Source organism: Sabethes cyaneus, chromosome 1 (genome assembly GCF_943734655.1).
Source record: "Sabethes cyaneus chromosome 1, idSabCyanKW18_F2, whole genome shotgun sequence".
Taxonomy (NCBI): domain Eukaryota; kingdom Metazoa; phylum Arthropoda; class Insecta; order Diptera; family Culicidae; genus Sabethes; species Sabethes cyaneus.
The window spans coordinates 55,353,251-55,425,339 of NC_071353.1; the positions used below are offsets into that span (position 1 = coordinate 55,353,251).

Consider the following 72,089-nt stretch of genomic DNA (forward strand, 5'->3'; position numbering starts at 1 on the left):
TTGCAAATAAAAAAAAATTTTAGACCAACCTCGAGTTTTTAGTCTGGACCTTGAAATGCGGTTAAACATATTTTATTAATATGAGTGTGAAAGAGTGGTTGGTAAACGGCTGGATAATGCGGAATATAGACCCCATAGTGGTCGTTAGCCTCTTATCCAGCAACTCCGATCCCGACCTCCTCGTGGTACCAGCCGGAATACGAGCAACCTTAGCGGAGACCGGGTAACCAACCCCGGTGGAAACTAAGGTCGTATACTAACCGGGAAGGAGGTATAGTGAGTCTCGGCACTATAAGATGGCAGCCCCATCGCGAGACTCGGTAGTGTTGCCCTACTACGGCTACACACATAAATAAACTGAAACTAACAACATTCAAGCATATTCGGAGCGGAATATTCGGCATCGACCTAGGCGACGGAATAAGGACGACGAATGGAGACTCGGGACTTAGAACTGCAGATCGCTAAATTTCGCAGGTTGTGAGCGGGTGCTGATTGAACAGCTGGAACCCCGCAAACTCGGCATCGTAGCTCTGCAGGAAATCTGTCGCAAAGGAGAGAAGGTATGGAAGATCCGTGGCGGAAAGGCCCAGTTTTACCAGAGCGGTGGCGCTACCAACGAACTGGGAACGGGCTTTGTAATGCTGGGCGGAATGCATCGCGTGATAGATTGGAAGGCGATCAACGAGAGAATGTGTGTATTGAGGATAAATGGCCGTTTCTTCAATTATAGCATCATTAACGTGCACTGTCCGCACGAAGGTAGACCCGACGATGAGAAAGAAGCGTTCTACGCGAGGCAGGAGGCAACGTACGACAGCTGCTCGTCACGGGACATCAAGATCGTCATCGGGGATATGAACGCCCAGGTCGGTAGGGAAGAAATGTATAGACCGGTGGTAGGACCCCATAGCCTGCACACCGACACAAATGATAACGGCCAACGATGTATAAACTTCGCAGCTTCCCGAGGCCTGGTGATCCGAAGCACCTTTTTCCCGCGCAAGGATATGCACAAAGCCACCTGGAGATCACCTGACCAACGTACAATGAACCAAATTGACCACGTTCTCATAGAGGGCCGGTTTTTCTCCAACATCACGAACGTACGCTCCCGTCGGGGTGCGGACATTGATTCTGACCATTACCTAGTAGCAGTACATGTGCGTTCAAAGCTGTCCACCGTATACCGGACACGTCAAAGCCGCCCTCCTCGGCTGAACATCAGGCAGCTAGATAACCCACAAGCTGCCGAGAACCACGCGCGAGTACTGAATGAGGCACTGCCTTCTTCCGAGGAGTTAGGTGCTTCAAACCTCGAAGACGGTCGGGGCAGAATACGCTCGGTCATCGGAGAGGCCGCTACCGCGGCACTAGGTATTGAGCCTCGGAGTACACAAAATGACTGGTTTGATGGGGAATGTCAGCAAGCGGTGGCGGAGGAAAAAATGCTTGGAAAAATTATCTAAGTATTGCCACTAGAGAGAACCTGGCCAAGTACCGACGAGCTAGGAACCAGTTGACCACGATCCTGAGGAGAAAAAAGCGGCAAAAGGAGGACAGAGATCGCGAAGAATTAGAGCAACTATTCCGAGCTAATGACACGCGCAAGTTTTATGAGAAGGTGAACCAAACTCGAAAGGGCTACACACCGACACCTGACATGTGTAGGGACGAGGGAAGGAATCTAATTACAAACGAGCGCGAGGTGGTCGACAGGTGGAAGCAGTTCTTTGATGAACACCTTAATGGCGAAGTCGCAGAAGGAGGCGGAACGGAAATTAACCTAGGAGCGCCCATGGAAGATAGCGATGTCCTAGCACCTGATCTCCAAGAAGTCAAACGAGAAATCAGGCTGCTGAAGACCAATAAAGCCGCTGGGAAGGACCGCCTACCGGCAGAGCTTTATAAACATGGCGGAGAAACGCGGAGAACTTTCAAAGGCTCTACACTGGGTTATTTCTAGGATTTGGGAGGAGGAAAAGCTACCGGAGGAATGGATGGAAGGAGTGGTTTGTCCCATCTACAAAAAGGGTGATCGGCTAGACTGCTGCAACTATCGAGGTATTACGCTGGTAAACGCCTACAAGGTACTTTCCCAGATCCTGTTACGCCGGCTGTCACCGATAGCACAAGGTTTCGTAGGGAATTATCAGGCGGGTTTCATGGGGGCTCGCGCAACTACGGACCAAATTTTTATTATCCGACAGATCTTGCAGAAATGTCGGGAGTACAACGTGCCCACGCATCACATCTTTATTGATTTCAAAGCAGCATACGATACAGTCGATCGAGACAAGCTATGGCAGATAATGCACGAATACGGTTTTCCGGACAAACTGACGCGACTGATCAGAGCTACATTGGATCGAGTGATGTGTTTCGTACGCATCTCTGGGACACTCTCGAGTTCTTTCGAGACGCGACGAGGGTTGAGACAAGGTGACGGTCTATCCTGTATGCTGTTCAACATCGCTCTTGAGGGGGTGATCCGACGAGCGGGCATCGAAACGAGAGGCACGATTTTTTTCAAGAGTAGCCAACTTCTAGGCTTTGCAGATGACTTCAATATCATTGCCAGGAACTTTGCGACGGCGGAGGCAATCTACGCCAGACTGAAAGCAGAGTCTAGGAGAATTGGGCTAAAAATAAATGCGTCGAAGACCAAATACATGAAAGGAAGAGGCTCAAAGGAAACAAATGCGCGCCTCCCACGAACGGTAACCGTTGACGGCGACGAACTAGAAGTGGTAGAGGAGTTCGTGTATTTGGGATCGCTGGTGACCGCGGACAACAACACTAGTAAGGAGATCCAGCGGCGCATCCAAGCGGGAAATCGGGCCTACTTTGCCCTTCGTAAAACGATACGATCAGCAAGCATACGCCGCCGCACGAAGCTAACAATGTACAAAACCCTTATTAGACCGGTAGTTCTTTATGGACTTGAAGCCGTGACGCTGCTTACGGAGGACATACGCGTCCTTGCCGTGTTTGAGCGGAAAGTGCTTATTTATTTATTTATTATTTCTTTCATCTGACCTCTAAGGCCTCAATGAAAATTGGGGGTGGGGAAAAGCCCACCTGAGGTCGACCCTCGAGTGCGCGTAAAAACCCCACCATCTTCTGTCATTGCTACAAAGACGTTACAAAATTCAGTCTTACAAACTATGTACATTACAATAACTAACATTTAACAAATTTAAATAACATATTTTGAACTAAGAAACGCACATTACAACATTTGTTTAAGTCTGTTTTTAAAACTAACACTCGATAAATTAAAGTCAAACAGTTCAAAGGCATTATTGAAGACGTCACACATTCCCCTAACGGGTTCGTTTTGACCGTATTCGGTGCGGTGGAAAGTAAGGCGCAGAAAATCTCGTGACCTTCTGAGGGGCACATTTATATTAACTTGGGAGAGAATATTTGGGGCGTCTATTTCACCGGTTAATAGCTTTCCCACGAAAACGGCTTTGAAGATATTCCGTCTCTTTTCCAGTGTGTCGATCCCCAGTAGTCGACAACGGTCAGCATAAGATGGCAAGTGGTTTGGATTCTGCCACGGCAGAGACCTAAGAGCATAGCGTAAAAACCTAGCTTGAACTGCTTCAAGCCGGTTGATCCAAATTTCGGTATACGGACTCCAAATTACTGCTGAGCTCTCCAAAATGGAGCGGACTAGAGAAAAATATAACGAACGTAAGCAAAACGGGTCAGTGAACTCTCTGGCGATTCTCATTATAAAGCCAAGGTTTCTATTCGCGTGAGCTATGATGTGGGAATAATGATGCTTGAAGGAGAGTTGTGAGTCAAGCAGTATACCAAGATCTCTGATTACTGATACTCTTTCGAGTAGTTCTCCAGATGCCATATAGTTCCACAGAAATGGATTTTTCTTGCGCGTAAAAGTAATCACAAAACATTTTGATATACTGAGGGTCAGTAGATTCCGTAAGCACCAGTTACAAAAACAGTCCAAGAACCGTTGCAGCTCAATGCAGTCCGCTACAGTTCGTACAACAAGGAACAGTTTTAAATCATCAGCATATATAAGTTTACAGCCGGATGGGATACCGAAGCAGACATCGTTGAAATATAAGGAAAACAGTAGCGGTCCTAGATTGCTCCCCTGAGGAACACCGGACAAGCTAGCGAAGCTGTATGACTCAATGCATCCCAATTTGACACTTAGTGAACGGTCAACTAGGTAAGATTTCAACCAATCAGTAAACTGAATTGAAGCTCCTAGACGTTCAATTTTAGCTAACAGTATTGAATGATCAACGCGATCGAACGCAGCCTTCAAATCGGTGTAGATAGTGTCTACTTGCGCACCACTTTCTATGTTTCTAATGCAGTGGGATGTAAACTGAAGTAAGTTTGTCGTTGTCGATCTACCAGGGTAGAAACCATGCTGATCCGTGGAAATATAGGACTTAAATTCACGTAAAAGGACATTGCCAACTAAAATCTCAAACAATTTTGATCCAGCAGACAGCGATGTTATTCCTCGATAGTTAGCTATGTCGTGCTTATTTCCTTTTTTAAACACGGGAAACATCACTGATTTTTTCCAGCAGTCAGGAAATATTCCTTGCGACAAAGATTTGTTGAATATCATTCTCAGTGGGATACAAAGCGCCGTTGCACATCTTTTTAGGATAATGGCGGGAATGCCGTCTGGACCAGCTGATGCAGAGGGTTTTAATTTTTTAATAGCATCCAGTACATCTTCGTCAGTAAAACTGAAGCTACTCAAGTTTATCATATTTCTGGGGACGTCACGAAGCGCATTTTCCACCTGTATCGAGCTAGCCGTAGACTGGTTGAACACACTCGAAAAATGTTTCGCAAACAAAGCGCAGATGCCTTCAACTGTATTTGAATTTTCATTTCCTAAAAACATTCTGGTAGGAAGACCACTTTCTTTGCGTTTACTGTTCACAAATGACCAAAACCGTTTTGGATTTTGTCTAAGTTCTGACTGCGTACGTATTACATGCCTGGAGTAGAGAAAGCGGTTGTATACTTTGTAATTATTGCTTGCTGTGGTAAACACAAGTTTTGTCATTGGATTTCGTCGCCTGGAGTAGTTTCGTAACGCAGCTGCCCTAATACGTTTTAAATCACGAAGTCGCCGGTTGGACCATGGAGGTTTTGGCCGAGGACGTGGTGATGGAACAAAATTAGTGAATAATTGTTTCAACGTCAGCGAAAATAATTCTACAGTAGTATTAATGTCAGCTGCCTGGCTTAACAAAGTTCCCCAGTTGATTGTAAGTAGAGAATTCTGAAGCTCGACAAAGTCTGTTTTAGAAAAATTAAATTCCCTAGATTCAGCTAACTCTTCAAAGCGGGCTTGTATAGTGCATGCTAATTTAACTAAGAGCGGAGGGTGATGCGGATCGATATTAACTAACGGCTCGCACGCTTCGGCAATATCGCAATTCAGTGATGCTTCTTCATTTACGAACACGAGGTCCAGGGTACGATTTCGCCTGTTGGTGACCGTGCATATTTGTGTCATGTTGAGCAATGACATCCCATCCAATAACGCCACACTGGATCTACTGAAACTGGATTCAGAAGGATCGGCAAAAACACGTCCGGAATGACTTGTATTCCAAACCAGGCCTGGTTGGTTATAGTCTCCGAATAACAAATGAGTAGTATGAGATTTTAAGGAGTTCGTTACAGCAAGCATTGTATCTATATACTTTTGAATAGCTATAGCGTTGTCCGCGATGTCTGGGGGAATGTAAACAGCACCTACACAGACATTAGTGTCATGTGTACTGACGTCAACCCATAATTGTTCAAAGTCACATGTGATCTTTCGATTGAGTCTTGATTCTAATCGATTCGATACAGCAATGAGGACGCCTCCTCCTCGAGATTTACCTGAGCTATCTGAGTCACGATCATTGCGATATGTCGTGTACCTTGATTCAAACAATTGAAGTGAGTTGATTTCGTCGTTTAGCCAGGTTTCGGTGAGAACAAAGACATCGTAATCAGCGCCTGAGACAGCAATAAACAGTTCGTCAATTTTTGTACGCAATCCCCTCACATTCTGATAGTAGAATTCCAGATGACCGTGCCGGTACACATCAATGAAGCTATTGTGTTCACTACTCCGTTCCATGTTGGCATTCGAATCCGCAGCTGCTGACGAGTTGGCGACAAACAATGGTCGTTCGGCATTGGACTGAAAGTTTGCTGACAGAGCAGGAAATCCATCAGGCTCATCGTATTGATAGATCCGTGGGTTATCTAACGTGGTACAGGGGACCTTGTATACATTAAAATCATCAACGTCACAGTCAATGACAGGCATGTCGCAATCGATATTAATCAGGTGCTCATTACGCACAGTATTTTCCACTAATTCATCACAGATCTCGACTCGTTCAAGAGGGCTAGAAAACAAACACCTTTTCTGACTTTTTGGAAAGCTATTAAAACACATATACTTAACTGGAAGGGGGGCCAGCTGGCCCCCCGATCCCTCCGGCGGTAGACTAACTTCGGCTAAGGAATAACCGGTGAAGCCACCATAGGCGTTACTGTTGTTACTCCACGGCCGTTTTTTGACCCATAATCCTCGAATTCTCTAAAGAAAATTCCGGCGGGCCATGTACTTGGTGATAGAGTGGCAGTTTTGAGCTTTGGATCGACACCCACTTTGAAGGAGATAAATCGCAGCGAGTTCATGTCGACATCTTTTTTCACCAATTTAACAACTTCAGGTGGGTCGTCGCACTGTAAGCATTCCTTTACCATGTCATGGACGTTCTGAACCGGTACGTCGGGGTGAATTCTGGATAAGTAAATCCAGAATTTTTTTTCCGTTAAAGGAACAGTGGCAACTGTCGTCGACAAATTGGCATTCGTTCCAACAATGATGTCCCGGTTGGAAATAAACTGGTCTTCTCTACGGCGCTTAGGTGCCGGACGGTGGATAGACGGCCAGTTGTTTTGAGCAGCACGCGGCGTTATATCAGATTTCGAGGCTACCGGATAAGCGGATTTCATTCCGTCCTTACGAATCACTTCCTTCAATTCATTGATGGCGGCAGTTTGTTGTGTAACTAATTCGGCAATAGTGTTACCAAGTGCAGCAATTGTAGGGCGAAAAGTAGCCCATTTCAATAGCTTTAGACAACCGTCGCAAAACCAGAGAACATTATCGGTGTGGGATTTTACTTTAGTAAACAACTGGCTGCTTAGGCCAGCGCACTTAAAGTGAGCCACCGTTTCGCAAAAGCCCTGGCATTTAATATAGTCGGATTCTTTTGTCGGCTTGGCGCACTTATCACAAACATGCTCCATTGTTGTTGGTGAGGTTATTTGGCGATATTTGGCGGAGTACAAACTGAAAGCGGAGAGTGGCGGAGGCGTATGAATCACGAGCTACAGGCACTGCTTGGGGAGACTCCCATCGTACATCTAGCGAAAGTTAGCAGGCTACGGTGGGCCGGACACGTCGTAAGGATGCCGGACGACAGTGCGACGAAAATAGTCCTCTTCAATAACCCCACCGGCACCAGGAAAGGGGGGCCCAACGTGCACGATGGCTCGACCAGGTCGAAAGCGATTTGCGACTTCTGAGACGACTTGGAAATTGGCGACGAGTGGCCCAAGACCGAGTTGAATGGAGACGAGTGCTTGAAACAGCACGAGCCACCCCGGCTCTATGCTGCTGAAGAAGAAGAAGAAGTGAAAGAGTGGAAAGGTACGGGGGGGATTGCTGGCACTTGTACCTTTGAACCATAGATGCGCTGGACAAAAGGAGACTGCGCAACCCCCTTTATTAATGTAGCGACGTATCTGGTTTTTGGGTTTTTTCCTTGTTGGGGACCTTAAACCACTGCGACCAGTTCTTTGATCTATTGTGGTGTGTCCTTTTTTGCTGTATGCCTTTACTTATGAACAGCTACTATGTCGTTTACTAATTGTTATTTTAATTGAAGGCATCATCCCAACACGGTAATATGTTCAGAATAAATTGTACTACTTTCTGAGGAGGCTCCAACAGTCCTTTATCAAGAAATTTGCGCCTTTTATTGAATAATGCCATGCATTCGAACAGTATATGATGAGTACTTTACACTCTACATTGCAGAAACGACATCTATCATCATTAAGCTTTCCTATTACCTTCAGATGATATTTGCTTGGACAATGATCAGTAACCACTCCGCTAAAAGTACTCAAATCTTTTTTCGAAATATTCAACAGCTTTTGCGTGATTGAGGTATTTGGCTTAATAAACCGTTTTGCATGACGGGCTGATAGAGTATTATTCCAGTTCAATATAACCTAATTCTCTTCCCATTTTTTCAGTTCCATCTTGCACGTACTATTGGATACCCCACAGAAAGGTTCGGGACCTATAAATTCCATAGCAGATCCAGATCCGGCTAACTCTGTTTTTGGGTTATTTTTAGACACACTTCCAGCATTGGACAAAAGGTAGGAGTCACAACAACAGCTTGTTAAGCGTAGCTACCTATTAACCCTCCCCCCTTACTTTTCCACTCTTTCCCTTTCATTTTCCAAAAGTTTTTCATTACTTTCCCCTGCCGTCCCTTCAACAGTTGTAGAACTACCGTTTCAAAAATATTAAAAAAAACTTTGCCGACATACAATTTTAGTATGTCATAACTATTTTCTCAAGACTGTTATTTTCGATCCAAAAAATACGAAAAGAAAGGAAAAATCGAATGAATTTTTTTGCCGATTTTCGGAAATTCCGTTGTTTGAAATTTCCATTTCTGTTCCGTGTTAGAAGCGTTAATACTCATTTTTCGAGTTGTTTAGACTGTAGAGCCCACAGACAATTGATTTTATAGAAGTATTAGCTGACCCGACATACTTCGTATTGCTACAAATTAAACTGTGTTGTACATAAATCGTGAATCTCGGATGACCTTTGTCACAATCTCCAGTTTTGCAAGTTTCTGAGGAGCTCAACCTTAGATGATTTATTTTGGCAGTTACGTAGCTGTGAAAGCATGGGTAGTTTAAAATACAAATTTGGATTTTTTTCTCAAAGTAAAGTAGAAAACAACCCCCCCGCCCGTTGTTTAGCCAGATAAAATAAAGCGGCTAGCTCTTAAATATTCACCGTGATTGTATGACATTTCGCGAAAAACCTTACGCGGAATGCAGCATTTCACGGAAAACCTTTTCGTGGAAAGTACCATGTCGATCTTCGGGGTGATCCTCACCTTATTCGCTGTCGCTCGTTCGGACCCAACAGAAGGAAAGTAATAGAGATCATTAGGCCTAGGAAAACAAATAAATCTAGACAGAGGTGATTTCTGCGGGAGGCTGCAGATGACAAAAACTTTAAAAATAATTTACAGGCCATTGCAAATCTCGCAATCTCGATTTTTTCAATTTTGTTACTTACACTCCTTTCCTTCTAACTCCCTCTAATTATCAGATTCCATTTCTGGTATTGAATACCGTTCTTTTCATTTGTGTGCAAATATTTTGCTATTAGTTGATGCACGTGGTTGTGTCACAGTATGCATTGCTGCTGCATGTGGGTATCGTTCAATCTGCTGACAAATCTATTACGCCGTATCAGTTTTATGACATAATGGAGCTAGTTTACTGTTAGAGAAGGTGGGCCCCGTCACCACAATCATAGGTAGCTTCTTTAAGTTGCACCAGTTTAGCACCGTGTTCAACCGTTTTCGCTGAAGATCAATACCAATGTCAAGTCGCTTGCAGTAGTCACCATCATCAACAACAACCATCGCTACCAAGCCAAGTGGTGATGGCACCAGAGGTAAATAATTGTGCTACAGTTTTCGCAATGTCCCCGTATAAGCTGCCTGCCTCGAATGGAGTTTAATTGGCCGCGAGTTAGTGGCGAAGCAATACAAGGAAATCAATTAATCATTAGAGCTGCTTTTTGCACTCGTCAATCAGATTGACGTGTCACATGCTGAAAATTGTTTCGTACGCGTACACAAACACTCGCGTGCAAATGATCCGTTGTGGAAAAATCAACTCAATCTGTTTTTCTATCTAACTTGTTTCTAATGCACAGATGCTGGCACAGGAAAGGGCACTGACCTACGATCAGGTTTCTACAATGTGATTTACGATACAGTGGAAATTGAACCTTATTTTTATAGAGTAGATCGAAACCAAAGTGAAAAACTGCTTCAAGGAAACCGGCCGGGAAGTTGTCTGGTGAAATCTTCCAAATTTAAGGTGAGTTAACTAAATAACTTAGCAGGGGGAATTATAGTATTTTCTAACTAGAATGTAATCTGTATAAAAGGGTTTTAAGGGTTCCAAAAAATGTATAAAAACACAGTCCTTTTTCCATGAAATTGCTGAGTATAAGTAAGTTGTTATTGATTGGATTAAGTATAAGTAAAAGTGACCATTTACTTTACTGACAGTTATTACTATTCACCCTGTACATTATGTTTTCCCAATAATGGAGAGACAATTCATAAATGTTGATGCTTAGTTTCAATGCAATTCGTATGAAAGTTGATTCTGATTTGGGTTTTTTCGTCTCAATGACGGGAACGTAGTCGACGACATCCAGCACTCTACTTCGAAAAAATAATATAGTTACTATATATATAGTTCGGCGGATACAAAAATCGGGAGCCAAATAAACGTAAAAAGCAGAGCCAAACGTTTTTCAAAATTCGAATTGTGGGACTAATGTTAATAAACACACTTTATTTTCATAGAACTAGTCATTTTCAACACCCACTGGCGATTATTTTCCGTAAAAACCTGCACATTTCTTCATAGTTTCAAATTTAATTTTAAAAATCAGAGTTGCCAACTCGCCTGGTTTTCTATCCGCCGAACTATATATATAGTAACTATAGAAAATAAGCGTTAAATTGAATGTATCATACTTTTCGAAAATGCTCAAAACGTGTTATATGCGAAATTAATTTACAACAACCAGATTGCTGATTACACATAACTTTGTTTTCGTTTTCGTTTCGCGCATTAAACAACTCAGACATAAAAAAATTTACTGCTTTTCATAAATCGCTCATCTGATCTGTAAACATGTTTCAGCACACCAAAATTCGCTATATCCTTACCATCCACGCCGCCCGCAGCTACTTTCACTTGTACATCCGCCGAACCGGTTTCAACGGAATGTACGCCCTGGGTCTGCCGAAGCAGAAGGAGCGCCGCTTCAAGTTTCCCGCCGATATTGTCCAATATTATTGCACACATCTGTTGGAATGTGCCAACGAGACAGCAACGGTTAAACTTAATTTACTACCGTTCGTCAAGAGTGCAGTGCCGCCATTTGGATTACACAAGTAGGGCGAAGCAACTTTAAAAACCAATCGGAAACTTTAATTTTATTACATAAAATTGACTATATACACAGTTTTATCTCTTCTTTTAAGCCTTTCGGGACAAAAAATAAAACGATAATAATCGATTAAACTAGTCTAGTATTCAGTAGTAGAAAAAATGCCTAAAAAGCGTTGAGCAATGTTTCCGCGGAGAATTCCTGACGGGTTGTAGCTTATGTTGCTACGACGGCTTTGTAGACGCATCGTCCGTTTTGCATTAGCGCCGGCCAGAGGAAGGCACGAATAATATCGGACCGCTTTTCCGAGATTGGATAACGTTCGTGCTTTTCTGGTTGAAGCAGACCTGTGAAACAAATAAACGGTAAGTTACGAAGAGCATTACGGTACATGCCGCGCCGTGCTAACCCAGTGTGAAGTCCGTATCCAGATAGTACGGAATGATTTGATTGGTCATTTTCCAGGCTAACCGCACGCAGTCGCTGATGTAGTGAATCAGCGGCACGCATGTCTCCAGACAGGGGTACTCATGGAGTGTCGATAGTACCTAGTTCGAAGAAAAAAGGGCATTTGAAGTCAATCGGCATAATTTACGAGCTCTAGTAGCAGGCAAACGGAAAGGAAGGCATAGATATAATGGAAAGGAATGTCCAAGCATTACTGGTTCACTCACCTGATTGGCAACCTGCCGCTCGACGTCGCCCATAGGGAACCGGTCCGCGGTTTCTTTGAGGTTTTGCCGTACTGCTCGGTCCAGTGCAGCCGTCGCATCATCGTTCGCATCCAACACGTGCAATGTCCGGCGAACCTCTAGCACCTTGCGTTCCTTAAGGCCATGGCAGGCGCGAAAAGCCAGCTATTTACCGGTGACGATTTGCAACCGCACCGAAAGGGGTGGCAGAGAAAGAAAATAATAACCGTTAATCATTTCTTTCACACCGCAAAGCATGATTGGCAAAAATGATGACAGTATTTGAGTACATTGCAATTGTTCCGTTCAGTAGTGTCAGTTTCACTTGGTTTTATCTAGCGTAATGGTGTGTTTGTTTGACAGATGGGGTGATTGTCATTTAACGAATGGACCATTTACTACCGATCGTTAGATACATTCGCGCTACAATGGCTGCGCAATTTGTTGCTTCTCGTTAGTTAAACTTGGTTTTGTGGACCTTCATGTAGGTAATAACGAGCTGCATGAGCATTCTCGTGGGAATTCGATTAAGGAATAGGCAGAAATATTCACAACAACGCAGAAGACGTGAAGAAATTTATTACACATTTCAATTGTTGAAGTTATAAAAAAGCTGTTGTTGATTCTAAATGAAAATATCAAGACAGCTTTAGAAATAGAGTAACCTGATAAAAAAAGTAGTTGCATTTCACACCACCTCATAAATTGATGCATAAATGTAATTTAGCAAAACCCCGTGTTTTTATCAACGGAGTGGCACGCTAGAATTCCAGCGTAACGAACATCTATTCTCATTCCGCTTTCACTAAAACTGCATAAATTGAGGTCGCATTCTCATTCTGCAGAAAAATATCATATGATGAAAAATATATTACAAAATCGTAAGAATATTGGACAAATTGCATTAAACTGCTGAAATAATCTCAAACTGCCATCATTTGGTACAGCCCGCATCAAGTTGTGTTACCCGAATTAACATAGCTTTATGATGAGCAGGCTATTTTTCGGGTGCCAGTGCCAGTGATGTCGGTTACACACCCAATATATGGGAGATGACAACCTTGCCATCCCGTTGGTTTTTATCGTATCTACAACAATGTGCCGATATTTGTTTCTCTGGATGTTAGACAGTGGGAGATATTTAATATTTTTTGTTATTAAATTTTTCGTGATAATTTGTATCTGCCTTGAAGACGATTTTATTTTTATATTTGTTATGTATAAATTAGTAGCTGACCCGACAAACTTCGTATTGCCACAAATTAACCTGTGTTGTACATAAATCATGAATCTCGGATGATCTTTGTCACAATCTCGAGTTTTGCAAGTTTCTGAGGAGTTCAACCTTAGATGATTCATTTTGGCAGTTACGTAACTATGAAAGCATCCCAGGTAACCAATAAGCATTTCCAATGCTATTCAAATATAGGCCAATAAGCATTTAAGTCGCCTACTAAAATGCTATTTTGGCAAAATATACAGCTATTTTACTGATAACCTTCTTATAGTGCTGACAATGCTAATTTACAGCTAATTACCGACACGAAGAATTTGAATACAATTTTGGATGCCAATTTACAACACCTATGCAGTCAAAAAGCTAATATACAACAACGTGCAGTATAAAATGCTAGATACGCTAATTTGCTGCTTATGTTAATGCTTATTAGTTACCATGAATGAGTAGAAACAACTCCCCTGTACCCTCATTGCATAGCCAGAAAGCGGATAGTAATATTCGCCATGATTGTACAACATTTCACCGAATATCATTTTGCGAAAAACCTTAAGCGGAATATACCATTTCACGGAAAACTTTCTTGTGGAAAGTACCATTTCGCGATCCTCTCCTTACTCGCTGTCGCTCGTTCCAGGAAACCCAGGTAGACGTAGGAAAACAAATAAGACAGTAGTCATTTCTGCGGGGAGTTGCCTCCCCCCAGTGGGCGACGCTTCCGACGGCGGGTCACCGGCAACACTCGCGGCCGTCTCGTCCTGAATGATCTAGTGTTACTATAGATAGTTTTTGTGGTCTTGTTATTGACTAATGTTTTATGGAAGAGTCTTGAATTTCTCGAGTTCGATTAGTTTTTGAGTTTCGCAAAAATTTCTGTTTTATTTGTTGAGAGTCCATATCCCCCCACCACAGGGGAGAGAGGTCTCTAACTATCATAAAATAAATTCAGGACTCAAAAATCTCCCACATGCCAAATTTGGTTCCATTTGCTTGATTAGTTCTCAAGTTATAAGGAAATTTGAATTTCATTTGTATGGGAGCACCCCCTCATAAACAGGGGGGGTTTAATTCATCATAGAAAAAATTTCTTCCATCTAAAACTCCCACATGCCAAATTTGGTTCCATTTGCTTGATTAGTTCTCGAGTAATGAGGAAATTTGTGTTTTATTTGTATGGAAGCCCCCCTCTTAAAGGGGAGAAGAGTCTTAATTCCCCTTCTAAAGAGGGGATGGGACCAATTTACCATAGAATAAATTCTTGTCACCAAAAACACCCACATGCCAAATTTTGTTCTATTTGCTTGATTAGTTCTCGAGTTATGCAGAAATTTGTGTTTCATTTGTATGGGAGCCCCCCCCTCTTAGTTGGGGGAGGGGTCTCTAACCATCACTAAAACCTTTCCTGGCCCCAAAAACCTCTACATGCAAATTTTCACGCCGATTGGTTCAGTAGTTTTTGATTCTATAAGGAGCATCCCGACAGACAGACAGACAAAAATCCATTTTTATGTATAAGATAAATCCTAAGGAAAATGTTATGTTATGTTATAAATCCTAAGGAAAAATAGCTTGACATTTTTGTTTTGTTTTATATTTGATTTTCGTTTGTTTTGCAAACTTTGTAAAATTTGTAATACTAGATATTTGCTTTTTGTTATTAATTTATAAAAATTCATGCGACATACTATACTGAAACAAGGATCATGGCAACTGTTACCATATTAGAGGGTAAAATTAGGTGGACACACCAGTGAATTTTGGCAGAAAAGATTTCTGTTTAGCTTAAGCATTGTTCTAGTTAAAATTATTATATGTTTCTTTTGGCGTTACCCCGATGCATAACAGAAATAATAGAAGTCAAAATTACTAAACATTACTACGGAAGGTGGTAAAATTATCTGAGAACATATCGCTTGAACAAGAATCATGGTAAATTAGAATAGCTATTTCATGATACTTACTATTTCATGATACTGAGGGAATCAAAATACATTCAAGTCTTTTTTTACACGGTTTATTTTTACGATTTTTGAACTATAGCGGTTATTTTTATGACGATTTTTGAATTAACAGGGTTTTTATGACGATTTTTGAATTAACGCGGTTTTTTAATATCATTTTTCGATTTAACGCGTTTTTAAATTCGAGCGGCTTTTTTGGTGATTTTGAATTAACGCGATTTTTTTACATCAACGATTAACACGGTTTATTTAATGACGATTTTTGAAGAGGCAGAACAAACTGTGTAAGATTAGTAGAAACTGATTTTCTAGGAAACAAATTATCATAATTGATGGATAAGTATTACAAACTGCTCATAAAAAGTGCAACGTGGACACAAAGTGATTTGATACCACCATAGATTTCTACTTCCCGGTAAGAATTGTCGGACGGACGTCGTCCGACAGAAGTGTAACTCTTGCTTGCGTCTGTTCGACGTCGCACGACAAATTCTTACTGGGTTATCTCCTTTTTTGTGCATGGAAACATAATGCATTTTTTCCATGATGTAGGAAATTTTGCAGTAGAGAAGTTTCGAACACCATTGCCAGCGGGCGAACAATGGCTGCGATGCATTTCTTCAGAACACATAAAGGAATTCCATCTGATCCAGCAGTGAGCCAATGTTTGAGCTTTGTGATTGCGTTTTCAACGAGTTGATCGTTTATGTGGAATACATTCAAGTTTATCGGATCAGATGAAGTGCACTATCGAAGCAACAAATGTGTGGAATTCTTGAAGTGAGGGGCAAAAAGTTCGCATTTTTCCTCTGCTGTATTCGCACCAGTGTTGCGAGACCCGCCCTCGTGTGGTTTAATTTTCTCACACACGCGTACCTACTCATTCTAACGAACACGCTGGCACTAGCACCCCTTCAAAACTCCCGCTCTTATTTCATCATGCAGCGCAACGAATGTTTGCGCGTATGTGTTTAGCTAACAGCTACAGCTACAGTTGCCGGTCGTCGTTCGTCGTTGCAGCCCGATTTGCTGATGCCGATTAGACGCGAGGGCTCGCGCTCCCGCCCGTGAGGAGAATCAAGGGTGAAGATAAAGAAGAAGAAAAAAGTAATGCCAAATTTGTATCCCAGTGCGCCACCAGCGTCACGGGCATTTGATTCCTCACGAATTTTTTACCTCGGGAAAAATCCATGCAGGAAGACGATGTGAGAATGAGCGTACGCGAGTGTGTGGGTAACAAAATATCTCACACAGCACCGGCGGCTGTTCCTTTTAGGCCTGCGTGTGCGGAGTAAGTGTTGAATGCTATTTTTCTGATACTCTTTCGCGTGTGAGTAGGCATGGTTGACTTCTCGCTCGATTCGTAACATTGATTCGCACTATGGGTACCCACAAATATATTTACAGGCAGTCCTACCTCGTTTTTCTAAGAATTCATGAGCAATCAGAATAATTTTGGATATCTACGCAAGTGAATCTTTTGTGCAGAAGTCAATTGTAATCTGCTAACTATGATACTTTGTCACTTTGAAAATGAACACCGGAGCTTGCCGTATTTTCGCAGAGCAGAAAACCTGAGGCTCTTCAAAAACCGTATAAAGCATCACACCACGCTGGTTTCCAAGGTGGTCTACAGGTGAGCACACAATCAGAGGTAAGATGTTCCATAGCTTGGGTGAAGTGACTAACAGCATCGTCAATATCCGCAAATAGGTCATGGTACATCCAGTCGGCCCGACTGATTGCGAAAGACCAAGTCACTAGCGACAAAAATATTATCGAATTCAATAGAAACTGGCAAATCCACTACTGCTTCAACAGCGGGATGATCAACGTTAAATGAAACTACAGAACCAAGAGCTTCGTGGACCGAGCAAAATGAGGTAGTAGATTCGCTGGCCAAAACAAGATCAAGCAGGCATGAATTTCTGTTCACTACCGTATTTATCTGCGTTAGACCTTGCAGGTAGAAACCGTCCAAGAGAGCAGCGCAAGTCGCTGAAATGTTCGATCGCAAGATGTCTACCACAGGTGGTGCATGCCCAGAAAAACTCCAAACGAGTTCGGATTGATTATAATTGCTGATGAAATACGACTATGTCGTTATGGAAGCTGAACAGGACTGCTAGGCCGTTTTAGAACAAATTACTGGGCAGGAAAAGAGCTCGAAATTCATTAAAAACTTCCCCATTTGGAGGATAACCAGCATCCACAGTTGCAGAAAAGTGTTATGGTCGTAATATTTGGAACCAAAAAATTTAGCAATAGAGGTGCCTTCATAATAGGTTGCTGCCTTTTCCGGAGCAGCATGAAGTTGATTGCCTTTTGTAGCTCGGCTTGACCAGCTCCAATCACCATTAGAATTTGTCTTCATGTTGGGATAACGACAATTGCGTCGCTGTGATTCGTCAGAAGTTTTTTTTGTTAGATTATAGTCACTTTAACAGCTTGAGTCATTCGTGACTTCTACGGGGTTGGGATTTGAACCCTGGTCCACGGCGTGAGAGGCGTGAATGCTAACCACAACACTGGGGGACTGACCGATTCGATTGTGAAGGGCAAATCAAAGAAGAAGAGTGGAACTGCAAGCGAAGAGGAGTTTAAACGAAAATGGAATTTGGCCTCAAAATAAGTGGGAAACAGCTGGCAACAGATAAGGCGATGCACAATGGGCAAAAATGAGCTCGTTGTGGCATCCTGGTATTTATTGCATATTATAGGATTTGCCTTAAATGGGTAATGTGTGTTAATGACCCATTATTTGGGTAGTTGTCAGTAGCGTGTAGCTGGCACAGAGAGAGTGTCAGTTGACAGCTTCCCGCGTTGGGATGAGTGAGTCAGTTGGTGTTAGATGGTGAACCGCAGGACATCACACTCGTAATCCAAATAATTAGAAGCCGCTGGTTTGGAATCTTACAAGATACATTTTGCTAGGTAAAAAAATGCAAGGAATTTGTGATAGTCTAGGCTGATCAGACGTCCCGAATTTGGATGGCTTGTGCCGGATTACTAAGCGCCCCGGAAAATGTTCCGCATCGATTAATTTTTTAATTGAAACAGTTTCGAAGGAAATTATGTTACATTGCATGAAAAAACCTACTGCTGACAACGCTCGTTAGCCGGTGCACACCTTCCCAGTCACGGCCCCGGTCAGCCGAACTCCTCATCTGACTAATGTCGCTGGTGACTGTTCTCTTTATTTTCAGCTTTCGCTTCATTATCCCCCAGTATACCAATACCTGATGAACCTGGGGACAATTTGGTGCACTCAGCTCTTTTACGATGAACTGAAGTTCATTGTCCATTGTAGCATGTATGCTGAAACTGCGTCAGGCTATCATGGGATTTAATGAAGGGTCAAATCCGCCTGGTGATGCACCTACTCCTGTGTAACTCCGAATTCCTATCCGTCACAAAAAACTGGTTGTCACACGGATCTCGAATCCGCTACAAAGCCTACTGCGAGTTAGAGCATGAAGAATTTAACCCATGGATTTTCTGAAGCTTATTCATCTTCGAGTCAGACGCATGCATCCCGTTTCGTCATCACCCGGCCGCACATCCCACGAGACCGTATTCTAGTCTTTGTTTATTGTTTATGCCCGTCCAGGTAGCTCCGGGGTACGATGCTGGCCTAACAAGCCAGTCGTCGTATGTTCGAATCTCGACTGGGTGGTGCCGCTACAGAGTTAATAGGATCTTTGCACTTAGTCCTGTAATTTTCCTGTACTCTAGTAATTGGCTGCGAAGTCTCTCGATAAAGAAGGGTCAAGTTCTGAAGGTCGTTTATACCCATGGATTTGCTTTTTAATTGTTTTAAGCTTCTGTTGGGCTCCCCACTTACTCGGTAACCGAGACGGAGTCGCCGTACAGTACAGCGGTCACTATCAAGAGGTCGGTCACTCTGCACAACCGTTTTTATGTTAGGCGACTTGAAACGAGCCGAACTGTGCCGATGCTGTACCGAAAGTGCCGAACTGCAAAATTTGTTAAATTCGTTATAATCTGATAGATCTGGCAACCGTGCGAGATGATTTTGACAACTGGCAGTGCTCCCATTTCATATGTAAAATTGAACCGGAGGTTGATATCAATGTGCAATGTGCTGAGTGTCCGACCCCTTGGTCACTATAAAGTTTTTTCGCCAAAGCACAATCCGTGATGCTGAAATCAGCCTTGACTTTCCGAAACACCCTCAACCGCAATTTACGATCAACAGCTCAACTCCAATGTCTGGCCTGCGCCTTGCGGACAGCTCTGAGAGTTTCTTTGGACACCTTAATTACTCACACCACAGCTCTTTTAGGATAATCCGTCAGTCCCGCCCGCTCCCGAGCCGACACTGATGGATCTTGCAGGTGACCTCACACAATTACTTTCATTTCTCCTCCATGATGAATATCTCGAAACCACGTTCCCTTTAAACTACGAAAAAAATATACCGAGCAGAACTGTTTACAAATAACACAACGCTATGAAAAACTAGCATCGACGGCCACTGGGAGCGCCGCTATCGCCAAAATGAAGTGCCCAATTTCTAAATGATCACATCTTTACTACCGAACCAATTTAGCAAATAAGCCATTCAATATGTCCCGCATTCATAAAAAAAAATCTAGTCACTTTATGATAATCCCATCTTGTGCAAACTTTGGGAAGATGTCCATTTTACCCTATTGTCCCAAAAAATCATGGTAAAAGTTAGTCAAACAGTATAAAAACTTATCTGCCGCCCGTGAAATGAAATTTTATTGATTGACTTCTCTAAAGACTCTATCGTTGATGAATTACGCATTTTTATGCAATAGCAAATGAATGTGTTTTTGCGGATCTAGGAGAGAACCAGGCAAAATGGACTGTTGGAGTGAATTCTTTTGCTGTACCAAAGCGGTGAGATTCAACTCTTCTGATGTTTTTCAAATGCAATACTGCTATTCGAGCTTATTCCCCGGCCCTTGAGTTAATTATAATCGCTTTAATTAGATTTTAATACGTATTTAGCGGTGAATTGGGTAAAATAGACTGTTGGAATGTGTAATCATTTATACCAGCCATCGAGCATGCAGCCAATAAAAATCGATACGTGCCACGCTGTCGGAGTAGAGATCGATCACATCCCATCAAGATCGATTAGAGGAGAGCGAGGATCATCTACCGATAATTAGCGTTACCAATGACGGAGAGATCAGTCTGCCATCGATCACGGCCTAGAACAGGTGTCCCAAGGGGGAACCTCTTTAATTTATATCGCACGTTATAATAGTATTGTGTACAATAAATGTAGTTTGTGTCTAAGTTATTAAATAATTGTTTAGTACAATAAAAGGTGTTATTAGTGCAACGGTGTGGTTTTCTTGCTGGATTCACGGAGCCTTGATTGCCCGTGTCGTCGTCATCACTAGTCCGAGGAAGGAAGGACAATTGGTCGTTGGCCGTGGACGATAGGCCATCCAAGAACCACATACCTCATTGGGAGAAGGACGGATTCTCTCCCAACAAAGCTGGTCCTTCGAGCCGGATCCAGGAAGGAAGGATCTGGACCATTCAAGGCATCAAGCGCGGGGCGCTTCGTTCAACTATTGTGCTGCAGGTTGCCATTGTGAAGGGGCAACAAAGGAACCGACGCCAGCTAGTCGCCATTGCGGAAGAACTGACGCTATCGGGTCGCTATTGTTAATCGGCAACAAAGGAACCGACGCCAACTAGACGCCATCGAGTCGCCATTGTGAGACGCCAACGGACGGATACCAAGACAACAAGTTATAAATCGGTCAGCACTGGTCATCCGCGGAAGGCTACGAGACGGACCTGCGGCGTTCTTTACCTGTGAGGTAGGTAGAACATATTACGTATATGTCCGCCGAAGCTTTTCCGTCTTACTATATCTAACACTGGTCCTTTATTACCACTTTCGGAAAACCTGTTCGAGCGTCAGAGCGACACAGGAGACCGGTTTTGGACTCGGTCAATCGGTCGATCGATAGGAAAGGCAGACAAGGAGTAGTGTCGTTTCGGAAAACGACTATTGCTGTCGATCTGTTGGGAATACGGCTGTGGTAAACGGTCGTGTAACTGGTTGCATCATCCGGAAATTGGTTTGGTTAGGTAAAAATTACACATAGTTATGTCCAGCTGGAGCCTGGACTGGTCGGATTCTATCGTAAATAAATTCTACCTTTTGATGCAAACTGGATTTATACTTCTACGTGGAATTGCCCTGTGATTCGGAGACTTCTACTATCGGTGTTTCTCAATTGATTTCGATCAAATTGCTCATTTCGGTGCAGATTAACGGTTGGCCAGGTAAGGCTACGGTATATGTCCTGCCGAAGCCGTATTTGTGATACTACAATTAATTTATTCCCTTTCGTGAACTGCATTGGCGAGGTTATTCAAATTCATATTGCTTATGTGAGGATTGGTTGTGAGAGGATTACCTACGTGATAGCCATCATTGGATCTGAGAGAGCTTTTATTTTTTGGTTACTGCGCCGCTGTTAGTTCTCCAGGTAGGGCTTAACAGTATATGTTCGGCCGAAGTAGGGCCACATTGTATACTACATTCGAGTTCTTCTCTACCACTCTACTCCTGAGCTAACATCATGCCGCCTGCTGCATCGTCTACAGCGAAGAAGGTTGCATCCTTGAAGTCACTGCAAACCAAATTGAAGGGCTTGCATGCTTCGTTTCGAAATATCGCCGAGTTTGTGTCCAACTACCCACAGGACACAACCGCCAGTCAGATAGCAGTACGTCTCGAACGATTGACAGATTTATGGGACAAGATAACGGAAATTACTTATGAGGTTGAATCTCATGAAGATTTTATTGTGGAAGAAGATGCCTTCGCTAAGGAGCGTTTAGAGTTCGAAAATCGTTACTTTGATATTAAATCGTTTCTGATAGATAAGGCAAGGGAGTTGCAGGATCCTCCGGTTTTAGAGCAATCTACAAGGCAATTAGATAACTCAACGCTAGGGCAAGTGGATCACATACGGTTGCCTCAAATCAAACTTCAGTCCTTCAATGGTAATATAGACGACTGGCTTAGCTTCAGGGATCTATTCACCTCTATGATTCACTGGAAATCGGATCTACCGGAGGTAGAAAAGTTACATTATTTAAAAAGCAGCCTGCAAGGGGAGGCAAAGGCTTTGATCGATCCAATTAAGACTACCAGAGGAAATTATCAAATCGCTTGGGAAACTTTACTTAAACGCTATAATAACAGCAAGTTGCTGAAGAAGCGGCAAATCCAATCACTGCTTAACCTATCCACTGTTGCAAAGGAATCTGGTGCTGAATTACATGCGCTACTAGAGGCTTTTCAACGCATTGTCCACACTTTAGACCAGATAGTACAGCCAGCGGACTATAAGGATCTACTATTGGTTAACATTCTCATTACTCGTTTGGATGGTAGCACTCGCAGAAGCTGGGAGGAGTATTCTGCCAATAAGGAGCAAGATTGTCTCAAGGACCTGGTTGACTTCTTACAACGTCGAGTTCAAGTTCTCGAGTCTCTTCCATCAAGGCATTCCGAGAGTAAACGTGAGTCTTCGCCAGTTAAGAAAAGGGTGCCATCGTTTAGAGTAAACCATAATGCAACACAAAATTCTACTGGTAAATGTCCAGCATGTCCTGAGACACATTGGCTTCACACCTGCCCGGTCTTTCAAAAAATGTCTGTCGCTAACAGGGAATCCTTGCTACGAATTCACTCACTCTGTCGCAACTGTTTCAAAAGGGGCCATCAAGCGAAAAATTGCCTATCTAAATATTACTGCAGGAAGTGTAAGGCTCGGCATCATACAATGGTTTGCTTTAGGTCGGACGGAGAAGGCAATGACTATAAACCCAGCGAAGATCAAAGACCGTCGACAAGCAACATGGTGGTAGCTGAAACATCAGAAGAAGCAATTACGAGGGTGTCGAACCAGGCTTCAACTCAAAGTGTCTCTGCTAGCGCTTCCACGGAAAGGATTACAACTATACTTCTAGCAACGGCAATAATAATAATCGAAGATGACAATGGTTTGTGTCATCATGCTCGCGCCTTACTCGATTCGGGATCAGAATGTAATTTCATTTCTGAAGCATTATGTCAACGGTTAAAAGTATCCAGGCAAGGGGTCGAGATTTCAGTTCTTGGAGTAGGTCAGGTCGCAACAAAGGTGAAGCACAGTGTCCGTGCAACAATCAAATCAAGAGTCTCAACATTTGCCAAGAAAATGGATTTCCTCGTTTTACCAAAGGTTACCGTAAATTTACCAACATCGCCTGTAAGGCACTTCGGATGGGATATACCGGAGGATATTAGACTGGCTGATCCCGCTTTCTTTCAATCGAGAGGTGTCGATTTGGTCCTGGGCATTCAAGCGTTTTTCAGTTTCTTTCAGACTGGAAATGAATTATCACTAGGAGATGGTCTACCGCAATTAACGGAGTCGGTTTTTGGATGGGTGGTATCCGGAGAAGTAGAATCTACTAAAAGGCCATCACAAACGGTATGTAACATGGCGGTATCAGGCACATTGGAGAAGTTAATGGAACGGTTTTGGGCCTCTGAGGAGGTAGGATACGATAACAACTACTCGCCTGAGGAAATGCGCTGCGAGGAGCAGTATCAGAGGACAACTCGTCGAGATTCGAATGGCCGGTACACAGTAACGCTACCAAGGGACGAAAATGTACTAAATCGGATGGGATCATCAAAGGATATCGCTTTAAAACGTCTTCTAGGATTGGAAAGAAGGCTCGAACGAGATGCAGAGCTGCGCAAACAATATGAAGCGTTTATGTTAGAATACCTTCAATTAGGACACATGCAGAAGGTGGAATGCAGTGCGCAAGAAGAATTCAATCGTTGTTATTTACCACACCATCCTGTCGTAAAAAACTCCAGTACCACTACCAAGGTTAGGGTGGTCTTTGATGCCTCCTGTAAAACGTCAACTGGGATTTCACTTAATGAAGCGCTATTTGTTGGACCGATCGTACAGCAGGACTTGCGGTCGATCATACTTCGCTGTCGAACTCGTCAGATAATGGTTGTCGCTGATGTAGAGAAAATGTTTCGCCAAATTAACATGGATAACGCAGATACCCCATTGCAAAGTATATTGTGGCGATTCAATCGAGATGAACAGTTTGTAACGTACGAACTTAAAACGGTCACGTACGGAACGAAACCGGCACCGTTCCTAGCAACTCGAACACTAAAACAACTCGCTGAGGATGAACGGGAACAGTTTCCTCTCGCGGCTCAGGCAGTAAATGAAGACATCTACATGGACGATGTGATATCTGGAACCAATGATATCAACACCGCAGTTGAATTACGGAGACAGTTAGACAGCATGCTGGCGGGCGGAGGATTTAAACTACGAAAATGGGTATCTAATAGCAAGCAGGTACTGGAAGGTATACCAAGGGAGAATCTGGCACTCCCTGAGACGGAAGAAGTTAGCTGGGACCGTGATGCAACGGTAAAAACTTTAGGACTGTCTTGGCTACCTAAAACGGATTGTCTTAAATTTCAATTTGTCATTCCTCCACTCAGTGAAGAGGAACTTCTAACAAAGCGAACGATTCTATCTATTATCGCATCGCTGTTCGACCCTCTAGGGCTATTGGGTGCAACCATAGTAGTGTTCGACATCGGAACGAAAATTGAAGTCCGGGTTCCGGTCCGGTCCGGTCCGGTAAAAAATCGGTACGAATTTTTTAGGTCCGATTTCGTTCCGGTCCGATTTAGCTCTGTTCCGGTTCCGGTCCGATTCCGGTCCGGAAGTCCGAAATTGTCCGGATGCAAAATTGACCAATTTTTAAAAAATAGGTAAATGTCAAAGGCAAAGCTTTGAATGTGTGGAACCTTCCGTAACTACTAAACGCTAACCGGCCTGAAACGGATAATTTAAAAAAAATGGAAATGCGACACCATTAACTGATGCTTGGTAGCTTACCAATCTTGGAATGGTACACTTTAAGACATGAAAGTCAGCTTTTAATTAAATAATTGCCTGTCAATCGCCAGTTTATGTTCTGAATCTTTGAATTTGAAAATTAATTCAAATTCGCGATTTTTTATTTTCTCAGGAAACTTCCAATCAAATTTTACAGTTTTCTCGGACATCACTTGCTTCAAAAGTTTATAACTTTTGAACAATTTGTTTTATGAAACGGCAAAAAATTCTTAGCCACTTGACAAAAATACCAGTTGGAAAAAATATTTCTCACGGTGGTGGAAAACTCCTGAAGAAAAAAAAAATCACTGCAGTGAAATTTTTGACACTAACAGATAAATGAATTATCTAATAAGAAAAAAATACAGTGGACTCTTGGAAAAGTTAACTCTCTGAAAAGTTAATTGTTCAGAAAAGTTAAGCGAATATTAGCTCCCATGCAACACATGCAATTTTTGCCTTAACTTTTCCGAGAGTTTAAATTTTTTGGTTATCCAAAGCGTTCATTCACACACGTGTGGTTTCCTTCTATCTTTAATTCTCCTTTTTCGATTTCTTAACGCCTTTTCACAGTTTCTTACAGAGTCTCATCATAACTGGGATTAAATTAAACTCTTGTACCGGACAGTTGTAGCAACAGTTCAATACGGGCACATACTTTTCTCAGGATTTTTGATAACATACTGGAAAAGCGCAAACTTAGATTGAATTTTAAATGCTAAAGAAGGAACAGCAGGGACGAAAAATAAACGCGAACATTACCAAAACGTTGGCGTTGATTTCGAAAAATCAAAAGTTAACTAGTATAACCGACTATTTTAAATTTACTGAAAGGAACTAAGTATTATTCCATAAAGAGGTTTTTTTTCTTTTTTTTTTCTTTTTTTCGGGTTATCTAACTGGTCGCTTAATCTTCTATACCTATAAAATGGATTTCTGTCTGTCTGTCTGTCGGTAAGTTCCTTATAGAATCGAAAACTACTGAACCGATCGGCGTGAAAATTTGCATTGTAGGATTTTTGGGGCCGAGGAAGGTTCTTATGATGGTCAGAGACCCCTCCCCCCACCAAGAGGGAGGGCTCCCATACAAATCAAACACAAATTCTGCATAACTCGAGAGCTAATCAGGCAAATAGATTAAAACTTGACATAAGGGTATATTTGGAGATAATTTTTTTTAATGGTGCACCCTTCTTCTCTTTAGGAGGGGAATTATGACCCCTCCCCCTTTAGGGGAATGAAATACAAATTTCCTCATAACTCGAGAACTAATCAAGCAAATGGAACCAAATTCGGCATGTGGGGAATTTTGTAGACAGGATTTTTTTGTCATGACTTTTCCATAAAACATAACAGACAATAACAAGACCACCAAAAACTTTCTGCAGCCCCCCGCAGAAATCAGCTCTGTCTAGGTTGATTTGTTTTCCTAGGTCTACCTCTATTACTTTCCTTCAGTTGGATCCGAACGAGCGACAACGAGTGAGGAGAGGATCACCCCGAGGATCGAAATGGTACTTTTCATGAAAAGGTTTTCCGTGAAATGGGACATTCCGCGTAAGGTTTTTCGCGAAATGGTATTCAGCGAAATGTTATACAATCACGGCGCATATTTAAGTGCTATAACGCTTAACAGGGGGATTGTTTTCTACTTTATTGTTAGGAAAAATTGAAAATTTGTAAATTAAAATACCCATGCTCTCATAGTGACGTAACTGCCAAAATGAGTTATCTTAGGTTGAGCTCCTCAGAAACTTGCTAAACTCGAGATTGTGACAGATTCACGATTTATGTACAACACATTTTAATTTGTGGCAATACGAAGTTTGCCGGGTCAGCTAGTAGCATATAACACTCTGCGCTGAGCCCTTTTGTGATGTTAACAAAGTGTCAGAGAGACCTCAAACATCAGTTATACCTGACGAGGCAGGCAATGTCGCCCACTTAAAAACAGGTAGAGTCCCAAGCTTAGCCGTCACGCCTTTGCCCGCAGGCGGAGGCGTTCCGGCCCTGCGCAGACTCCATGAACTGGCTCTAAGATCTCTCTGCGAAAGGCCGGAATGCCATATTTGAAATATAATGATGACGATGATGATGATAATGATGATGATGATGAGAAGAAAAATGATAGATCGAATTTGTAAATGTGCTTTGGACTTTTTGTACTACTTGAGTTAGACTAATCTCATATTTTTATTCTTGACCTTGAAATGCGGTCATACTTGAGTTGTAAAATGTAGTATAGTGAAGTGGAGGATTCGTCAGCCCCGTCTGACACCGGTCATCAACCGCGCGGCCGCTTTCTATTTTCTAACACAAACAACGACAAATGAACTAATAGGAAAGACAAATTTCGGAGCATTGGCGGTTATCAACTTATCAGGGCAAATTGAATCTTTCATTCCCCCAGCATTTATGCACTGTCCCAAGATACACAGTAAATTGAGCGCAGTACAACTCGGACGTTCGCGGTAGTCGACAGAAGTTTTAGAGCTTATAAAGCTTTATAGAGACGCACCCGCCTTCCTACCCTCGAGACCAAAGAGCTAGTGCAGTAAAGCTGTGGGCTTAAACGTCTCTCTAAGACTCAACCCCTCCCTATCGACAGACCCCGCGGCCGGCCATCAGAGCACAGGTCAGCCACGGGGTCAGTGCAAAAATCCTACTGACTATTTAGCAGCACCGCCCAGCCGAGACTCGAACACACGACACGAATTGACCTAATTTTCCCATCTGCTATCTAAGCACTTCTATTATTATACCCGTAATCATTATAGAGTGGTCCTTCGGCATCCAACAGGATCTGGTATCCCACTTACATCCCCTTACTAGCCCTAAGCCAACCAATCCGACATTTTTCGGACATATTTGTGACAGCTGTAAATAGGGATGAATCCCAAAAACATTCATCTATTAATTATCAGAGATCCCCATACTGGCCTTATTCTTAAACGGAATAAAAGCACTTTCTGAACAACGCAACAATCGCATTTGGTAAATTTTCACCCCGAGTTCCTCTTGAAATCACAAAAGTATTTTGACATATACCCACAAAGCCCTACACCACGACAAGGTTCAGTTTTATCGTAGGGAAGCATTATTTCATAAAGATCTTGCTACATATTTCTTTATGTTACAACTTCCAGATACTTAAAAATGAGTATTCTGCATCCGAGAATATATTTTTCGCTTTTGTGTTTATCATTTTCAATGACTCTTAGGACTACTCACAAAAGGTAATATTTCGAAAAAGTTAATCGACCCATTCACCAATCGATTAACTTTTCCGAGAGTCCACTATATTTCAAAATTTCTTAAGACTTAGAACATGGGCTTTCCAACATTTGATTAGAATTTTGCACCGTCATAGAAAATGATGTGGAAAGCTTGTTCCAACTAATATTTTTCCTGGATTGCTGAGAAAATTTTATAGCGTTTTCATAAAAAAATTGTTCTGCAATGCTTGGTTTTAAAACTATAAACTTTCGAAATGAGCTGTGTTCGAAAAAATCGAAAAATTTCTAGTGGAGTTTTCTGGGAAAATAGGACAGGATATTGTTTTCATTAAAAAGTTAACATCCTATACTCGTAAGCAAAATTTCATGAAAATCTGAGACTCTTCGGCCTAAACCTATACGATAATTTTGAAAAATCCGATGAAACTATTGAGTTATCTTTCATATTGGACCATAAGCGTGAATATCGGTTACCTTTGAAATTAAATTTTGAGGGATCATAAGGCACGAACCGATGCTGCGAAACGTTCGGTTTTAAGACCCACAGATATTTTCTAATTTTTCAAAAATAAATCGATTCGCTGGACTTGTTTTGGAGCCTTCAACAGAAAGTGTATTATTGCTAGCGAAATTATTGCCTTTCCTCAATACTGAGGAAGTGAAAGGAAATTAGTTTTAAACATAGAAAGCAAGTCCTAGTCATCGTTTCCACTGCGGTCAGTTTTACGATCAAAAGTGCTCCGGACTTTTCCGGACTTTCAACGGAAGACCTGGTCCGGTCCGGTTCCGGAACGCTTCGTTCCGGTTCCGGTCCGATAAAAAATCGGACTCAAAAATTTCGTTCCGATCGGACTTCGGACCGGGTATCGGACCGGACTTTCCGGACTTTACCCGGTCCGATGTCGATCACTAAACCATAGTGAAGGCAAAAATATTAATGCAAAGATTATGGCACCTCGATAACGGCCAAGGGGAAAGGCTGTCATGGGATGAACCGGTACCGGAAATGGTAGGTGAGGAATGGAAAACCTTTCATTCAGAATTACCATCCCTAAATTTACTTCGAATTCCGCGATGTGTGATCCCGGCTGGATCAGTTTCTACCGATATTCACTGCTTCTCAGATGCTTCGGAAAGGGCATTTGGCTGTTGTTTATATCTTCGAAGCACTGATGGGAACGGAAGATATACAGTCCAACTACTAACATCGAAATCAAAGGTCGCGCCACTGAAGGTACAATCTCTTCCTAGGCTGGAGCTGCGAGGTGCAGTCCTAGCCGTAGAGCTCGTGGAGAAGGTTTTGGATGCACTTAAAAATACATACAAGGTTTACCTGTGGACAGATTCCACATGCGTTCTGCAATGGATCAAGTCTCCGCCGGCTACATGGACCACTTTCGTGGCTAACCGGGTTTCAAAAATTCAAGCACTATCGGAAGGACATTCTTGGCAGCATGTACCGGGGAAATCTAATCCAGCGGATTTAATCTCTCGTGGCATTTCACCAAATAACCTGCATGAAAACAACCTATGGTGGAAGGGCCCAGACTGGTTGAGTAGAAGGGAGGAAAATTGGCCACATCAACAAGAAATTATTTCGGAACATCTACCAGATCGACGTGGAAATACAGTAGTTCATACCGCCATAAACACAACATCCTTTTCTACTGAATTCACAGCAAAATTTTGCTCATTTACAAAACTTATTCGCGCCACAGCTTACTGGTTACGGTTAATTGCTATTTTGCAACATCCTTCAAATCCCAAGCCGAACGGATTTCTTACAACACAAGAGTTAAAAGAGGCGGAATTAGCGATTATTCTGCAAGTCCAAAGGGAATCATTTCCTGAAGAATTACAGGCGTTGAAAAAGGGTAAAACAGTATCTCGCCGGTCCCCACTCAGATGGTTTAATCCTACTATCGGTGCTGATGGTGAATTAAGAATAGGTGGAAGATTGAGTCATTCTGAAGAAGCACAGAGTGCAATACATCCAGTAATTTTGCCTGCTAAGCATATTTTAACGACGCTGCTTTTCAGACATTATCACGAACGTTTATTACACGCAGGACCTCAATTACTTTTGAGTACCGTACGGTTACGCTACTGGCCTTTACGTGGAAGAGAGACAGCTCGAAAAATCGTTCATCAGTGTCAGCGATGTTTCAGGGCGAACCTAACTACGATGAAGCAACAGATGGGAGACCTACCAGCTGCACGCGTCAGGATTAGCAGACCTTTCGCCAAAACCGGAGTGGACTATTTCGGGCCGGTGTATCTACGTGACGGTAGGAAACGATCAACAGTAAAGGGATACGGTGCGGTTTTTGTGTGCATGTGTACTAAGGCAGTACACTTAGAGCTGGTTACTGACCTTTCAACCGAAAGATTTCTGCAGGCATTACGACGATTTATTGCTAGGCGTGGGAGAAGTACCGATATATATTCGGACAACGGCACAAATTTTGTTGGCGCACGGAACCACATCAAGGAGCTGTTCAAGATGTTCAACGATAGAGAATACCGCGAATCGGTTACCAAAGAATGTGCTAAGGAAGGCATGCAATGGCACTTTAATCCGCCAAGCGCTCCACATTTTGGAGGCCTTTGGGAGGCCGCAGTACGCTCAGCTAAACATCACTTACTTCGTGTAATAGGGGACAGTACGCTCACGTTCGAGGATTTCAATACCCTGTTGGTCCAGGTAGAGGCTTGCCTGAACTCACGGCCATTAACGCAACTGTCTGACGATCCGATGGATCTACGGCCACTAACACCTGGTCATTTTCTAACCGGGGGATCCTTGCAATCTCTCCCGGAACCAGATTTCTCAAATATAAAGGTAAACAGGCTAAAACGCTGGCAGTTAGTACAACGACAACTGCAAGATTTTTGGAAGCGTTGGCGGACAGAATATTTGGCGCAACTGCAGGGCAGAACTAAAAACTGGGAGCCTCCAACGAAGGTTGATGTCGGAAAGCTGGTGATCATCGCGGATAGCAACCAGCCACCAACGCGCTGGAAGATGGGCCGAATTCATAAGCTACACCCTGGTCCTGATGACATAGTACGAGTAGTCACCATCAAAACAGCCACTGGGTATCTGCAACGGCCGATCGTAAAAATATGCATCCTACCATCCACCGAATCCGAATAACTGATGGTCACGATTTTAATTTCGCTACGAGCTAAGTATTCCAATCCAATGCATCGAAAGGGAGTTTGTTTATTTTCAGAAGTTCCTGACACTTCAGGGTAGGTGAGAATGTTGGAATGTGTAATCATTTATACCAGCCATCGAGCATGCAGCCAATAAAAATCGATACGTGCCACGCTGTCGGAGTAGAGATCGATCACATCCCATCAAGATCGATTAGAGGAGAGCGAGGATCATCTACCGATAATTAGCGTTACCAATGACGGAGAGATCAGTCTGCCATCGATCACGGCCTAGAACAGGTGTCCCAAGGGGGAACCTCTTTAATTTATATCGCACGTTATAATAGTATTGTGTACAATAAATGTAGTTTGTGTCTAAGTTATTAAATAATTGTTTAGTACAATAAAAGGTGTTATTAGTGCAACGGTGTGGTTTTCTTGCTGGATTCACGGAGCCTTGATTGCCCGTGTCGTCGTCATCACTAGTCCGAGGAAGGAAGGACAATTGGTCGTTGGCCGTGGACGATAGGCCATCCAAGAACCACATACCTCATTGGGAGAAGGACGGATTCTCTCCCAACATAGACTGTTTTTGCATTTCGCCCAGTATGGAATGGATAGGATTTGATACTTCTGCTGATTTGACAACATTTGAAAGTTATTTGAGTTCATTTCACTGGCGGCTAATAAGTTTTTATGCTGTTTAATTAGCTTTTGCCATGACTTTTTGGGATAATAACTAGGGTAAACGGAACAGCTTCCCAAGGTCTGCGCAGGATGAGATTATCACCAATCGATTCCTTGCATTTTTTTTACACAGCAAAAGGTGTCTTGTAAGATTCCAAACCAGCGGCTTCTAACTATTGGGATTACGAGTTCATTTTTGCCCATTATGTGATGGGACGCGTTTGGGAAAGTGTTTGAGCAGCGGTAAGACGTGAGGTTGAAACAATGGTTATATAATTGGCATGGTAATGTAGAGTCGTTACATTGAAAAATATAAAACGGAACGCATAATTTTACTCCAACAACGTTTTCGTATCCGGTTTTTCCCTGATCGAACTTTATTCTTCATATTGGTAAAGCATAGCACGAGTGCTTGTATAAATTACAAACGCTGACGTTGCCACGCAATGAGGTTTAAAAAGGTGTGGCAGATGAAGACATTTGATGGTATTAGTAGCGAAAAATCAGAAAACGACGTCAAACTACAAAAACAAACCGCGTCGGACAATGGGGTTTGTTCTTGGAGTTTGACGTCACGCTTCATCGTGATTGGTCGATTTACGATTCCACCCACACCATGATGAAATTTCTTCATTGCACTAACACCACTTAATCAACATTGCCACACCTGTATATATCACATTGGTTGCCACGCAGCTTATTCAAACGAATCTTTTACTACCACATGTCAACATTTACATGTTTTTGTTAAAAAAAATGCACAAAGTTGCCAATTACATTCGTTCGATTTTTAAAATATTAAAATATATGATCATATTTACTTACCACAATGATCGAAAACAGTATTTTAGCTTTCAGTTGATGAGCATGTTTCAGTTGCATTAAACTGTTGAGTGAATCCAATGTTTCGACGCGATGCTTACTGTACATAAGACTGTACAGCCTCACAAGCTCGGAGCTAGGGCGGTAGGTTACGTTCCGAGACAGCAACAATCGTAATGTAGGTGATACGAACAAAAGAAATAAAATATGACATTCGATTAGCAGGTTGGGAACTTGGGTAAATTTCCTAAAGAAAATCACAAATGTTTGCTAGATTAAATACTTAGTTTCGTCGCTATCGGAATCGGAATGGTAACCGTCACTTCCACTTCCGCTGCCGCATCCGTTGCTCATTGGACTGCTGGGGGCACACAGTGGCCCCATTAACCCCAGCACGGCCTCACAGCCTCGGGAGTAGTTCATCAGCAGGCCAGCTGCCGGTCTGTACGACAGAATGCGCGGACCAGATATTAACGAGTTGTACAAAAAATAAATAAACTTATTGGTTACACCCTATATAATCCCCGTCGACATTACCTCTCCTCCGTATTCGCCGTTGTATCGATTCTCCGGATTTGACCCACGCAGAATAGTACCTCCTTGTCGTTTTGTACTCGTTGAGATAGGTTTTCAACCAATTGGGCCAGCTGCTTGAGTGCTGGCTTGTCTAGCATGGTAAGCAGCGTCTTATTGTCGATCAATCGCTGTTGGATGTCACCATGGCAGATGGCCAGCAACCGTTGATGGGAAGATTGTGCTGGATCTGGACTCACTGTTACGGGACTCAGCTCTTCCAGTTTATGAATAGCAGTTTTGTAAGTATCAATGTGTCGTTGGAGTTCATTCTTCAAGGCCACATGAAGGGAAATTAGTGACCCTGTGTGATCTGCCGTAAGCCCGTGGACTCCTAGACCTTCGATCGCCTGATCCAGTTGTTTACGGCGTGCTATCAGTGCTTCACGAAGCGATGGTTGCCAAGTTCCAATGGCTTGTGCCAATTTGGTACATCGCTGCCGCAGGCCGGATTCATGCGGGTTGCTAAATAGCTTAACGAGATGCCACATAATCGCTTCGCTGGGAACGTCCGGCTTCGGGTTCGGCACAATTGTGTTCAGTCTGTGAAAGAGACGAAAAAAGACCATGAAATTCACTTTCGTAGACGGTAACATCGAGTAGTAATGGTTGAATTGATTCGTAGCTGCTTGTTGGAAGCTTTGTTTAAAATTAATTCGTGACGAAGCGCAAATTGAGCCGATGTAATTGCTTTAGATGTTAGCGATACACCAACAGAAGTGCAATAATTAATATAGACAATCATTTCTAATTATTTTCAACTTTGTTTTCTTAAGCAAATCGAGGTTTGAATCCACATTCGAACCAAGAACAATATGGATTACATTTTTAAGATATTCCTCATCACAGTTATAAAAGATTGTTAAAAATTTGACATGATTGCTTTTTCGAAAGGTAACGGAAACGAAAAATTGGAAAATTTTAAGTTTGTCTGACATACAATTTGACAAATTAACATAACGGTAACCGTGAGAATGAGTGGGCTTCGGATCAAGTTCGGATATTTTTAAATAGCTTTGAGCTAAACATTAGTTTCTATGAAAATGTGAAAATACTTTCTGTCTGTGTTTGATATTTCTAGAAATATTAGCAAAAGAAAATAAGAGGGTTTGACAAAAAGGGGTCTTTTCTATAAAAAGGTGGTGTTCCCATAAAACGAGGGAAGGTCCAATCGGTACCAAACTTAGGGTTTTTGGTTTTGTGACGTGAAACGAACAATCTGACAAAATTTAATTCAAATCCGAGAAGGTCGATTACACGGGCTCGGACACTAAATATAATATTCTAAATATGCCCTTTTGAGCTTTTCATTGGCTTTAATTACGTAACTCAAATTATATTATACAAAAGTAACACCAAAATTTTATTCCAATAAAAAACTGTCGAGTCAAAAATAGCTCTTTTTTCAGCGTTTTGAGCTGGAACTGCTGTCATGAGGATCGAGGTGAGTAAAATAGAGAAAGTATTGAAGGAAGGGTAAACCCAATACACACAAGCACGCATAAAAAATGTATAAGCTAATCGCTCATCCAATAGCGATAATATCGAAACAGTAATGTAGTGCAGGTTATAGCAAACACTTACTTACTTAGGTGGCTTGCCGTCCTAAGACAAAGCCTGTTGAACAAAGTTTCTCCATGTAACTCGGTTGAGGGTTACCGCTCTCCAATTCCTCGGACACCGAGTACTCTCCGCCAGATCTCGCTCTACCTGGTCTAACCATCTTGCTCACTGCGCTCCTGGTCGTCTTGTTCCTACCGGATTTGAGTAGTTGTCCGGCATTCTTGCAACATGCCCTGCCCATCGAATACGTCCAGCTTTAGCCACCTTCTGGATACTGGGTTCGCCATAGAGCTGTGCGAGTTCATGGTTCATCCTCCGCCTCCATACTCTGTTCTCCTGTACGCCGCCGAAGATCGTTCTTAGCACACGTCGTCCGAAAACTCCGAGCACTCGCAGGTCCTCCTCGAGCATTGTCCATGTTTCATGCCCGTAGAGAACAACCGGTCTAATGAGCGTCTTGTACAGGGTGCACTTTGTACGGGGACTTAGTCTGCTCGACCGCAATTGCTTGTGGAGCCCATAGTAAGCACGACTTCCACTAATAATACGCCTCCGAATCTCACGGCTGGTATCATTGTCCGCCGTTACCAGTGAGCCAAGGTAGACAAATTCATCGACTACCTCAAATTCATCGCCGTCGATCAATATACTACTGCCCAAGCGGTGTCGTTCGGCCTTGGTTCCGCTGGCCAGCATGTACTTTGTTTTAGACGTATTTACCTTTAACCCAATCTTTTCTGCTTCGCGCTTTAGTCTGGTGTACTGTTCAGCCACAGATGTTCTGCCAATAATATCCATGTCATCGGCAAAGCAGACGAATTGACTAGATGTGTTGAATATCGTGCCCCGCGTGTTAATATCCGCTCGGTTCATAACACCTTGTAGCGCTATGTTGAACAGCAGGCATGAAAGACCATCACCTTGACGAAGCCCTCTGTGTGATTCGAATGAACTTGACAATCCACCCGAAATCCGAACACAGAACTGTGTACCATCCATCGTAGATTTAATTAGTTTGATGAGCTTCCTGGGGAAGCTGTTCTCGTCCATGATTTTCCATAGCTCTTTCCGGTCGATGGTATCATATGCGGCTTTGAAGTCAACGAATGAATGATGCGTGGGAATTCTGTATTCACGGCCCTTTTGGAGGATTTGCCGCAGTGCCGCAGTGATCCGCTGTAGACCGACCTTCGACGAAGCCGGCTTGATAAGTTCCCACAAATCTATTCGCAATTGGTGATAGTCGGCGGCAAATGATTTGGGACAGCACTTTATAGGCGGCATTGAGAACGGTGATCGCTCGATAGTTCTCACAGTCCAACTTGTCGCCCTTTTTATAGATCGGGCAGATAACTCCATCTTTCCACTCCTCCGGTAGCTGGCACCTCTTCCCCGTTTATTGCACCGTCGAAATCGCTTTCCCCTCCACCGTGGTTCTCCGCCTGGGCGCCATTCAGGTGTTCGTCGAAGTGCTGCTTCCACCTATCGGTCACCTCACGATAGTCCGTCAGAATACTGCCTGTCTTATCCCGACACATTTCGGTTCGCGGCACAAAGCCTTTGCAGGATCCGTTCAGTTTCTGGTAGAACTTTCGCGTTTCCTGAGAACGATGCAGCTGCTCCAACTCTGCATATTCCTGCTCTTTCAGGTAGCGCTTTTTCTCCCGAAAGATTTGGTTTCGCTGCATCTTCTTCTGTTTGTATCTTTCCACGTTCTGTCGTGTGGCACTGCGCATCTTGGCCGCCCGCGCAGCGTTTTCCTCATCCATCACCCTCCTACATTCATCGTCAAACCAATCGTTCCGCTGATGCCGGGCCACATGCCCGATGGAGCTCTCCGCTGCAATGCTGATGGCTGTTTTGATAGTGTTCCAACAGTCCTCGAGAGGGGCTTCGTCCAGCTCGTCCTCTTCCGGCAGTGCAGCTTCGAGTGAATGCGCGTAGTTTGCGGCGACGTCTGGCTGCTTCAGCCGCGCGAGATCTAACCGAGTCTGGCGTCGGTACCGAATGTTGTTCACAACGGAGAGTCTTGGGCGCATCTTACCCATCACTAGGTAGTGGTCCGAGTCAACGTTAGCGCTTCGATAGGATCTGACGTCGATAATGTCTGAGAAGTGCCGACTGTCGATCAAAACGTGGTCGATCTGTGATTCTGTCTGATTTGATGACCTCCAGGTGTACTTATGGTGGATTCTGTGCTGGAAAAAGGTACTACGTATGGCCATATTCTTGGAGGCGGCAAAGTCGATAAGTGTTAGGCCCATTTCATTGGTCCGTTGGTGTGCACTGAACCTTTTAATCACCGATTTGTATTCCTCCTCCTGGGCGACCTGAGCATTGAAATCCCCGATGACGATCTTGATATCATGTTTTGGGCAGCGGTCGTATTCACTCTCCAACTGCGCGTAGAATTTATCCTTGTCGTCATCGGTACTTCTGAGGTGAGGGCTGTGCACGTTGATGATGCTTATATTGAAGAATCGGCCCTTGATTCTCAACCTGCACATTCGAGGATTGGTCACCACCCAATCACCCGTTTCCGCATCTCGCCCATCACTATGAAAGCTGTACCCAGCTCGTGTATGTTGCCGCAGCTCTGGTAGATGGTATGTCCATCTCTGAACGTACGTACCGTTGAGCTCTTCCAGCACACCTCATGCAGCGCTACGACGTCGAACTTGCGGCTCTTCAATACGTCGGAGAGCACTCGAGTGCTCCCTTGGAAGTTGAGAGATCGGCAGTTCCACGTCCCGAGTTTCCAATCCATAGTCCTTTTTCGTCGCGTGGGTCTATTCCAATTGTTCCTAGTATTTTTTTTGTGCTTAAGTATTTTTCGTGGTGACGGCTTGCAAAGCCTGCTACACCAACCCCCTGTTTCGCCGGAGGGCCAACGAAGCTCGAAAGCGCCCTCCTTTCCTGTCAGCATACGACCTTGGCTTCCACCGGGGTTGGTTACCCGATCTCCACCAAGGTTGCTCGTATCCCAGCTGGTGCCACGAGGATGTAGGAATAGGAGTTGCTGAATAAGAGGCTATGAACCACTGTAGGATCTATTTTATGCCTACACGTGCACAAGGCACCGACGGTACGCATTATTCAGCCTATTACCAGCCCTATAGCAAACACCCGGGCGATATTATAATAGATCGATTCTACTGATCGCAGTGAAGCGACCACACATGAAAACAAAGCTGTCAAAATTGCGGCAGACAAATGAAATAAGTTCAAAATAAAAAATAAAGTCAGTTTTGGACATGAATCTTAAACGTAGAAAAAAATTATTCAAACTAATGACTTTCAATGTTCTGAATACCTAACCATAAACACATTATCTTACAATTCAGATGCAACCATTATCATTGGTTGTCATAAAAAAAACAATGCATTTTTAAAAATAAGCAATCATTCGTTATGACCTACTGGTTTTATGATAAATCTCGCGCAAATCCAAAAATATGGAAGGGAATGGATGGAATCAACTTCGTTTCAAAGAGATCTAGTGAAGGTAAGAGATATACTGAATGCTAAAAGTGTTTGCATCTTCATGGCAAAGATATATTCAGATCCAAATTGTATCTTTAAAAAGTCAAATAGGTACGTCACATTAAATAGCCTAAAATAAAATAATCATTTGTGAAACATTCTCGGGCCATTGGCATGCCCTGATGCCTGCAGGTTACTTACGTTACAGATTATCATTTTCAGTATTTCACTGTGAATTTCGTGAAGCTTCGTCAACTATTTTGGTAGTAGTCACCAGAAAAGGTATCGTTGTAGGTACCTGTTAAGTTTCGCAAATATTTCACCCTTGACAGGTGAAAGTGGTGACTGGCTGCAGCGAAACATATTTCGGCACATGTTTGACATGCCGACTGTGTCAAAATGGCAAATATTTGCCACCTCGCTGTGTAGCTGAAAAGCGAAATAAATAGCAGTCATTCATCTTCCAATTTATGCCGAGGGACGCAAGACCCCTTGTGGGGCGAAATTGTAACTCTTTCTTTCAAGTTGAAGTGATCTTTACAATCAATATTTTCAATTTTGATTGCCTCTGAGAAACATGTTTTGCACGGTTCTTTCCTGTGCTCAGAGGTTTTGTTGAAATGTTGATATAAACATAATGGATAATATGTTTAGCCTCGAGGTGAAAGTAAAATTCGCAAAGTCACTGCAGCCTGCAGCAGCGTAGTTGCTTGCTAAGTGTTTGCCTAGGCTGGTAGATACAGCCCAAAACACGTTTAGGCTTTTTACCATTTTTTATACAGTCAGCGCATAGTAGGACGTATTCCAAAAAGACAATTTTAGGTGAGTCATTGTGACAAAAATGTCAAGTTTCAAAATCAAAAACAACATGGAAGTATAATAAATTATTTCTTGTTTAACCCGTCCTTTTTAAAATTCGAAGAACGCATAACAAAACGGCAGATATTCAGTTTTTTAGTCAAAAATTTACTTAAAACTCTACTTAACTTTAAGAGATTTGAAACAAAAAAAGAACCAAGTGAATTGCTTGAGCCGTTCTTGAGTTATTTATGATATCGACTTCGAAAATTTGGTTTCGGGAAATACGGCGTAAAGGTTTTGTTCGCTACATTCGCGCGGTACAAATAGCTTTGTCAAGTTTTGGAATCCATCCAAACGGTTTCAAACACATATACCCAATCAAGGGGCGTAACCAGAAAACATCCACAGAGGGGCTAAAATTGACATAACCTAACTTAAAGGTTTTTCAATCGAATTTGAGAATAAACTAAATGGATGCGAATAAGCTGAGTCGAAGAAATTCTTTATAAATTTGAGCGTGAACTTGTTGTACATAGACTTGTGCTTGGACTTGCATTTGGTTTGACGGCGAATTCGAGCAAAACTGATAGCAACCGTTCGCTACCTGGTTGTGATTATTGGAACTACAAAAAAGTGCAATTCACAAAATGCATGCTGTCACCTACAGTCAACCAAAAAAGTATTCGGACAGCAGCGCATAAAATTTTCTTTTAGTAATTTTGCACAGTATTTTTGCAAAGAATGGTAACACATATTTTTTAAAACAATGTTTAACTAAAGCATATTTAGATGCACAACAAAAATTCGGGGAAAAGCTTTCCGTTTTGAAGATAGGGTACATATAGTTTGAATTCCTCAAAAATGCAGCCAAAAAAGTATTCGGACAGTTAACTATTAGTTGAAACAAATGTCCTTTCTCGCTCATCTACTACCTCGTAGGACCATTTACATTCTTGAAGACCTGTTTTAATCTGTTTGGGATAAAATTAACAATTTTTCAAATATCCCTCTGTGAATTGCTGACCATTTTTTTACAAGAGCTCGGTTTAAGTCATTGTGATAAGAAATCGAATGATTTCTCATTTAGAAATGAGATTATCTAAAAAGATGTTCAAAAGGGTTCAAATCTAGACTGAATGCTGATGTTTCGATAGCTCTAGGACAATTGTATGGTTCCTACCGCTTACAATTATCGACAGTATGTTTAGTTTCAACATCCCGGTACAATATGTATGTACCGCACAATTACAATTTTGCTTTAATTTCACCTAAAATTGTTCAGATAATTGAGTTTACACTTAGTTCTATCCAAAAATATATATCTTTGCTACCTCGGAGCTTTCCAAGCATCCTTACAAGGTTGAATCTAAACATACTGTCGATAATTGTAAGCGGTAGGCACCATATAATTGTCCTAGAGCTACCGAAACATCAGCATTCAGTCTAGATTTGAACCGTTTTGAACATCTTTTTAGATAATCTCATTTCTAAATGAGAAATCATTCGATTTCTTTTCGCAAGGACTTACACCGAGCTCTTGTAAAAAAAATGGTCAGCAATTCACAGAGGGATATTTGAAAAATTGTTAATTTTATCCCAAACAGATTAAAAAATTGGTCATCAAGAATGTAAATGGTCCTACAAGGTAGTAGTTGAGCGAGAAAGGACATTTGTTTCAACTAATAGTTAACTGTCCGAATACTTTTTTGGCTGCATTTTTGAGGAATTCAAACTGTATGTACCCTATCTTCAAAACGGAAAGCTTTTCACCGAATTTTTGTTGTGCATATAAATATGCTTTAGTTAAACATTGTTTTAAAAAATATGTGTTACCATTCTTTGCAAAAATACTGTGCAAAATTTCTAAAAGAAAATTTTATGCGCTGCTGTCAGAATACTTTTTTGGTTGACTGTATATGGAGCTCAGCTTTAAAAGTAATATTTCACTGAATTAACAACAGTGGAAATGATGAGAATGGATAATAAATGTTAGAAAATGCATTTCCTTTCATTTGATATACAGCCCGGACTCGATTATCCGGGTGCTCATTTTTATTTTCAGCCCGGATAATCGAATCATCATTTTTGGTACAAATTTTTTTTTGTATGTCAAGTTTTTTGATTTTTAGGTACCAGAAATGTTTTATTTATTATTGATCTATCTTCCCAAAAGTCAGAAAAATCCTTTCTTACGACTTTTTCCACTGATAATTTTTTTTTGGTACAATATTATTTTTTGTATGTTATGCTTTTCTTTTATTTTATTTCTTTTATTTTTTTATTATTGATCAATCTCCCCTGAAGTCAAAAAATTCTTATTTTGCAATTTTTTTATTGATGATTACGATGATGATGGTGATGATGATAATGATGATCGTGATGATGATTTTTAAGTAAAAAAATTGATTTCATCATCACAGGATTTATTTTTGTTTTGTTCGCTGATAAAAGGGATATAAGAAAGGAATTTTGTAGCTTTAGGGAGGTGAATCAATGCTTGTCTAGTTGGAATCATCATGTAGCATGAAAACTATAACATTTGGGTTTAAAATGAATCAGCGAAAAAAAATTATTTTTTTTCACCCGGATAATCGAGCACGCTATGTCCGAAGGCACTTATTATTTAACTTACATGCACCTCAGATTTCTCTTCACAGGATGTTAGTATTAATCAAAACAATTAATTTAGAGAAGGTCTTAAAATATTCTATCTTGGGTTTTTTGAAAAATTCAGTTTTTAAGGTTATTTAGGGGTCATCTCCTCTAAAGTGATCATTTCCGTTGTATTCGACCACCTCCAATTTCAACCAAATTTGGTATAATTGCTCATTCCGATCCCACATGCATTTTCCCAAAGTTTTGTACGGATTGATCAATCCCCCTTGCAGGGACCATTTTTCTTAGTTTTTCGAAAATACTCACTTTTCACTGCATGTCATTGCAAGGGGGATTGATCAATCCGTACAAAACTTTGGGAAAATGAATATGAGGTCGGAATGAGCAATTATACCAAATTTGGATGAAACCGGAGGTGGTCGAATACAACGGATATGATCACTTGAGAGAGGATGACCCCTAAATAACCTTCAAAATTGAATTTTTCAAAAAACCCAAGATAGCATATTTTAAGACCTTCTCTAAATTAATTGTTTTGATTAATACTAACATTCTGTAAAGAGAAATCTGAGGTGCATGTAACTTTAATAATAAGTACCTTTGGACATAGCGTGTCGAGTCTAAAAACCCGGTTAATCGAATCCCCGGATAATCGTGTCCGGCCTGTATATTGTTTCTGATTCGGGAGATTATTAGAGCTTCACAAGTGTATTTATGTTTACGAACTGATAGGTTTGATATGTTTGGCCCTTGGCGCAGGTGATGCTAATTACAAAAATAAATCCGTTAACATTCAAAAACACATTGGAATACATTGAAGACTGAAAATAATTGATGATTCTCTATCCAGGATATGTAAACTTTACAGCTGATTCTATGTACTTTTGTTTCATCCGAAACAAAATCAAACATTAACATTTTTCTGCCATGAAGTTAATTAATACGAATACTTTCACTTACCTTAGCGTAGATAAACAAATTTCTTCCAATATTTCGCTATCTAACATCCTGACAATTGAAAAGGTTCATCAAAAATTGTATTTTATTTCAGCTTTTTTCAAAAATGTATGGAGTTTGACAGCGATTTTAGTTTTCATCACTTTTTTATGCAGCGCCTCCAAGCGGGCGATAGCTTGTCAAAAACGCCATTCATTTTTATTGACCACAAATGAAATGGATAACTTTTGCGCACTATGTTAAGCAGATTTCTAGTTTTATTTCACATACTACTTAGGGTGATTGATCTTGATTCGTACTATGCAAAAAATGATCTTGATTCGTACTATAAACGTATTCATTGTTATTTCATTCAATATTATAAAATTTTAATTCAAATCAAACTTAAAACTATCTTCTGTTATTTTTCGATCCATGACTTTCATTATTTGCCTTAGAAATTACTACAACTAGCTCAAATAGTTAAATTTTTAACAGATGCTAATTCGGCTTCTAACGCCACTATCAAAGCTGTCTTTTAAAACGATGTGAAAGTACTTTAGACTTTAGTGCATGAAGTACCGGTGAAAAACATTTTTAAAGCATCGATTTATCTATATTCTTTCATTATTGAACCATAATATTTTAGAAAAACATGCCTTATTGCGTCTGGTTATTAAAATACAAACTTAGTTTTTTGATCTTAGTTCGTACTACAAATGATCCTGGTTCATACTATCAGCTGCAGCTAGTCACCATTAGAGGCGCTGCGTGTTTTTTACCTTTTAACCACACCTGCCACGCAGAACTCACATCAGATTGTACAAAAAGCACCATAATTAGGCCAAAAAAATAAAATCGTATCAATTGGGTGCTTTTAATATAGGTTCATCCTTATAAAAAGTGAATTAGACACATTCCAGCGTTACGGGACACAATTAGCACCCATTGTTATCGTGTGAATCGCCTCCTGTTTCACCAATTTTTTGGCAAGTAGCTCGTAAAATAGTTGTGTAAAGAGAACTTCATTTTTCTGTAGAATGCCAGGGATTTGATTAAACAGGAATCAATCTGCATAATTGGGATAGTGTCCCGTAACGCTGGAATGTGTCATTAGAGTGGCTCAAACCCAAAAAAATGTGCGCCTTAAAGTTTTGAATGGGAAAACTTGGTTTCAGGTTTATGAAACCTTTAGAAGAGTTTTTTGACATTAAAAGTTCTATCGTGCGGTGATGTTCAAATTTTGATTAATTCCCCTAAAAGTGATATGAAAAATTTATTTTTCTCCAGTTGCAATATAATGCATTGACGTGTTTTGCAAAATTTTAGAGCATATTATTACTAGAAATTTGACTGAAGACAGTAGCCTTCTATCTTTTCAGCGAAGATAGAAAAATCCTATTCCTTATACATACAACAATTTATAATTTCAAAAAGATGTCTTATATCGAAACAAGATTTTTTTCAAAAAAAATTTGCATTAGCAGTTGCCAATTTAGCTCTGTGTTGTGTGTTTACGTTTTTGAACTATTTGTTTGAGCTATTAACTTTTTACAATTTTTAGGATTATTTTTAAATAATGAACTTCTTCATGGTTTTTTTTTGGAATGGAAAATTGGCCCTGGAATCGTTATCAATTATGTCAAAGGAATTTGTCTTATATCGAGGTAAAAATTGTTTTATATTGAATTGTCTTATACAGTGTTGGGTACCGCTAATTCGCTAGTTATAGTTTGTAATTTATACTTATACCCTAATCAAGTGCCGCTGTTTATTTTAAAATTAATAAACTGTAAAGCATTTTATTCATTTTAATTGGTTTTGATCTTAGTTAAATTAAAAAAAGTCGTGTAATATATACAAATTAGTAATAATTTGTACAGTGATAGATTAGAATGGCTGTTGTTGCGATATGTTCAAAAATAAACAGTGACTGTTAATTTGCTAATGTTAGTTTGCGATTAGTGATTAGCGAAATTTCCACGATTATCGAGCGAATTGTACCGGTTAGCGAATTAGCGAATTAGCGGTGCCCGACACTGGTCTTATACCGAGGTTGTTTTACATCGAGGTTGTCTCATATCGAGGCATCCCTTTCAGGACTGTATCGAAAAGTAATTAGCAACATTTAAAATGATTTTACTCAAAAATGGATAAAGTAATTTTTATGTGCGTGCAATCAAAAGTTTGTTTAAATATCTTGAAAAAGTTGTGCTATTATTTTTTACTTTTCGCTATGCCTCGGATTGATCTTGAAATCAGAAAAAAAAATTCTGCACACTTGGTACACTGAAAACAGTGTTTTCTTTCAACCAAATCGCAAAACGGTTCAAAGTGCACCACAGAAGCGTAAAACTATCATCGATATATAAAGAAGAGTTATCCTTGTAGGATCTGGCTTGGTCCGGAAGGAAACCTGGTTCCAGTTACCCCCCGGGTAGATTCTGAAGTAATAAGTCATACTAAACGATACCGATTGATAACAACGTCTTATTTGGCTAAAATACTTAAAACAAGCATTGAAATAATTCAGTGAATCAACGTCAGGAACTCCATAAAGACATACAAGAAGCACGAGGATTCTAAAAAATCCGGAGAGCAACAATCTCGAGTCTAAATAAGGGCACGGTAACTATAAACGGATAATAGACAACGTCAACAACTGCATCTATATGGACGACGAAACTTACGTCAAACAGGATTTAAAAACGCTTCCCGGGCCGAAATTATACATGAAATCGGCGGACGACGTGGTGGACGATACCAACAGTACGATTGCGCTGGAAAAATTTGGGCAGAAGGTTTAAGTATGGTAAGCTATTTGTACTTGTGGTCTGCGATGCGTATTTTCTTCACAAAGTGTGCAATAAATGCTTAAATTTACAAAGATGAATAATGGTAAAAAAGATTGTGGCCCCTCAACAAACAGTACCAGTCTCCCCCTCTCTTTTGGCCGAATTTGGCATCTGTACATTGCGCTAAGCCTGTACTACAGTGCCTTTCAGACAATAATATCCAATTCGTCGAGAAAAACATCAATCCACCAAATTGTCCAGAGTTTCGACCAATTGAACATTACTGGTCGATTGAGAAGAGGATTTTTAGGAGGGAAGGAACAGTTTCTCAATGCTTGGAGGAATTCAGAAAAATTGAATAGCATCCAGGAAATGCACAAAAGCCACTGTGCAGAATTTGCTGGGAGGAGTTTCATCAAAAGTGCGCTCATTCTTTAGAGCCTAATATTTTGATTAATGTAAGCCATGTTATTGTTTCATGTCGTACTGACCTTCAATAAACCGAAAACAAAAATTGAAATAATAACCGTATTTCATTTTTATTCACGGATAATTGTTGCTAAAGACTTTTCGATACAGACCTTATATGAATCGTGAAACCAGTTTTTCTATTTTAGCTCTTCTTGTAGTTGTTTTATGACTTTTTCACGTTTTACAATGTAGTACAAATAATAAAAATACACAACTTTACTAAACATTGTATATTTCCATCTTTGCTTGTTTAGGAGCTTTAGCAGTTTTAGTATAATAAATACCCTAATTTTGACCCCGAATTACTCGACTACCAGCAACCGGATACAAATCAAATCACATGAACCAGAAACAAAATGAAAGAAATCACATAATCTTGGAGGTTTCATTTCATTGCAATATTTTTTTGGAAATATAAAACATATAAACTTTTCTAGATCAAATTTGAAGTTCATTATGATTATTTTCATGCATTTAGCAAACAATGCTGAATACACCTTGAAATTGTACATGTGTGTATCTCCACTGTAGAATGGATTAACGCACAGTAAGTCCTCTATAACTACTTTGGTTCCAACCAGCGCGAGCGAATTCCAGAATTTACGCGTTTGGTACGCAAATCTCGATAAATACACGATTTTTGTGCGGTTTTGATTTACGCAGAACGTATTCTTTATCTGAAAAGTCATTTTAGAGTATTTGTGTCCAAGTTTATGTTAAATATGACAGGAGAAAATTTAAAAAATGTCCGAATTTACCTTATTCCAAATAGTCAGAATATTGACTATGTATAAGTACATTTAACACTGCTAGGTAGATAAAGCGAACAAAGATGTTGTACACAGTACAAAAAGTATGTCAATACCATTTGTAAGCCTTTAATATTCGATCATATATCTTTTGGAAATTATGGTACGAACCAAGATCATAAATGATACGAACCAAGAGCGGCATGGTACGAATCAAGATCATAATTTCGCTGTTATTAAAAATCAAATTATAAATCAAGTAGATATCAAAATATTGTTCCAAGTCCAGAAATAGAATCGTCTGTAGTGATTCTTTCCATAAATATCAAATTTTTGTTGAAAATCGTTGTAGTTTTGTAGAAAACTGCGAATCACTGCGAGGGTATGTACCATCATTTTTGATGTCAGGAACGTAAAGGTTAAGGTAAATTTACCTTCTGCGGTATATTGTTCGGACGAGATGGCGGTGCAAAATTTGATGGTAAAAGTTAAACGAAAGATTTGACAATTCGGTTTCGATCTACTGGAAGTTTATCTGAACATTTTTTGTACATTTCATACTAATTGAACTTTGAAAAAAAAGTTGATTTGACAAGTTTATCAATTTACACGCAATCTTGTTTGAGTAACTTTTGATCATACGTGCGAAGAAGCTTGAGAAAAGTGAGAATGAGGAGTGAATAGTGAGAAGTAAGTAGTAGGAAGCGAGTAGTGAGAAATGAGTAGTGAGAAGTGTGTAATTAGAAGTAAGTAGTAAGTAGTGAGAGATGAGTTGTGAAAAGTTACTCATGAGAAATAAATAATGAGTAGTGAGAAGTGAGAAGTGAGCATTGAGAAGTGGGTAGTGAACAGTAGGAAGTATAGTAAAAGTAAGTAGGTCAATACCATATTTTATTGTTTTTGACAGCATGCCTTCCATCGTCCATTATGCCTGACGTGTATATATCTCGCTTTCGCATTTTTCATGTCCAGTCCCTGATTTTAATTCGTATAATTTTCCGTGCAATATAGCGCATAATAATTTCGCGGCTCTTGTGATTCATCAGTGGCCTCACGGTTACTACAAACATTACAGCCTAAAATGTACAATTCGTTAACGAACTATACCACCACACCACACAACACATAAAAGGTAAAATGACCAGTAGGAGTCGCGACTCAAGATGTGCCGAATTAGATCTCACCCGTTTTGGTTTTGGTCTGAAGTAATTCCACTTTCTTCGCACTGAATAGTTCTAACCTAGTATCAACTCAAAATACAAATTAAAATGTTGCCAAAATTGTTCTAATCCCTTGATAAATAAGTATTTAAAAAACGTAATTATAACAAAGTGGAAAAACTACTTTTTTGTAAGTAAAATAAATCAAAGGAGAAACAGCCCTGGGACTTCCAGGTTTCGTAGTATAATATTCACTTCATATGTTTCTAAAACTGGAAAGTATGCAATTTCAACAATTACAAAGTTAGAACGTGAAATTTATAACTTCAATTCATTTATAACTTCAATTTATATAAATCAATTATTGCAAAATCTAAAACCATAAAGATTGAATTAACAAATTTAATTTGATGATTTTAATGAATAAGCGGTAACAAAACAAATGACACAGAAAAATCAATTGCGAAAATTACGATGCACGAAATATAATGTGAGTGATTATACCTAATATCTTTTTTCAGCTTCCACAAGCATCTGCTAGGCAGATAACATTAGTATGTAGCTCAAGCCGTACAATCTCCACGTCAGTTAGTTAAATTTGTGGTTTCAGCAGATAACTTACCTATTGAAAAATGACTCCAGCAGATAGGTGCTGTGAGGTAGCGCTTCGATCAGGATGTCCATCGGTAATTCTGCCACAACCGAGCGCAACACCGATGGTCCCAGACGTCCAACCACGGTGGCAGCTTCACGATACTGGCGGCCCTCAGAGAGCAACATTAACCGCCGCAGTACTTGTCGCGGGCTGGTGAATCCTTCGCGCCCATCTCGTGGTGGACCACGTATCCGTTCGCGGCTATCGGCCATGACTGTGATCGATAGCTCTCGTAGCTACGGTGATTCACTAAACGCCTAAACGAACACTGGTCAGAGTAAAACACTAACAGTACCGGCGGATGTGGCGCAAATCGCTTCTTGTCAAAATATTAAGGTGAAGGTTACTACCGGTCACAAACATCGCGGTGCAGTCTTCTTCTTCTGGTAAGTGAATTCATTAAATCGCTAGTACTATGCTAGGCACCGTCGGTTAGGAAACCAAGCGGTAACATCCGAGAGACAGAGAGGGAAAGAAACAATCAACTCGAAAACTGGTAACTTATTAGCCGTTCGTAGATTGCATCATTAGCGACCACTTGCTATTGTTGGTGTGACCTAGACGAAAACCGGCGTTCCAAAATTTCTCGTTTTCTCACCATCACTGTTTAACTGCTGACCGAGATTCGACCGCATCAATTGTAACAATGTGATTTACCAGTCGACACTGTCTACGATAATTCAATTAAGTCGAGTCGGGCGGCTCCAGTAATTTGTATACCCGGTTCACTGTGATAGAACTGTAAAATGTGTGTCATCAACGATTTTGATGGTTCAATTTCTACACCATCAACCGCTAATTTTCTCACTCTTCCTTCGGGTTCTCTGCCGGGGCGGGATTGTAAATATTTATGGGAATGTGCGGAAAATGCAGGCCGAACGTTGTGTGCTGTTTCGTTCCGTCCCACCCACGCTACGACGCAAGTATCACGGTCGGTGTCAACTGGAAAGAAGAGAAAAGAGAAAATATTATTACATTTTACTGTGATTTTACTGCATATTTATTGGGATGTTAGTGTATTTCTTGATTTCATATTTTCTAGGATTTACAACGATCAACGTAAATAATGTATGTAAATGTAAATAATTCAATAATAATTAATTCATAATAATAGTTATTCACATCATAGGTATTAAATATTCGGTTTTGTGGGAACCAAATGAACTTATAGTTTGGAAAAACCCGTCGACTCACACCGCTTTAAACAAAATTTTGTTTAGTTTTGCGAATAACTTATAATATTCAAGATGAGTACAACTAAAAGTTGTATGTATGTATGTGTGAGGTATGAGGACTATCAACTATCTTAGCAGAACAACCGTTCATTGCAATGGGCCTATCTTGACAAGGGGAATTGTACAAACCTAACGATTTGTCACATTTACCAGCTCCTGTATGAAGGGCCAAAATGAAATCGGTCGGCAAGCAACATCACTTGCACGTACCAGAGGTATTTAGTAATCTCCTTCTAGAAACTAGATCACATTAGTCAATCGTAAGGTAAGCTCTCTCGATGCCCTCATAGGCGATGACCCCAATAGCTGGGGAGAAGGGCCCGCTCATTATCCACAATGTGTTGTTAACCTGGTCAAGGTTAACCTTAGAAAGTTGACCACTTCACTCTCCCTAAGCACACTGCTTCAAACAAGTACCCTGATGGACCCGCCCATTCATTGATGTTATTATTTTTGTGTAGTTTAAAAATTTGATTTTTTAAGTGATCTTCTTTACTTACTTCTGTCGTATTTATAGTCTTGAGGACATCAATTTTACCAATTCGTCAAATAATTTCTTTTAAGTCTACCAAAAATACGCAAAAAGGCTTTGGATTAAACTGGCGAAATATGGCTCCTGGCGAAATATGGATCCTCTACCTACCATAATTTGTTATGCTAATTCTATAATTTAAACATAGTTATGTAAGGACCAATATAATATGACTCCAAACCCTTAATGGTTATATAACTTAAATTGGCATTATTTTAGTTGGTGTCGGCATATCGAAATGATTTAAACGCGATCCACTTTTCGCCATATTCAACTGAAAATTAATTCTATTTTTCAGAAAAAATATAAATACAAATGAAATTTCTGACTAGAACAAGGTACAAACGATGCTTCTGGGGATGGCGAAAACTGGAGCACAGAATTGGCGATAATTGGTGCCTCAACATGTATCACAAATTTTACATTTACAACGACTTTTTCAAATATTTGGGCTCAAGTTTCATGCAAAAACCGTAGCAAAAATGTTTCTGTTTTATGCAGGCTAAGCATTGCTCATCGATATGGAACTATATAGCAATGAATCTTGGTTTTTTTTTGTTTGCTGTCTGAAAAAGTGGCGATTTCTGATGTCGTTACCCTATACGTAAAAATGGATTTCGGTCAAATACCTAGCAACAAATTTTAGCTTGCCAAGCGTAAAGGATGCGTTGCGGGTAGATTCAAACTTGTTTACGCAGATAAATTTGCCCGTAAGTTGATGATTTGGCAAGAGATCTGTAGTTGTGGAGAGAAAACAAATGTTTTCATCACTGTGGTAACCAGGGATGCCAGGAGATTTTTTGAAAAGTCTTCACGAATCAAGGAAAAATGTCTTCATTTGTCTTCCTTCAGCTTTCCGCCCATTTAAATTGCATGGTGAAGACATGTCTTCACATGTCTTCAAGCGAAGACATTTCACTTTTTTGTAACAAAAATGTCTTCAAAATGAAGACATGTCTTCACTTCTGGCATCTCTGGTGGTAACAATGAATGGATATGTTTACAAAGAGGAATGTCTTTAGAACAGGATTTTGCCATTCATTCGATCACATAAAGATCTAGTGATTTTTGTCCCATCGAAAGATATTGGACAATAATCAAAGGTAAATTGAAGAAATGTGTCAGAACCATCAAAAAACCAGCTCAAATGGAAATGTGGTGGAGCAAGATAGCAAATACGATTACCAGCAGTACTGTGCAGAAAATGATGGGTGGTATCCCACGAAAAGTTTGAAAATTCTTCCGAACAGCTAACGAATAATTTTCATGTTTTTCCCTTAAAGTTCATTAAAAAACCTGCAAAATGACATATTTTCCTTTTATGTGCGTTATTTCTATGTTGAGAAATGTCCTACTTTATGCGACCAAATTCTAACTGAAACAGGCTTTACACTACTACAGATGCGCCTGGAACGCGTCTAGCATGTTGAGTTTTTGAGTGACAACCAGCTATCACTGACGAACTGACATGACACATAGAACAAAATCCTTTGAAAAACCAAACACATTTTGCTTGCTCACTAGCACCCTCTGTTATGCATGTTGCGGAGTAGCTTGCCTCTGCAGGGTTTTATGCTGTAGGGTTTTTACATTTGTATGGTTTTATACTGAACACTCGAAGCAACACTTGCGCGCCGCGATGTGGTCATGTTTTTTGAAAAATTAGTGGTTTTAGATTGGATGATGGAATTAACGCGAGTGTCCGATCTGTTTGTCTGTGCAGTTATCTTCAATGAGTCGGTATGTAGGCAACGTTTTTCAAGCACCGACACATAAATCCCCTGCCTCGCTTTTGCCCAAGTAACCAGTAAGCACTAAACACTAGTCCTTTGACAACATTGTATAAGCATACAGAACTATGACTAAAAGCTTATTTTTCTTTATATGCTTCTGTAGAACTCACATAATGCTAAAAAGGCGAAATAGCGGGCTATTAAAATGCTACGTCACAAGCATTCAATAAACATTATTAGTGTTTGTTTGAGGCTTAAGGGGACATGAACGACTAAAATTAAAAAAAAATCATTATTTTTTTATCACAGATTTTGATTCAGCACTCTTATCCGCTTATTTTGATACTAAATTTGTAGTGATCCGACCACGGGAAATGGCCGTAAAACGATCATACACATAAGCATTCCAGTGCGGCGTGGAACAACTTCGGCGAAATAAAACGGTGCTCCTGGAAAACCTTGATTTTCAAACTTTATGTACCTTTTTCTCAGAAACTACACGACGTATTGAAACAAACTTTTTTTTGTTTTGTTGGTAGCAGCTTGGCAAAGACTTATATAACTTTGGAGGTTTGTAAACGAAACACAGCCTGAGAAAAACGAAAAAGAAAAAGAAAAGATGATTGAAAAAATAAAATTTCGTTTTTTTCTTCTTTTTTCTTCGGCTGTGTTTCGTTTACAAACCTCCAAAGTTATACTCCAAAGTTATACTTTAAAAGTTATAAAAGTCTTTGCCAAGCTACTACCAACAAAACGAAAAAAAGTTTGTTCGAATACGTTGTGTAGTTTCTGAGAAAAAGGTACATAAAGTTTGAAAACCATGGTTTTCCAGGAGCGGTGTTTTATTCCGCCGAAGTTGTTCCACGCCGCACTGGATTGCTTATGTGTATGATCGGGATTTAAAAAACAAAAAATGCAAGCGATTTTTTTGCAGCATCTCAAAAGGGGAGCAGGATAAACAGAACTATTTTTTGAAATGCTGAATAATGTTACCACCTAGACAGGGGCTCGAACCGTGAGTTAGTCAGTCACGCAACCTTATTCGTTTCCTTGCAGTTTTGCTACCTAAACTATTGCGGACGTGATTGAGTGAGTTGAAATTAGTCGTATTTAAATCTTGATGATGTTCCCTCTCATATCATAGCTAGGGGATTGTCACCTAGCCCCGGTTGTGAAACACCCGCAGTTTTTAACGTTTTCATTATCCTAGTGCTGTCAAGTTACTACCAACGTCTAGTCTCATAGTAATATAACTTTTTAGCAAACAACGGTCAAACTTCAACATTTACAATGCTTCGTAGGAAACGTGTTTGAAAAAAAAACACCCAAAAAAGTTTTTTCGCATGTTTTGCAATTGATTATTTTGTGTACCAAATGGAATAAAAAAGGTCAGGTAAAGCCATATAAGCTTAGGTTTAGACCTCTATTTCATCACACAGACAAATTTTAGGTGAAATAATTGACACAAAATTTTTTATATAATTTTTTTGCAATATGACCACCGTCCCAGTTATGAAACAGTCGAGTTCCCCGGTTGTGAAACGTCTAGAAAATTAATTATTTGATACTTTATTGATAATATTTACTTTAATTGGGGCATTATGAGTCTTTATCGCAGTAGGATTCATTTAGGTTTAGCAAAAACTCAATTCCTTGTAACACATGTAACAGGCCAGTGTACTTCAAATGCTCCAATATGACTGCTTGCTTTTTACATGCATTTTTTGTGTTTCAGATTTAGACGATTAAACGAAGAAATTGATCAATGATTTTGTATTTTTAGTATTTACCATGAATAAATGATTCTAACTTTTGATTTTCCTTCGATATTTCTATATTTTCTTTTCTTTTCTAACACCGGGGACACTTTTTTTAGCCGCAAAAAATCATGTTTTGAAATTTTGCTATAACTTTTGTGTTTCAAACAAAAACCATATACTTCCTTTGGCAAAAAGATAGGTATATATTTAAACCTTCCAATGCTTCAAAAAGATTTGAAATTGAATGAACCGATCAAAAACTATGACCGAAAAACAAAACCTGTTTCATAACCGGGGACGTTCCCCTACTTGTCCTGCATTACTAATAGGGTAGAAAAAGACGGCAACCGTCAGATGGAAAAGGGCACAAATAGTGGCCGCAGAATAGCAAAATAAGAAGTCAAGTACAAACCGTTTATCAACACTTACGGCTCGTTTGAATGCAATTGACTAACTGCATTATATTGTTACCTTATATGCGAATTTATTGCATTCTTTAATGCTGATTTACGTTAATGCTTCTATGCATCAACAATGTTAATATACGTTTTATAAGCATTTAGATTGCTAATATACAAAAGTTTGGCACTAGGGATGCAGAATTATTTCCAATATACGGTTTTGGATTAATGCTTATGGTTACGTGGGTGTTCTGCTGTTGAAGTACAGCAGTCCACCGAATAGGCCCTTTTTTTAACGAGTAGGAAAATCTGCTATCAGACACCTGAGAAGACAACTCAGGGAGTGGGGTTTGGTATCCCGACCCCCTACTGGGGCGTGAAGATCCAGACCCACTAAAACCCTACTCGAGTCTCCAGCCTCAATCTCCCTGGCACCACCTTATCAGTATTACTTCAGGGAGGGGCTATTGTGCTTAACGCACACTCTTAGATACCTACTGGACTATGGTAGTTAGGCTGTTTATTCGCCGTTGATCGGCTCCCCAGACGTCTGAGCTAGAACACATTTGGACTAAGTTATCCGGAGTAGTGTCCTGTTCGCTCACTGCCATCATGTTGCTTCTCACGCCCGTGAAACGAGGGCATATGAAGAAAGCTGTTCTGCAGTTTCCTCAACGTCCACGCATTTGGGACACGCGGGGGACTCCGCATGCCCAAACTTATGCAGATACTGTCTAAAACAACCATGCCCTGACAGAATTTGTGTCAGGTGGAAGTTGACTTCGTCGTGGCGCCTGTTCATCCACCCGGATAGTTCCGGGATAAGTCGATGTGTCCACCGGCCTTTTGTGGAATTAGACCATGCCCGCTGCCATGTGGTCATCGAGGCCGATCTTGTGATACTCCGTATGCCTCTAGTTTCACGTTGGTTGAAGCACTCTACGTCCTCGCTGATGATGATGATACCAATAGGCATCATACTCGCTAAGACGCAGATTGCGTCATGTCAAACTGTGTGATACGCACTCGCCACTCTTAAGCACATGAGACGATAGGTGTTTTCCAGCTTGGCTAGATAGCTTTTGGTACCTAACGCCGTTAAGCACACCGGCCCGCCATACCTGAGTATGGACTGGACCACGTTGGCTAATAGCCTCCGCTTGCTGCCACATACCGCAGAGCTATTAGACATCATACGAGACAATACCGAAATAGCTGTGGAAGCCTTCTTGCAGGCATAGTCGACGTGGCTCCCGAACTTGAGCTTGTCGTCGACCATGACTCCCAGGAGTTTTGAGGACCGCGTTGACGAAATAGTGCAGTCCCCGACGCTGATATTTACTTGCTCCACAGACTTGCGGTTGTTCACCACGATAACCACCGTTTTATGATGCGCTAGGTCCAGTTTCCTGGATCGCATCTAATCTTCCACACTTATAGAGTGGGCAGCCGTCAACTCGACCACTCTGATAGATTCACTGTAGACTTCCAAGGTGAGGTCATCCGCAAAGCCGATAATCACCACCCCTTCCGGGAACTTTAGCTTCAACACCTCGTCATACATGACGTTCCACAACACCGGGCCCAGTATGGAACCTTGCGGAACCCCTGCGGTGATTGGAACGCACCTCTGACCCTCCTCCGTCTTGTAGCATAGCACACGATTCTGGAAATAATTTTCCAGGATCCTGTACAGCGACACCGGCACTTGGACGTTCCGAAGCGAGTTGGCTATGGAGTCCCAGCTAGCGCTATTAAACGCATTTCTCACGCCGAGCGTGACAACTGCGCAATAGCGGATACCTGTCCTCTTGCGCTGGATCGCCACTTCGGCTGTCTTAGTGACAGACAAGAGGGCATCCACCGTAGATTTGCCTTTTCGGAAGCCGAATTGGTTCCTTGACAGACCATTTGTACCCTCAGTGTACTGTACGAGTCTGTTAAGGATAACCCTTTCCAGTACCTTGCCGGCAGTATCGTGTAAATAGATCGGCCTATATGACGAGGGGACACCCGGAGGTTTTCCCGGCTTCGGCAATAGGACCAGGTTCTGTCGCTTCCATCTGTCTGGGAAGTGGCCAGCTTTCAGACATCTACTCATTACTGCCCCGAATAATTCGGGAGCCTCCAGAATAGCCGCTTTAATGGCCATATTCGGGATTCCGTCTGGCCCCGGTGCCTTGCTCACCTTTAGGGATTTAACGATCTCAATGAGTTCCTCGTTCGTAACCGTTACGTCCTCCCCGACCTCTAAACCGCCGTCGTCCACGTTACTTCGGCACGGAGGCCGACCATCCTACGCTACCGAATAGGCCCTTGGGTTGTGCTGTTTGTTCACAGTAAGTTCTCAGGTTTCTTCAAATATATATAGCAGGTTTTTGTACCACACAGGCGCCTTTGGCCTGCCGGAAATTTAAACAACACAAACACCACAATAAAAAATGGGCCTAACATAGTCGCAGCAACTTCATTATTTCTGGCGACCATAACTCAAATTTAATAGCGTTTTATTACGATCAGATATTCAGTAAATGTTATTCTACCAATTGGTATAAAAATCTTGTCTCGAATAAATATATGTAGTTTCAACGTATTTCCTGATTCCTTCAAAGCCAGTGAAACAATTAACATTGTTCTAACAATACACAAACAATATATTATTGTTTTGCAAATCTATATCATGTAACATCAACAAACAAACATAAAACAGGTAGAAAACTACATAAACTTAGAAATCGGCTGAAAAATAATGAATAATTTGGAATATGGTCGGTATATAAAGCATGTTACTTTTGTAAATATTTTCTTTAATATTAATATTCAAAACATTGGAAAGTTTCCATCTTACGGTCCGGTTAATTACACCGTAGTAGTTTCTCAACTTATCTGTTAGACTTCCGTATTTGAAAATGCATAACCCGATCTGAGTGAGATTAAAGCTCACGCTCGTCTGATCTTCACAAAATTGACTTTGCGGACGATGTGTTCCATCGGAACGGCGCGGCGCATCCACCGTTACCTGTAACGGAAAAGGTCAACTGTTTCACGAGAGTATTGTGAACGTAACTTGCTGTAAAAAATATTCAAATGGCAAACCAGACTCTACTAAGTGGAAGCAGCAATTGCTTTCATCCATGACCGGTAGAGAATGAGCCATTTCCCACGATTACTTCAAACCGACTAACATGAATCCGTGTAAAGTTTGATGTGACCCGAAAGTACGGTTTGCCGGTGGCTTGATGTTATAGAAACTCGCCGATGTCGAACATACTATCTATCTCTTGCAGAAGCAAACAACGTCTCGTCTGCCGGCGAAGATGCCTCTTGCCTCCCACGGGGAAGGGGGGGGGGGGGAATGTGCACTGGTGATAGACTGATTAGATCTGGAATAATCGAGCATGGCAGTGTGGACCGTCGTTGATCTTCAGCACATGTTGTACCAGAAAGAGCTTCGCAGGTTAATCGGTGGTAATTAACTCAGCGCGAGTGTGGTCGGTTGGATCGCTAATCCACCTATCGGTGTGATCGATCCTCTCTCCCATAAACTGAAGACGTTGATAGAACTTTCTAGAGTCAATTTTTTTTATTCTATATTAGAGAGGTTTTCAGCCTGCGGCTGCTGGTTCTCCTCTTGTCAGACGTTTAATTGTTATGACAATAAACATCAAATGCCTTGATGACTATACCTTTCATTACTATTTCTTATTGATTTGTTCAAAAATACTTTGGCATTATGTTACTTATGTAACATTCTGATTGATATATATTCAAATTTGGAAATGGTCCTGGTATGAACTGAATCGAGCTTTAATTGATTTTTGAGTTTTTTTAAACAAAAATTTTATAAAATATTCTTCAATAACGCAATAGCAATATATACAAGAAATATATAAACCTTAAGTAGTGCTTTAAAAAAGATTCACAGCAAAGCTCATTTTGCTTTCTTTAAATTGCAACGATATGTTTTTGGCTATTTTTGAGTTTTAAGGTATGAAATAAAAAAATGTATAATAGAAATACATAAACAAATAACTAAATAGATGTTTCAATAAACATTAATTGACATTAAGACATTGATGATAATGCCTTTCCACGAGAAAGGCAAAAAAGTAATGGTCTTGATCTGTCGGTTTATATAAGATTTTTCTATTATCTCAATTACAATCGTAGTGTAGGAAAACTAGACATAGTGTGTGAACAGCGGAGAAAGAATGAATTGCATGAGTGAAAGCGGTAACTGTTCTTTGCTTGAGCGTACGTTTGAGTGGTACGATTCGAATTATTTGAATGATCGCTGATATTTGTATTATGAATATCTATCCGGTTGTGTTGGAATAACCACAGTTAAATCAATAGCCAATACTGATGCCGTATAATTAATAAAATATATGAATGTAATAGTTTCCAAAGATTGACTCCGTTTCAAAATCGTCGTTTCTAGAACTTCATCATTGCACCGAACAGCATGGCAGGTTACGCAAGCTGAATGTTCGTCAAAGGGGAGATAAATTGGATCTCGGTTTTTTCGGACATGTTTAGGTTGGTGATGCAGAATTGTCTGGACGAAAGCCACTTCCCAGAGAGATGGAAAGCACAGAAGGTGGTGTTGCTACCTAAACCAAGAAAACCATCGGGAAATTCGGCCTCGTATAGATCTATATGTCTGCTAGACACATTCGAAAAACTGTTAGACCCAGTCATCGTCAACCGATTGACAAGATATACGGAGAGCGAGTACGGACTGTGGTTGGTAAACGGCTGGATAATGCGGAATATAGACCCCATAGTGGTCGTTAGCCTCTTATCCAGCAACTCCGATCCCGACCTCCTCGTGGTACCAGCCGGAATACGAGCAACCTTAGCGGAGATCGGGTAACCAACCCCGGTGGAAACTAAGGTCGTATACTAACCGGGAAGGAGGTATAGTGAGTCTCGGCACTATAAGATGGCAGCCCCATCACGAGACTCGGTAGTGTTGCCCCAGTACGGCTACACACCTAAATAAACTGAAACTAACAATATTCAAGCATATTCGGAGCGGAATATTCGGCATCGACCTAGGCGACGGAATAAGGACGACGAATGGAGAAGGAGACACTCAAAGGAAACAAACGCGCGTCTCCCACGGACGGTAACCGTTAACGGCGGCGAACTAGAAGCGGTAGATGAGTTCATGTATTTGGGATCGCTGGTGACCGCGGACAACAACACTAGTAAAGAGATCCAGCTGTGCATCCAAGCGGGAAATCGGGCCTACTTTGCCCTTCGTAAAACGCTACGATCAGGAAGCATACGCCGCCGCACGAAGCGAAGCATACAATGTACAAAACCCTTATTAGACTGGTAGTTATTTATGGACTTGACGCTGCTCACGGAGGACATACGCGCTCTTGCCGTGTTCGAGCGGAAAGTGCTGCGGACGATATATGACGGAGTACAAACTGAAAGCGGAGAGTGGCGGAGGCGTATGAATCACGAGCTACAGGCACTGCTTGGGGAGACTCCCATTGTACATCTAGCGAAAGCTAGTAGGCTACGGTGGGTCGGACACGTCATAAGGATTTCGGACGACAGTGCGACGAAAATAGTCCTCTTCAACAACCCCACCGGCACCAGTAGCAGGGGGGCCCAACGTGCACGATGGCTCGACCAGGTCAAAAGCGATTTGCGATTTCTGAGACGACTAGGAAATTGGCGACGAGTGGCCCAAGACCGAGTTGAATGGAGACGAGTGCTTGAAACAGCACGAGCCACCCCGGCTCTTTGCTGACGAAGAAGAAGAAGAATAAGAAGAAGAAGAAGAAGAAGAAGTGGTAGAATCAACCGCTTGTCTGTCTTACCCACAGTTTCCCTACGCTGCTCATAAATGGAAGACAGTCACATCTGCAAAAATGTGCAACTTCGACAAACGCTGTTGAAGTCGCGAAAAACTGCCGAAGTTACTGATATGCGTTTATTTGCGCTAGAATAAGCAAGAATAAACGCAACGGATCCTGGCGTTGCCAGTGAGTCGGCAGTGTTTTCAAGACCTCGTGTCGTTGTTGTTTTGATAATTCACGTGCTCGTTCAATTCAATTGTTCAAAATGTCCGTTTTGACTCAAATCTCTTCCTGGCCTTTTCTCCTTTTATCTGTAACTAGCTGAACCGACAAAATTCGTATTACCACAAATTAAACTGTGTTGTACATAAATCGTGAATTTCGGATGACCTTTGTCACAATCTCGAGTTTTGCAAGTTTCTGGGCAGTTCATGGGCGTTTGAATAGACAAATTTTCCTCACAGTAAAGTAGAAAACAAAATTTGCCTACAAAAACATCCACATGCTAAATTTGGCTCCATTTGCTTGATTAGTTCTGGAGTTATGAGGAAACTTGTATTTAATTTGTATGGGAGCCCCTCCTCCTAAAGTGGGGAGGGATCCGAATACACCATAAAAAAAATTCTTGCCTCCAAAAACCTTCACATGCCAAATTTGGTTCCATTTGCTTGATTAGTTCTCGAATTATGCAGAAATTTTTGTTTTATTTGTATGGGAGCCCCCCTCTTAGTGGAGGGAGGGGTCTCTAGCCATCATAAAAATCTTCCCTCGCCCCAACAACTCCTATACGCAAATTTTCACGCCGATCGGTTCAGTAGTTTTCGATTCTATAAGGAACATACGGACAGACAGACAGAAATTCATTTTTATAGGTATAGATTTGTCATCTTGAGTTTATAGTGGGGTCGCATGATGGGGTTTGTCCGACTCAAAAGCTGGTTGTCCCCTTGTGTGTTCGGAACACTCCCAGAACGTGTCCGAGTATGACCAATGTGATCCTGGACACTATGTATGACAACAAATGAACTAGTTTTGCAATTTAGAGTACCGACGTAGAGATGTCACATGTTGTATTTTAGTTGAATTCAGAAACTGATCCCCGTAGAGGTATCCGGAACATTCACGGACATGTTTAGATGTGGCCAATGGCGTCTTGAACACTTTATACGACTACCAATAGTCTAGATATGCAAATCCGTGTGCTTATAGGTGTCGTATGATAGGTTTAGTTGTAATTTAAGGTGATTCTATGTTCAAGTTCCATATATTCCGGAACTTGTTTCCACTATAAATTCCGAACCGTACATCCGATTCAAATTCTCTGCAATAGTGCTCTTCTAGGTCCTAAAATCTTCTTCCGTTTAATAGTTGTTGCAGTCGAATCGGTCCAGGCATTTCAAAGAAACAGATTCCTATTGATATATTTTTACTACTGTGACTGTTATGCGTTTATTTGTAATATGGGACTGACAAAGTTTGATATTTTTTTCAACATTTTGGGAACAAAGATATTTTGTTTGTTTGAAATATTGAAAGAATAGTTAATTTAAAGATGATTCCCAGGTTTATCTCAAAAGTGGTGAAAAGTCAGGTGGGACTGTTATGCGTTTATGGGCAACACGGATATGCCAAATTTTGATAATATTTCGAATTTTGCAGCAAATATTGCATTCTCCGATCGGATCTCCATCATGATCGTTGGGAAAACGGAATGTGAAACAGATTATACACGCTAGGTCAGTATAAAAAATCGTAATTATGTGCATTACCTGAATAACATTTGAACCATTTTTAATTTGCACGTTGTGTAAACCAGCGGTGCTTAATATGAGAGTGTTCAGATTAAAAAGGGTCAGACGAACGAGCGTCCACGGTATAGAAATATGTATGCCGATTTAGTGAAGGTAGTACAATGTGGCAGGCTACGGTGGGCTGGGTACATGGCCAGAATGTCCGAAGAAGAGTAGCCTAGACTAGTTTTAGCAACGAACCAGAAAGAGACCGTACACTTCGGGGCAGACCCCGCACCCGACGGAACAGCGCTGTCGATGACGTCGCACGGTTCGCTGGCGTTCGAGGGGATTAGAACAGCCAGGACCAACAGGACTTGAAAATCATAGTTCGTTCAGTGCAGGCTCGATAACGGACTGTGGATACTTAGTTGATGCATCGTGTAATAATTGTTATTTTCCAAAAAAAAAATTTCTCTTGTTTAAATTGGATTTTGTATAAGTTTTGAATTGAATGTGGTGCAAACTCAGTTTATCCTTTATGCACATTGGCGTAGCTAGGAAATTTCCATAGAGGGGGCCTAGGGGGAGTCTTCCAAAAAAATTTCATTGAGATCGTGTTATTCCAGCTGTCACCGATAGCCCCAAGTTTTGTAAGGAAATACCAGGCGGGCTTCATGAAGGCCCGCGCAATTACGGACCAGATGTTTACCATCCGACAGATCTTGCAGAAATGTCGGAAGTAAAAAGTGGTCACGCATCACATCTTTATTGATTTCAAATCAACATACGATACAGTCGATCGAGACCAGCTATGGCAGATAATGCGCGAACACGGTTTTCTTCAACAACTGATCAGAGCTATAATGGATCGAGTGATATGTTTCGTGTGATCTCGGGGACACTTTCGAGTTCCTTTGAGACGCGGCGAGGCTTGAGACAAGGTGACGGCTTATTTTGCATGCTATTCAGCATCGCACTTGAGGGGGTGATTCGACGAAAGCGGAGTGAGCTAAACATAAATGCTTCGAAGACCAAATACATAAAAGAAAGAGACTGAAAGAAAACAAACGCGTGCCTCCCGCGAACGGTAACTGTTGACGCCGACGAACTAGAAGTGGCCAATAAATTCGTGTATTTGGGATCGCTGGTGACCACTGGCAACAACATAAGTAAGGGGATCCAGCGGCGCATTTAAGTGGGAAATCGGGCCTACTTTGCCCTTCCCAAATCGCTACTCCAGAAGCATACGCCTTCAGACGTAGAACAGTAGTTTTTATGGACTTGAAGCCGTGATACTGCGCACGGACGACATACGCGCCCTTGTCATGTTCGAGCGGAAGGTATTGCGGACGATATTTGGCGGAGTACAAACTGAAAGCGGAGACGTATGAATCACGAGCTACAAGCACTCTTCCGAGAGATTGCCATCGTCACCTGGCAAAAGTCAATAGGCTACAGTGCGACGAAAATATTTCTCTTTACCAACTGCACCAGCGTCAGGAATAAGGAGGTACTACGTGCAAGATAGCTTGACCAGGTCGAAAATGATTTCGGAAGTAATGGGAAATTGGCGACGAGTGACCCAAGATGGAGTTAAATGGAGACGACTGCTTGAAACAACATGAGCCGGGGTGGCTACTAGGCTACTGACTACGACGACAACTACGACAACTTTGCGATGCCTAGTGAAAAAGAAAATATCTACGCAGCGAGAACATATATGTACACTGAATTTTCGTTCGGTTTTTAAACCGTTTTTTGGAGGGGGTCTGGTACCCCAGGCACCCCCTCTGGCTACGCCAATGTTTATGCAATCTAAAAATGTATGAGTTTCTTCTCGCTTAATAAAGTTCCATATAGTTTATGAATTATAGTCACTATAGAAACCGAGCGTCTTAGTGGAATACAAAAATTAAATGAAAGAAAAACTTTTAAACCTAGTGGAATTTAATTGTGAAAAAGTATATCTTTCATTTACTCAACGAGTTGAGTTTTTTTTGAATGGCAGCATAAAGAATGAAAATCAAGCTACATAAAATGTCCCGCTGATATCCAGCGCATCGGAAAATGTTAAATAGTAGGTCAGCTGAATAGCTTCCGTCAGCACTGTTCAGTTAGCTCGTTCGTCACACCGTGTGATTGGACGTGAATTCCTCATTAACTAATCCTCCCTCCTCTGCTGCGTTGTTGTCTCTTTGTGAAAATATGTTAACCGTTTCCCACAACAGTATAACGTGACGTATCGAGCCCGGGAAAGCTGCACGCTTTGATCTGCATTAGCCGCCGGAGTGACGATAAGGTAGCGCAGCGGTTCATTGTGGTGCTGATCGTTATGCGAATAAGTCAATCGGCTTGATTAAACTCACGCTGTCCGATTCAATGATTTGCTAATTGATCCCAACGCAGCCATCAACTGTTGGTGTTAAAGAATGCACTCTTTGAAGACATAGTTTTTATTTTATGTCTAGTACCTACTAGTAGCGAAAGGTGAGAAATTTTTTCATATCGCCGTGGACGATAAAATATGTTTCTTGGGATCAGCACGGCGGCGAGCGGTGTTGAAGGTTGCAGTAGAAACTGTATTAATTGCGGAGTTGGCCTAGTAAATGTTTGCTTTAATATAAAATTGTCGGTCGTGATTGAGTTTTTTGTTGAATTTAATCGAACAACGAATTCAGAAAGTCACAATTAATATGAAGTAATATCAAAAGTATTTATATACTTACTAGTTGGATTTCAATTGATTTCGAAACAAGGAAGTATAGTAGGTGTCTGTATATCGTGCGCAGAAATGTCGCTGGAAATCGGTTTGAAGCGATCACATTGCAGTGGCAGCAGCATTTAAAGACCAGGTTGAGCCCAAGCCATCCAATGCAATGAATCGAACATCTGTATTTTATTTTCGCTCCAGTTACCGTTTGTGTTGAATCGTCAACTTTCCCAAATCATCGAGGAATTTTTTTGCGTTAAACATTGTGCAACTGTTGATGTTGGTGAGAGGAATAACGGAATGGACAACATGGACTGTCAATCATACGTGTAAGTTTATGATGATGAGAAATTGGATATTTAATATTTTAATCTGCCAAGAGTAAAGACAAAGTGTGTCGGGTTTCTTTTTGCAGTTGATAGGTACCTAATATAAAATGCATAGCATTGTCATATTAAACCGTAATCAAATGAGTGAATCGAAGCTTGAAGCTGGAATGAATGAGAAACGTTTTTCTTTGCGAACTGATAGGTTGATTGTGGTGAAGAGGTGCACTGACATCATTTGGGAACCTATAAAATTACCGACTCAAGAATAGAAAATTTATAATGCAGGAAATATGGTTTGTTAAAATATTAAATAAATTTGAACTTGAAAAGGACTTTGGAATGCATAAATCAAATCATTCCTCGATTACACAATTCATTCAACGCGACGTCGTTGTGGGAGCATTGAAAACAAGAGGCCAGCATAAGAACCAAACCGTTACAGCTTGCAGCAGGTCGTTATTCCGAGTCTTTTGCCGCAGCTCGAGTCCGAGCTATGAGTCATTGGAAGGTATTCTTCAGTTACAATGTTTTATCGCCAGGTTGCCCAAGGTAAAAATGTTACGTGTGCAGCACCGCATTCGCATAATTCCCATTCAAACCGATTCCAAGCATCAGCGTGATTGAAGTGCCGTATTACTTATAACATCTAAGACCGCATCTTCCGATAGGTAAAAATGCCAGTTGAACTGTCAGACAATGACTGTTATTAACATCGCTGAACGCGCGCGGTTAGCAGCAAGACGAGCCTATTCAAAACTATAGCCGTCAGTTGTTTTTTTTTCTCATCTAAACACACATCTGTTTCAGATACTCATCTTCTGGCCAAACGGAAATACCTCTCGCTTGAAGCCAAGCAACAACCAAGCTCAACCAACCATTTCCAGAAAGCTAATACCTGACGGGTCTTGGGCAAAGAATAGATTTCCCGCTTCTCATTATTTTGTCAAAACAATATAATTTAACCGTCACACGACAACGGTGGATCTTCCTTCGGCTTAACCGATAGAGGAGAAGCCGTGAACGGCTTTGCTGCTGCCGCCAAGTCGATGACCCTACGGCAGGAATCTCGGACGGCACTTCCTGTGAGATGACTTGCTGTCCATACTCTTCCGCAGCACGTCTGATCATTCGTGGGCATTCTTCCCGATTACGGCACGGTTGATTTGTCACAGCTCGTTTATCACAGTTTCATGTTACTTTTTCCATCGGTCTGTTTTTGAAGATTTGTATACGTATGTATGTAGGCAAGTATAAGAAAGGTACAGTATGTCTGTGTGAATATTTCTTCCGTCGATATACTTTCCCCTGAGGTTTATCGTTTGTTCGATGTATCTTTTTTAATACATTCGTTTTATTGCTCATAACTATGGCATCCGCAGTTGTTCTTTAAGATTCTAAAACTGAGATCGCTTGTGCAGGGCTGTCCTGCACTCAATGCACCTATTTTGCTTATTTAACCATAACACCTCAATCAAGCAAAATTCGAAAATATTGTGTATGGCGCATTTATAGAATTAATTATTAACCACAGGATTGCTGAACTAAGTATTGTTCTATCTTAAGTATTTACGGCGCACTCCCAGTTCACAGTGGGTGATGCGCAGAGAACGCTCTTGGTGCACTACCCAGTGTGAGCTGGGAGTGCGCCGTAAATACTTAAGATAGAGCAATACTTAGTTAAGTAATTTTATAGATAATAATTGACTCGATAAATGCCCCAAACATAATATTTTCGTATTTTGCTTGATTGAGGTGTTACAGTTAAATAAGCAAATTAGGTGCACTGAGTGCAGGACAGCCCTGCGCTTATGCTCTGTTGATGCACTCACGAGGGATGGCTCGGAATGTTTCATCTAGAATAATTGGCCGATTAACGGAATCAGTAGATAGGGAACTAAAACGTGTTATCTTATTACCATCTTGATGAACGCCGCTCACTAGTATTTTTTGACGTAGGACTACGTCTGACGGCAAGTTTTGAGATAGGGTGTCATTCCAAAAAATCGAAAAATGCGAGCGTCACGAAAAATGAAAGGTTTTGAACGCTAATAGCTCAGCGGTTTTCCGATCGATTTTCAATATTCTTACACCAATCGATCGGAAAATCCTCTAAGAATTGACCCAAATGAAGAAAAGTATGGATTCTTGGTGTTGAACTATTGAAAAATTGAAAATAATGAACCTATGTTTTACCAGAATTCTCACTTCGTGATTGGTTGGAAGATTCTTAACGATGATCTAAACCTATACCAATTTGATATCTGTGCTTGGGAAGTAAGCCAAAACAAGTGACAAAGTTTCCTCATTTTAACAAGATTTCTTAACAACGCGATTAAACCTAGACCATTTTGATGTCCTTGCTTGGGAAGTACCCCAGAAAGAGTGACAAATCCCCCTCGTGCCAACAGATTTCTTACGAACGCGATCAAACCTAGTCCAATTTGATGTCTGTGTTAGGGAAGTGTGCCAGAAAAAATGACACAAGTTCGTTGTCTCAACAAATCGCAAATTCTTTACTGCGAGACGATTAAACCTAGGCGAATTTGATATCTGTGTTGGAAAAATATGCTACAGCTGTAGTGTTCGGTTATAATATGACTTTGTATGAATACGCATGCTTGTCGTTTCATTAGTGTGGTGAAAAGATGTGCTGTTGATAAAATAGGATTGAATTGGTAATAAAAACAATCTTTAATTTCAGTAAGGTAGCAGGAAAGCAATAGTTTGTGTCCTTGAATTTGTTAAATTGTTTTCAAATGCACATAGAAATAACTCTGAAATCTTTTGAGAATCGAATGTATGCAATGTTACTATTTTGATAAATGTTACATACAACATAGTATGTTGCATATAGCATGTATACATGAAGAATCGAATGATTACATGCATGAATACATGCTACTATCACTACAAAGAGACTTACGTAGTCCTGCGTCACCTATATATGCGGTTGTGTCTTGTACACAACCCCTCTGATTTTTTGCTTTTTTTAACTTAGATATCAGCTCTATTTAGTTTGTTATTAAAGTAACATTTCTTTACGTATAGAGAAACTGAAGTTCAGAACATTTTAAAATGCGACATTTTCTTAACCTTTTCTTATTTCTTTAACCATTCTTTTAATAGAATCATGTTTTAACGATGAAACATAGGTACCGTGAACGTACCATATTCTGTGCAGTTAAGACATTTATATGATTCTTCCGCTATTCTAAGTATTCTAGATTTAAATTAACAACGTGGATAGCAGCAATGTGTAATGCTACGGTCTATGATATCTGGTAAAAAATATGAGAATTGTAAGTCGACCAAAAATTGAGTATATTTTTCGTTTTGTAAACTTATCCACGGTGCCTAATTCTGCGTGCCTGGGCACTTTCTTGCCCATGTTCCTAATTCTGCGCATGTTTGCTCCTAATTTTGCGCACCCAAAAAGTGAAAATAACTACTCCTGCCATGCTGTTTATGTCTTTATACGCTGAAAGCACACCAAAAAATCCGGCATTAGCCATTACCATAATTGCGTAGAGAATCACTGCTTAAAAAAGTGATTTTGCTTATAGTTTCACATAAAAATGGGGTTTTGCTTGATTTAAAACGCTGTATCTCGGGATCGGCAGAGAATACCTTAGGGCAATAAGTGATTCTTATATAAACAAATTTGCAAAACACGATGAAGTTGGAATTTTTGAGATCAAATTGTCTTATTGAGAGAAAAATGAAAATTTAGTTTTCAAATTGAGTTTAAAAATGTTCGGCAGCACTGGTGCTCAAAACTAATATCTTTTTCGAATTCCTTGGGGAATTTCCTTCAAAAATGTGAAAATAGTGTCTTTCTAAACCCAATACTTCCGGAGATATAAGCGAAAGAAAATAAGAGGTTTTGACAAAAAAGGGTATTTTCCTTAAAATTGGAGGTGCTCCCATTAATCGAGGGAATGTCCGATCGGCACCAAATTTTCGATTTTTACTTTCTGACCGAAAACGAACAATCTGGCGAAATTTGGTTCAAATTCGTGAAGGTCGCTTACACGGGGCTCGGACACTTCGCGTGGAATGACCCATATATATTAGCGCCAGAGGAGTCAAAGGTTGTCCGTGTGCAAATTAAAAGAATCGTTTAGTTGGGAAACCATACTGCCCTTAAATGCATAACAGTCCCATCTGACTTTTCACCACTTTTGAGATAAACCTGGCAATCATCTTTAAATTAACCGTTCCTTCAATATTTCAAACAAAAAAGTTACGTTTGTTTCCAAGATGTTGAAAAAAATATCATACTATGTAAGTCCCATATTACAAATAAACCCATAACAGTCACAGTAGTAAAAATATATCAATAAGCATCTGCAACACCATTGAGGAGAATCTGGATCGGATGTACGATTCCGAAGTTACAGTGGGAACAAGTTCCGGAATATATGGAACATATGGACATCTCTAAGTCGGTACTAGAATTTGCAAAACTAGTTTGAAATAGTTCATTATTTGTTGTCACATATAGTGTCCAGGATCACATTGGTCATACTCGGACACGTTCTGAGAGTGTTCCGGACACATAGGAAAGCGACTAGCTTCTGGGTCAAACAAACCCCATCATGCCACCTCACTATAAACTAACATGAAGATAACAAATTATAATAAAACAAATAGAACAAATACAACAAAAGGAGAAAAGGCCAGGAAGAGATTTGAGTCTTCTGCTTCTTTCTCGTTCGAGCTGTTTTGACAGTTCTAAGTGTAGTGCCAGTTGCTAAGACTATGTGCTCAGATTTGAGTCAAAAAGGACATTTTGAACAATTAAATTGAACGAGCACATGAATTATCAAAACAACGACACGTGGCACTGCCGAGTCACCGACAACGCCAGGATCAAGGCATGCTGTGACTGTTTTGCGTTTATTATTGCTTATTCAAGCACAAATAAACGCATATCAGTATTGCGCTCTTCGCACTCAATTGGACTGCACAGTTATAAAGTGCAACCTTCAAAACTGTGATGAAAAGTGTGCTACTGATAATCGCTAGTAATCTTATATCGATAATACCATCAAACTTTATCGTCACGGAAAAGTATCGAAAATTGGAGGGTTTAAAATGAAATCTTCTTCTTGGCTTGTTATTATTTTAACATTTTTGTTCTATTTCTTACGTATTTTTGCTTATACTGTCATATTATCGTTATTAATTATTAACGATAAGAAAACCTTATCAATAATTGTTATAGATTTTGATCGGCATTTCCCATCATTACAACTCTCCCATCTGAGCTGACATTTGATTTAGCAGTGGCGCCAGTACCAGTTGTAGGAAAAGCAAATAGTATTTAATTTTTCATTTATTTCATATATGCTGCATATTTGTTCAAATTATGAATTATGCGTGGAATTATGTATTTAGAAACTATTTTGATATTATTCGTAGCGTCGATAACAACTCTACGTAAGCATTAGAATTCAAATAGGAATCAACCAAGATTCATGGGTTTTTACCACGAAATTTTGGCAACTTTTCTCACCTACAAAATGTGTGACTGAACAAGTGTGCTCAAAATCCAACTTTCAATGCAAAGGGCAATGAAGTAATTTGCGGTTTCGTCACTAACAAGAATGACATTAGCTGCGGATCGTTTATGTTGGTGTGAGAGGGGAACAAAGAGCGGAGGAGAGGATCCGGGAGTTTGTAATTTGATGTTCTTGATATTATTCTACAGCAAACAGCTTCAGCGAGGTCCACAGCTAATGTCAAAAAATCTTTATATGTGTGCGTGGTGGAATACTTCATAACTTTGGCAGTTTTTCTAAGTTTTGGAACAAATTTTAGGCCACTTGTGAACAAATTGCTTGTCAAAGTATTCTGTTATGTACATTCAAGTGATTTTATGACGATTTGGACGATTTGTTTCCAACATCGATTCAATAGTCAACATTGGCGTAGCTAGAGGGGGTGCCTGGGGTACCAGGCCCCCTCCAGAATTCTGCAGGCCCCCTCCAGAAATGTTGCTCATTGGAAATGGAAACCGGGAAAAAACCCAGTGTATATGTTCCCGCTGTATAGATATTTTCTTTTAGTAACCACTCCGGCTCATGCTGTTTCAAGCGTTCGTCTCCATTCAACTACATCTTGGGCCACTCGTCGCAAATTTTCCAGTCACAGAAGTCGCAAATCACTTTCGACCTGGTCGAGTCATCTTGCACGTTGAGCGTCCCTGTTCCCTGTTCCTGATGCTGGTGCAGATGTTAAAGAGAACTGCTTTCGTCACAATGTAGCCTACTGACCTTCGCCAGATGACGATGGCAATCTCTCCATACAGTGCTTCTAGTTCGTCGCCATCAACAGTTACCGTCCGCGAGAGGCACGTGTTTGTTTCCTTTGACTATTTGGTCTTGGCCGCATTTATGTTTAGAACACTCGTTCTAGATTCCGATTTCGTCGGATCACCCCTTCAAGCGCGATGTTGAATAGCATGCAAAATAAGCCGTCACCTTGTCCCAACTTTCGTCGCGTCTCAAAGTAACTCGAAAGTATCCCCGAGATGCACACGAAATACAACACTCTCTCCAATGTAGCTCTGCTCAGTTGCGTCAGTTTATTCGGAAAACCGTGTTCGTGCATTATCTGCCATAGCTGGTCTCGATCGACTGTATCGTATGTTGCTTTCAAATCAATAACGATGTGATGCGCAGACAGGTTGTACTCCCTATATTTCTGGTAATTGCGCGGACCCTCATCAAGCCCGCCTGGTATTTCCCTACAAAACCTTGTGCTTTCGGTGACAGCCAGAGTAACAAGATCATAATCAAAGATTTTTTGGAAGCACCCCCTAGGCCCCTCCAGGAAAATTTCCTAGCTACGCCAATGATAGTCAAGAAAAATTGTCGTGGCTTCAACAGCGTTTTTCGTAGTTGCACGGTTGTGTAGATGTGACTGTCTTCCATTTATGGGCAGTA

At 40.9% G+C, this 72,089-nt stretch overlaps 3 protein-coding genes across 3 annotated transcripts; 1 reads left to right on the top strand and 2 right to left on the bottom strand.

Annotated features, from left to right (window-relative positions):
• Positions 1-6,534: 6,534 nt before the first annotated feature.
• On the bottom strand, positions 6,535-7,335 carry LOC128745707 (uncharacterized). Its single transcript, XM_053842786.1, has one exon. It carries the CDS (start codon positions 7,333-7,335, stop codon positions 6,535-6,537), a length of 801 nt encoding a protein of 266 aa, XP_053698761.1.
• Positions 7,336-10,062: 2,727 nt separating this feature from the next.
• On the top strand, positions 10,063-11,450 carry LOC128745708 (uncharacterized; the record flags this gene model as incomplete). Its single annotated transcript, XM_053842787.1, has 2 exons — positions 10,063-10,236; positions 11,077-11,450. Coding segments are annotated over 2 exons (432 nt in total), but the record flags the coding sequence as incomplete, so codon positions are not given.
• A 92-nt stretch (positions 11,451-11,542) lies between these two features.
• LOC128745398 (uncharacterized) lies at positions 11,543-49,099 on the bottom strand. The gene is made up of 7 exons (XM_053842465.1): positions 48,855-49,099; positions 33,623-34,201; positions 33,369-33,527; positions 33,089-33,221; positions 12,001-12,183; positions 11,736-11,874; positions 11,543-11,673 (listed from the first exon to the last, which is right to left on the bottom strand). Exons 1-7 carry the CDS (start codon positions 49,097-49,099, stop codon positions 11,543-11,545), a joined length of 1,569 nt encoding a protein of 522 aa, XP_053698440.1.
• Positions 49,100-72,089: the final 22,990 nt, after the last annotated feature.

Coding starts and splice junctions, on each gene's coding strand:
- LOC128745707 (XM_053842786.1), bottom strand. CDS start 7,335: ATGGAGCATGTTTGTGATAAGTGCGCCAAGCCGACAAAAGAATCCGAC.
- LOC128745398 (XM_053842465.1), bottom strand. CDS start 49,099: ATGGCCGATAGCCGCGAACGGATACGTGGTCCACCACGAGATGGGCGC. Junction 12,184..33,088: donor TACTGTTTTCGATCATTGTG/GTAAGTAAATAT, acceptor ACCGGTAAATAG/CTGGCTTTTCGCGCCTGCCA. Junction 11,875..12,000: donor AGCGGCAGGTTGCCAATCAG/GTGAGTGAACCA, acceptor TCTTCGAACTAG/GTACTATCGACACTCCATGA.